Below are 72,089 nucleotides of genomic sequence, written 5' to 3'. Positions count from 1 at the left end.
TGAAATCTTTGTTTCTCTATATGGTATTACACTAATTTTTATGGTGAAATTATACATGCATACTATTTTCAATGTTAATATTATATCTTCAAATAAGGATACAAGTAAATGTATCCATAAGTGAATTATTTAGGTACAAATATCATCATATATCTTTTTTTATCATACGTCTTTTACTTGAAAAACATATTTCAAGCAAATAAAATGTTCAGATATTTTAAGAAATTTCCAACATTTCATGTCGAGATATTTCAAGATTGGTTGCAATTAATTTTTGTTGTTATGGAAGGCTCATTTTGTTGTTTCCTTCTGAAGAAGCAGGATTTTGGTGTACATACATATTTTTCATTACAAATGCAGTAGGTAGAGCATAACCTATATAAGAACGTTCTGTATGAATTTGAGAAGAGCATTTTCTGAGCTCTAGAGACGAAGCTGAGTATTAACAATGCAGTACTCATGGTATCACATGTATTAATGCCTCAGTAGGAGGGACAGACATGAAACAAGTGTAGAGGTAATTCACCCTTCGTACTATCTTGGTACTATAACAAATCAAAGAGGATGAAAATATTTGTATAAACTATGTGCCTTCTTTGATGCATACTTTAAAAACTGCCTTGGAAATCTCAAGATTAAAAAATTTGCATTTCTTATAAGTTAAGTAAGATAAAAAACTTTTCTATGTTTATGTGATAAACTCCCTCTGTTTTCCTAGACCTTGATTCACATGAATTACAAGATTCACATACTTTGCATGAAAGCAAAGTAATAGTGTCTAGGAATTAAATAAATTCCTCAAGGACAAAGGAACCACCATGATGATTCATGATAATTGTCATACAACTGGAGGGACATTGGAAGACATTATGCCTAACTCATTTATTTCTTAAAGGAGTAATTAGAGGTAAATTTTAGCTAAATATTAGAAAGAAAATGTGCATCAACACAAAAATTTGCCTCTTCCCTTTTCAGTTTTTGTTTAGATTAAAACAGAATCTTTCATATCCTCTTAGAGCAGCATCATAAGGAAATGTGGGAATTCTCAGTGGTGATGTGTCTATCCCTTCTGAGTATTCACAGCACTCCAGAGGTGGGAAAGAGGATTTTTTTTTTTTTCCTTTCTGGATAAGACAAATCAGGAAGCGATCCTCCTGGGGTTGCTAACTCCAATAAGAGCAGATTAACATTCCAGAGAAGAAAGTGGCTGTTTGGCTTCATGCAGCAAAAGCATTATACTTGGCTGTGTCTGAAGCTGTAGCTAAAGGGAGGGAGGAAGAAAGAGAGAGAGAGAGAATGTTATTCATTTTAGGAATAATGGCATAGTTTTTGTAAATATATTTATTTAGTTTCAGAAAAATGACAGACTTTTAAATCTATTTTACAATCCTTACTATATATCACTTAATGGCAAAATTTTGGATACATCTGATTTTCCCCATGATTAATGGACTATATTTTAAACATTTGAACTCAGAAAGACACATAAATACTTGTATCGAGTCTTATGAAATAAGATCATTTATTAGCTCTACTTTATTTGCAAAAGGAGGTTCAGTTGCCCTTTATATTACTGTTAGAGCTCAAGACAATGTTTCTTTACTTATGAGCAGATGTTTGAAATCCTCCAGGAGGTTTCTATAAGACTATGGAAATGAACTTGGCATGGGTACTGGGCTCCCAGGTGGAGCAGTGCACATGAGCCTCCTTAGAAGTATTAGATCAAGGCTAGTCAGGGAGAGCAACAGAGCCTAGCCACCAAAAGCCGACTGCTTTGGTGAGTGACAGGTACAGGCTCCTTCTGAAGCATGAAAAGGAATGCTAAATGATCTCCCTGACAGAATAAATCTTCTGTTTGTTTGGTCTGGACCAGATGTGCTACAGGCTGATGTGGAAATGTCTGCTCATGCCAATTTCACTTTAAATCACAATTTGGCAGGCTGGTTAGTTTTGAAAGTTGCAGCCCATTTAGCACTTTAAACAGAAATGTTTCCTAATGGTCTTTTCATTTAATTTGCAAATCCACACCAGGGTCTAAATAGGGCTGTAAGAAGCTTTTCTCTGGAGAGGTGGGTCACTTGATGAAAGAATTCTGTCTTAAGATCGAATGGGATATATGGCTTTATTTCCTGTTCTCCCCTGAGTGATCTCTTTATATAGATAGTGTAGCTCTATGTGTCTAGCACTGTGCTGAGTGTAGTGCCACAGATTTATTTCTATTTTATATGCAAGTCACTTTAAGGTTTTAAAGACAGCAATACATATTTCCATTGTATTATGCAGTTCTCAAAATTTTGAGTTAGGAAAGATCTGAAAAGACCCACTTTTCCAATATATGTTGTATGTTACATACTTTAAATCTGTGGGCACTCTTTAGGATTCATCACAGACATGACCACTAAAGAAATCTTTGGGAAATTTAAAATTTTAGGAAAGTGAAAGATTCCCTTCTGAGAAGAGAAGTAATTCTTTTTTGAATTACTTGAAAATGTAATTGTATTTGACTTCATAGAAGTGATCTTTGTAGTTCTCATTAATAAATGGAAATGTTTTCAGTACTCTTATTCCTGATTTCATGAGGATAGGAATCTTGGTCTATTTTATTCATTTCTGTATCCCAAGTGCCTCAAAAGAAGCCTGATACATAGCAGTTGCTCAATAAAACCTTGTTAAATATGTTAATTCAGATACCTAACTGTATTTTTATTATTCAATTGGAGATTAAAGGAAGAGTTACTAAAACTCCAGAAAGAATATTGATTTCTGTGGATTTAGATATGAAACTTCAACTGTGACCTATAGTTCTTGATCAAATCAAAACATCTCCAAGGACTTCTCATTAAGAATGGGAAAGGAGGCTGGGCACAGTGGCTCACAACTATAATCCCAATGCTTTAGGAGGCTGAGGCAGGAGGATCACTTGAAGCCAGGAGTTTGAGACCAGACTGGGCAGCATAGCAACACTCCGGCTCTACAAGAACAAAAAACAAAAACAAAAACAAAAACAAAACAAAAACAACTTTAGCAAGGCATGATGGCATGTGCTACTGGGGAGGCTGAGGTGGGAGGGTTACTTGAACCCCAGAAGTTAAGGCTGCAGTGAGCTATGATCATGCCACTGCACTCCAGCTTGGGCAATAGAGAGAGACTGTATCTCCAAAAATAAATAAGTATAGAAATCAAAACTGTGCCTGGCTACACACACACACATACACACACTTTTTTTTTTTTTTGAGACAAAGTCTCACTCTTGTCCCCCAGGCTGGAGTGCAATGGTGCAATCTCAGCTCACTGTAACCTCCGCCTCCCAGGTTCAAGTGATTCTCCTGCCTCAGCCTCCTGAGTAGCTGGGATTACAGGTGCCTGCCACCACACCCAGCTAATTTTTGTATTTTTAGTAGAGACGGGGTTTCACCATGTTGGCCAGGCTGGTCTCAAACTCTTGACCTCAGGTGATCCACCCACATCGGCCTCCCAAAGTGCTGGGATTACAGGTGTGAGCCACTGCGCCTGGCAACATTTTTTTTTTTAAGTCAAAATACCAATCTCAAAGTAGAAAAAATTAAAATGTATTTAAAAGCTAGGGGCCAGTTTTTTAAATATAATAAATCTCCCCAAAATCAATAGAAAAGAAAGCAAAATGTGCTCAACTTCATGTTTAATGAAAGGGAGGCTAACTAGATATCTGACAAAATGTCGTATTTTCACATGACACACTAACAAATAGCAAAAAGTTTGCTAATATGCCAAGTATAAAGGAATGGAGAAATAGGAACTCTTCTGCATTATTGCTAGGTATAAATTGCTGCATTCTATCTCAAAGACATTTTAGTAGTAGCCCTTTAAATCAAAATTACAATCTCATGTGCTTTCACCTAACAACTCCACATCTAGAAAATTATGAATATATTTGTACCTATATATAAAATTGTATGTTTAAGAATAATCAAGAAAATTTTATGTAATGTTGTCTGTAGTAGCCAAATACAGTTGGCCCTTCATGTATGTGGGTTCTGCATCTGTGGATTCAACCAATCTCAGATGCACAATATTAAAAAAAATACAACAATAAAAACAATACAAATAAAAACCGATACAGTATAACAGTGACTTATACAGCATTTGAATTGTGTTAGGTATTATAAGTAATCTAGAGATGATTTAAAGTACACAGAAGGATGTGTGCAGGTTATATGCAAATACTACACAATTTTATATTAGAGACTTGATCAACTGAGGATATTGGTATCCACAGGGGCCCTGGAGCAAATTCCCCACACATACAAACGGATGGCAGTACTGGAAATAATCCATCGAATAGTCAATCAGTAGGATAAAACAGGTTAAATAAGTTGCAGTAGACTTATATTATGGGAAATTATGAAGCCATTGAAAACAAAGTCATGTAACCCTAACTACTGGTAGACAGCAGAAGAGAAATGAGAAGGAGCTCAAACCAAAAAAAAGCGTAATGAGGAGACAGTGAATTTTCTTTATTCATTCTGTGCATTTAAAAATATACTTTAGGGCGGGCGTGGTGGCTCACACCTGTAATCCCAGCCCTTTGGGAGGCTGAGGCAGGCAGATCATGAGGTCAGGAGTTCGAGACCAACCTGACCAACATGGTGAAACCCTGTCTCTACTAAAAATACAAAAATTAGCTGGGCATGGTGGCAGGCACCTGTAATCCCAGCTACTCAGATGGCTGAGGCAGGAGAATCACCTGAACCCGGGAGGCAGATGTTGCAGTGAGCCGAGATGGTGACACTGCACTTCAGCCTTGGTGACAGGGCGAGACTCCATCTCTCTGTCTGCATATATATATATATATATATATATATAAAACTCTCTATGTATATAACTTTATAGTATCCAGAGAAGTTTGAGAATATGTGTTTTTTGTGTGTGTATGTGTATAAGTGTATATCATGGTAAGGTTAGTGACGCCTAATTAAACTCTTAATTTAGTCTTCAGGCAATCTGTAATATAATCCTAAGTTTTAGTCATATTTACAAACATTGGAAGTTATCTAGGGATTTTTACTAATAATGATGTTATATTTTTAGATGCCAGATGCAAACGTTTTTCCCATGTGTGGAAATTTTGGGCCATTAAAGTGCTATTTTTGTGGAATGACTGTTCTGGTGCAATAAATATTGTCCTAGGAACTTGCAAAAGTTTATTATTCTTTTACAAAATGAATATTTTGTTTTTTAGTCACTGCAGGAATGAATAGCATAACCTGGATGAGTTTAATGGGGTCACACTGAGTGTAAATGGTGGTGGCTGCCTTTTCAGTGCCTAATTACTACCACGTTACAGGTGCAGCTCCCAGGTGACTCTTGTCAATGCTCAGCTCCACTAAGTGCTTGGCTGTTACAATTAGCAGAAATCATAGAGGCATTCCTAAATATCTTAAAAATTGTGTTGTTAATATTAAAAGGGTAAATTTCTTTCAATCATGTAAACATAAATATTGAAAATGAAATGCAGATGTAAGAAAATTCCATCCTGAAAGGCTCTTTTTCTGAAATTTTTTTAATGCAACGAATTACGTTCTGTATACAAATGCCATGAAAATTTTCATGTTGTTGGCTGTATTTCAGCTCTAAGGGTGGTTGCCCTAATTAATTTTGCCACTGTATGATTGAGCCGTCTGGCAGACATGTTGGATGCATTAGCAAATTGATGCACATGGATTGGCAACATGGTGAACGGAGTGCCAAACTTTTCCTTGTTTTGTCATGTGGGAGGGTAGAAAGCTAGAAGAAATGCATGAGGAGAGAGTCTGAAGTTTTAGTAGTGGCAATTAAAGCATTTTGATATGGGCTGATGGAGAGTGACGATTCAGTGTGGCAGGGAGCCATGTATATACCTTTAATATATCTGTCTGTGTTTAGTGTAGCCATTGGTATAAATAGACTGCGTGATTTTTATGCAATTACTCAACTGTGTAGTTTCTCAACATGGGTTTTAAAGATCCTTAGAAAATTTGTAGATGGACTTCAGGATATCTGTGAACATTCTGGAATTGAATAAAAGGTTTTTCTTGAATGTTCACTTTGCTGCTGTTGAAGAACACATAGCATTCACTAGATTATCAATGTGATGAATGTAACTCATATACAAGTGTAGTTTATTGATCTGCACACAAATATCCAAGTTAGTATATGCTGGCAAACTCTCTGGAGCAGTAAAAAAAATCTGTATAGAGTGCATAGCTAGAGAGAGTATGGGAAGGAACAGGCCCAGAAGACTTTATGTAGCTTCCAAAGCAGTGCTTATAGAAATTCCTGGTTATTTAAGGCAACGGTGATGCTCATCACTGTAACAAGACACAGTGGACTGTGTCTACCTTTCTAAGCTAAAAATGTTCTGTACTAACAGAGTACACCTGAATATATTTAACATGTTTACCCTTGTAGATAGTTTCTTCCAGGGCTTCCTGGAAATAATCTCCATGGGAACCCTTCATTAAGCTGCCCTAAAATCTGTAATAATAAGATGTTAAAATATGTTGTTCTAGTGTTTGTGTTTCCATCCTTGTTGCCTTTCTGACTTTGTCAATAAAATCTAGACATTAAATATGTGGGACCCCCCAGTTCACATCTTATTTCCTTGAACATACTAAGATGAATATATGGGAATTCAATGAATTCAGAATTTCTTCCTTTTTGGTTTGACATTTATTTGCAGAATGTTTTCCATGTACCAGTAACTGAGTTTGTTTTTCTGAATACAAAGATGAACATGACACGATCTGTCTTTGTAGAGCTCATAGATTAATGGGGGTGGGGGTTAAGAGAGACAGAAAGGCTGGGCGCTGTGGCTCACACCTGGAATCCCAGCACTTTGGAAGGCTGAGGCAGGGGGATTGCTTGAGCCCAGGAGTTTGAGACCAGCCTGGGCAACATGGTGAAATCCTGTCTCTACAAAAAGTAGCCAGGTGTGGTGGCACTTGTCTGCAGTCCCAGCTACTTGGGAAGTCGAGGTGGGAGGATCACCTGAGCCTGGGGAGGTAGAGGCTGCAGTGAGCTGTGATGGTGCCACTGCACCTCAGCCTGGGTGACAGAGTGAGACACCATCTCAAAAAAAAAAAAAAAAAAAAAAAAGAGGGAGAGACAGACAAATAAGCTTATGAAAAAGGAGCTTGTGAGTGTTTACTGTTTCATATCAAACTCTCAAATCAATCCCATCTTTGAGATTATAATGTAAACACTTGACACATCTATGACAAGTTAGTGGATATTTCAATCATTTGCAACTTTTGGCATCTATCAGACCACCTTGCAGTCTTTTAAATATACAGTTGCTTGGAGCTGCATTCAGAGCTTTTGAATTAATAATTCTGGGCATGGAGTCCTGGTGTGAGCAGTTTGAAGAGATCCACAGTACTTCTATGCTTCTATGTGCTATACGTTGAGATCATTTGAAGTATTTTTTTTTTTTTTTTTTTTTTTTGGAGACAGAGTCTCACTCTGTCACCCAGGCTGGTGTGCAGTGGTGCCATCTCGGCTCACTGCAACCTCTGCCTCCTGGGTTCAAGTGGTTCTCCTGCCTCAGCCTCCTGAGTAGCTGGGACTACAGGAGTGCACCACAGCGCCAGGCTAATTTTTTGTATTTTTAGTAGAGATGGGGTTTCACCGTGTTAGCCAGGATGTCTCGATCTCCTGACCTCATGATCTGCCCGCCTCAGCCTCCCAAAGTGCTAGGATTACAGGCATGAGCCACCACACCTGGCTGATCGTTGGAAGTTTTATTAAGTGTTCGCTATTTGATTTGAGATGGGTCTGTCACATCAGCATTTAGAAAGTCAGCCTAGTTACTATGAACCACATACCAGTAAGAATTTTGTCTGTACCCAGTGTTCTGTATATTGTGATGTGTTAACTTTAGACATGGAGTAGTCTTGCATTTACGGTAGTTTTGTAGCTAAACTTTGTTTTTCAGAGCTGATCATTTTGCACCTGGTTACTAGAATCCCATTTACTCCAAAGGGAAGATAAACTATGTCAACTGTTAGAATGTCATTAAAATATACCTCAAGGAATAGTGAAGTCTTCACAGAAAACTCTGACACCTGTTGTCTTTTACAGCAATCCCAAGTCTCTCATACATTTTCTTTATTTTTTTCTCTTGTTCTTGGGAGATGATTTCCATGAAAACGAGATCTTTATTTCTTGAGAGTTCATCTGTTCCTGCTGCTCAGAGGGGAAAAAAATGCTTAAAATTTAAGCTCCATGAGTTGAATTAGAATGCTTCTCGGCATTTTCCACAAGGATCAGTAGCTTTTTTTTTGTGGTCTACCAGGAATTCAAGCCTTGCTGCACACCAGCTGCTGTTGGGATGAAGGTTTGCCGGTGCTCTTTTCTTGTGGACAGCCTTTCCAGCTCAGGTGATTGCAACTGAGGAAAAGGTTGGATTCCGCCCATTTTCTCTCAAATGTTAACCTCATCCTGTAACCTGGTAATCCCTGAGTCTGATGACAGCTTTACCAAAGAGCATAAAGTTTCAGATAATGGACATAACACTTTATATGCAAGAGCTTATTTTATAATTCTTTTTAATGTCTCACTTTCCCCTTTATTTTTTATCCCTTTCTAACCAGAAAGACAGTACTATTGCAAGTGAATGTAATAGAACTTTTCTAATTAAGTACTCGCCTAGATTGGTATTTGCTGATATACTGACTAATATGCTTTCTTGGTTTACTAGCTGTTTTCTTCTTGAATGCAGCATACTAAAATAGCTGAAAATGTTATATCCTATTTGTTTCAACTTAGAATATGATAGCATGAAAAGAAAAAAGCCTATGCTTATGTAACATTGTGATTTAATTTATTTAGATTTGAATGAAATCGATGAATATGGATCAATTTCTTTAACAAAGGCTTATGAGATTCTAGAAACTATACACATGCAAGCTGTATTTTCAAGTATTAGAGGAGTTATGGCACATAGTAAAACATGAAAAATATTATAGTCCTATCACTCTCTTGACCCATATGGAAATTATAATAAAGTATCATGCAAAATGAAGCTTTCAGGCTAGTTTATGAATTTTCACTAACTAGTTACATAAAATAATACAATGAAGCTACATGTTCTGCTTTACAATTTTGTTAGTGAAGAAAAAATTATTTCTCTAATTCATATAGCTATGGTCTCAAGGAGAAGTTGGAAAGAGCCCTATAAAAATGCACCTGCTACTTTGAACTCCCCTGTCTTCTTGCAAAAGTTATTTCTTCATTGAGGCTGACATTGATGGCTAAACATCTAAAAGCCATTCTCCTCTGCTTTTTCCATTGGCCAACCAGGAGAAAGGCTGAAAACATTGGTTATTCTCTTACCTTCCTTCCAGCTAAAGAGTGTTATCTGAACTAGACCTGACCAAGGACACATGAGGAGAATTACGCTGGAGACTTCTGGAAAATTATTCCTTCTTGATAAAAGGAGAAAGGCATATAAATATAAGCTCCCATTTTCCTTTATTGATTCTGTACATGTTTTGTGTGAAGATGTAATACTTTGAACTACTGCGTACATTTTGAAACCACAAGGAGACATCATTAACTTCTTGAGGATAACAGAGCAGAAGGATTAGAAAAGTCTGGGTATTTGATTATATCAAGGAGCCACTGAATCAACTCTGGAACAGTCTACCTTAATATTTTTCTTCTGTGAACTAGTAATAAACACCTAATAATGGAGTCATTTTCAGTTGATGATTCTATTTTTTCAATCGAAAATAACTGATAATTTGGCAAAAGCTACAAGAACTTACAAAGGAGGTTAGCTCTATATGTTTAAGAGGAGACTCGAGATTTGACAATCTTCTATTTGTATTTAATCTGTCAATAATAAAACTAGATAAATTAAGAAGAAAATCTCAATTGATAGCTGGCAATTCTGCAACCAAGGACAAAAATTATTATACCTAATATGGATAGGAAGCCCACACCAATAAAATTTAAATGAAGAAATATGCTATTAAGTGGTACAAATACTTGTTAGGAAAACCAGAATTTCATAATATTAAAGACCAAAGGAAAGTCACAAGTTAGACATGTAATGGAAAATCTGAATTGAAGCCTATGTACGTACTCTACTAGAAAACAAGTTCAGCCTTTAATAATGTTTTTGTTCTAGTTTACTGGAATGAAAAAAGAAAGAAAACCAGACAAAGACAAGAAACATTTTACATATATAACACAGATGGGCAATACAATTTAGTTTAAAAAAGTTTTAAAATTAAATCTTTTTCATTGTAACAAATATGAAGTATATTCAATTTCACGTTAAAAAATATGATTTATCAAGGCATGGTGCTTTAACATGAGTAGGGAAATCAGGGAAAACACTTGATAAAAATAGAATTGGAAACCTACTTAGCATTTATATATTTGAAAATGCAAGTAAATTTGTGGATAGTGATAGAATTATATGTGGCTCTGTCAGTAGACAAGCAGAATTTTACACTAGACAGAGTAATTTAAGTAATTCAGAAAAGAAAAACCTACGCAAATGGAATGAACAGAACAAGATACTGTCTGAAATGGCACACAACTAAAAATGAACATATGTATTGATGATCCAGACTTTAAATTAATGCTTTGACTATGTGACTGGTGGAGCCAGAATAAGAATATTCCTTTCCATTTCCCACACCTAAAAATTTCCTAAAATCACCATTTAGTGGCTATTAGTCAAATATTGTTACATGACATCTTTTCAAAAATTGCTATTTCTTAGTATGTATATATGTTTCATCTCTCCAAGTAGAATAATAATAAAATTAAATACTTTTTTAGTGCTTACTATGGGACAGGCACTGTTCTAAGTGCTTCATTTTATTAACTTGTTTAAATCTCACAACCAGCCAATGATATGGCTAATAATACTATTCCCATTTACACGATGATACATATGAATTACAGTGAGGTTAAATAAATTTATCTGGAATCATATAGCTTGTAAATAGCAGGTCCAGAATTGGAACCCAAGAATCCTGACTCCAGGCCCACCTCTCAATCATGCCATTTTGCTAATTCTTGCTCTTTAAAGACAGTGAAGAAAATGCTTGTATGTTTTTAATTTTCCCTTCCCCTTTGCTCAGGTTTCTAGGTCAGTGCAATGCATATTGTGAACATTCAACCTGAATTTATGAATGAATGGATAAATGATTGCTTGAGTGCATGGATCAACATAAAACCATTAGTAGGGGTTTTAGGGCAATCACACATCAAGTGATAGAAAGCGTCCTCATTGAAAATTACAGTGTCAATATTTAAATACCTCCACATATATATAGTATAGTGTGTACTCTGTTCTCATACAGCTTTTTAAGACATATGTACATATAACAATTATAATCATCAAATGTAAGGACACCAACTACAAAATTCCTTTAAACAAAACCCCTAATCTATAAGGTTGGCAATGAAGGTAAAGGCATTAGTTAGGGTACAGTCCAAGCTTCTATAAGGGAGATGCAAAAATAAAGTGGCTTATGTAATTCAGAAGTGTATTTTTCCCTCACAGAATAGAGGTACTGAAAGGCTGCCAGAGTCTTGCCATCCTCAAAATATGGCTTCCTTCCCTGCATCCAGTTCTTGCAATTTGAAAATAAAGAGGGCAAAGGAAGTTCATTCCCCTTCCTTTTAAGGGCATAGCCTGGAAGTGACAAACATCAACTATGTTCCTATCTTCAAGCAGATGTAAGTCATGTGGCCACACCTAGTTGCAAGTGCTGGGAAATGTCCTCAGTAGATGAAGCACATGTGCTTATAAAACTTAAAAACACTATTCTTAAACAAATGAAAAATGCATTTTGGGGGACAATAGCAGTCTCTGACCCAGCAGGAGCCATAGCATTGGGAAGAAGAGTGGGGCTGTAGAGCCTTAGCTTTTGATTTCTATGTTCACCTTCTCTTTAGGGAAATTTTCTTGGTTATGTCTCTGGCCCTAGTCAGTTATGCTTCCTCCTTAATACTATGGCCCCAGTGTGGACCCAGATGTGACCAGGTTAAAACATTTATATCCTTATTTTAATAATTTAAAAAATGAAAGTAATAGAAAAAGAATTCCCGCACGTGGTTAAAAAGAGAGTACAGGTAGACTTAAAAGGGAAAGCAGTACTCTTCTGCTCCATAGTGCCTTTCTGAAAAAGGGAACATCTCTTTAATTTCTTTAACTATGTCTTCTGGCAACTATATACCTTTCTCAAAATACCCTATTTATGTCTATTGTGCTTTAGTTTATAAATTTAAACATTATCTATTGAGTCTTAGCTCACTGACCAATAATGGCATACCTCCTACCCAATATAAATACATTAAAATTTTAGTTACTGTATCCATTGTCTCTGTAATCTTAAGTAATTTACTTACATATTCATCTCTTATTTGGTCAATTATAGAAAGTATCTCTTGATTCTCTACTTTGAAGGTGAGGATATTAGCACTTCTGACATTTCTTTCAGCTTTCATCTTCTGTCCTAACCCATATTTTGTCCTCTTTATTCTTAAATGTCAAGCTTGATAACACTGCATTGTCTTTATTAATGATAATTAAGTATCTCGCTATGTGTTACAGGTTGTTTCTAAAAGTTGAAAAATTAATACATATTGTTTACATTTTTATGACTAATGGGAATGAAATAGGTTAGTAGCTGGTTTGTATCCTCCCAACCCTGGGAAACACTGGTAGAGAGGGAAAAGGCGGAGGTAGAAGAAAGGGAAAAATAACTCATTTTGGTATAAAATTAGACTTTATAGATTTACAAGTCATGGCTTGTTAGAAAGTGTCAATATTGGCTCTACAATTATCAGAGTATAAAAAGATATTTCATGAGTTGAAAGGGCTCCCTTTGGGTAAGCAATGCCCACATGTGCTACTTTGAGACTGCAGCTGTTAAATCTGGGCCAGATATGTCCTAATGTTGTAGAGAGGAACTGGGAAGCATTTCTGGTGGTCTTGAATTTCTCCATGTCCTTCTGTGTCTCACGGTAATCAATATTCCTTGAATTAATACTAAAGTTTGATATTAGGTAAGATCTGTGTTGCTTAAGTGTCTGATTTGGCAATCCAACACTTTGTTCATTCTCATTTATTTATTGTCAATCACTTACAAAAGCAAAAAAGTGTGCCATAAATATATTTTATTTCTCATTGAGACTATTTTCCTTAGAGTTTCTAAGTGCCTATATTTTCCTTGCAGTATTGTTTTTATCACACTCTCATTTCCCTGAAGTACATTCTCTTAAGAAATGTTGGATTGAAAATGGCTTTTCTGTGTTCTTGCATCTCTAAAAGTATCTGTAATAATATTTCACATTTGATTGATCAATTGGCCACTCTAGAATTCTAGTAAAAGATAACTTTCTCTTAGAATTATGCAGGCAATGTAACACACACTTCAAATTTGATGTTGAGAAGTCTGAGACCACTTTGTGTTTTGCTTGGCCAAAGGCATGTAGTGTGTTCCCTTAGTACATTTCACAAATAATTTTATTTAAAAAAATTTGATTTTTATTAGCTTTTTCAAGGACAACTACAATTGCCCAGGTGTCATCTCAAATTAAGCAAGTACTTTATCTATCACTGTCTTAGTTTTCTCATTGAAAACTGGGGACAGAAAACATTACTAAGTTTTTTCTAGTTTTATAAATAATGATAATAGTAAGTGGTATCTTTTCAAAAAGGTTTTGTATCTATTTCTATTGTCCTAACTTGCCTTAATAGATATTTGAATAGTAGATAGGGCCATTATTGTTATTCCCATTTTATTGCTGAAGAAACTGAAGCACAAAGACGTTAAATAACCTCCTAAAGGCAAAACAGCTTTGTTTTGTTTAATATACAATTTTAAAAGTTGTTTAAAGAATGTTCAAAACAAAGTGTACTGTATTAATAATTGCTAAAAGTATTATTTTAAGAACATAGGACTCTAAGGAGTCTTCTCTCATACACAGAATAATAATCCTGCTCTCTACACATTGAACAGGTTTTTAAAATTGTAAGCATTGGTGAATTTTGAGGATGAAAAATGAGATCAAAATACACACACACATATGCTACCAACAAATATATCATAGTTTACTGTAGTAATGCTTCATAGTGAAATAATTTGGAAATTTTGGCAAGATTTTACCAGGCAGTACAGACAAAGGAAAGGTCAACATTTTATATCTTTAGTACAAGATGATGGACTTTAATATTAGGTGAAACCCCACCTCTACTAAAATACAGAAAATCAGCCGGGCTTGGTGGTGCACGCTTGTAATCCCAGCTACTTGGGAGGCTGAAGCAGGAGAATCTCCTGAGCCTGGGAGGTGGAGGGTGCAGTGAGCTGAGATTGCGCTGCTGCACTCCAGCCTGGGTAACAGAGGGAGATCCTGTCTCAAAAAAAAAAAAAGAACATTCTTAGAGAACATCATATAAGAGGCCTGATTATTTTTATTTTATATTAATTAATTTTCAGAAAAGTCACATGAACATTCAACAATTTCTGGTAATTCTATTACTGACCTAGAAATTTGTATATCTTGTTGAACGCACTATTTTTTTCCTTCTCTAGTCTCCTTGGACATCACACATCTCTTCTGCTCATTCTTACTGAGACTTTATGCCATACTTCACTGGGGAAAAATAAGCCATTAGATGGAAACCCCTTTATTTTCCACTATGGAACCCACATATCTCACTACATCTATACATATTTTCTTGTTCTCTTCTGTTACAATTATAAGCCCCTTCTCTTCATTTCAGTGGTCATCTCCCCTCTTGCGTTCTGCAGCCCATCTGCCCTTAACGATGAAAGACTTTGGCCTACTCAGGTTTTCTTCTCCCCTGCATAATTAATTTCTTCCAATCTTCTGGATTATTCTCGTCAACATGTAAAGTTACTCTAGTGACTTCCATTCTACAAAAACAAAAATGCTATTTTCATTTCTGCTACATTTTTCACTTCTAGAGATTTTATTTTATTCTTTTTAAAATCAATCTTTTTTCTTAATCTCTTTTCTGGATTTTGGTCCTTTCTTTAGCTCATTGAAAAATTTAAGCACACTTACTCTACAGCCCCCTTTCAGATTGCTCTGGTTATTCAGGATAATTTATGTGGTTTTTCAGGTTCCTTCTGCATGCCCAAGACCTGTGGCATTATCTAGTTCAGAACTGACTTTATGTCTACCTTTGCTCAGGGTTTCAAGTTACACACCGCATGCAGAGTGCAAGTTTGGGTCCCATATCTATGTTGGGCAATCTTTGGATTCCCCTCTCCCATGTCTCTTTCCACTTATGATTTGATGTAAGCAGCAAACTGCTTTAGTCCTATGCCAGGGAGGGGAGATTTTTCTGGTGCCTGTTCTTAGATTGTGTTGTGATTTCCCAGTAGAAAATTACCCATAAAAAAGCAAAGCAAAGCAAAACAAAACAAAACAGGCTATATTCTGAGTCCCCACAGATGGGCTCACATGCACTGTAGTAGAAAAGCAATTGGCAAGAATCAGACTCAGTTTTGTTTATCCACAATCTGCCCATAATGGAAGGGAAACAATTTCTTTAAGGCCTTGGTTTTCAAAGTGCGGTCTCTGGAGCAGCACTTCCCCTGTACCCCAACCAACAAACACACAAACAAACAAAAAACCGTTCTCCAGACGGATAGGATAAGAATCGGCATTTTAACACTGTCTCCTGGTAATTCCTATACGTATTAAAGTTTGAGATGCTATGTGTTGAGGACTCTGAGACTAAGTTCCAAGAGAATCATGGAAAATAAAAAATTTAAATTTTTTTGCTGTATTCATCCAATTATGAGTAAAAATAGGCTCTGCAACAGTCATGTCATGAGGCCAGAAAAAACAATACACTTTCTTTCTAATGTAAAATATACAATTTAAGATGAGGAGAATAAACTATGACACAATTTTTATTTTTCTTTCCCCCTTAATATATAACACATATATAATAATTTACATATTTATGAGGTACATGTGAGTGTTTGCTACATGCAAAGAATATGTAATGATCAAGTAAGAGTAACTGGGATATCCAGTTACCCTCATCACCTTGAGTATCAGTCATTTTGCTTTTTGAGACAGGGTCTTGCTCAGTCTCCCAGGCTGGAGTGCAGTGGCACACTGGTAGCTCACAGAAGCCTCCACCTTCCTGGCTCAAGTGATCCTCCCATCTCAGCTTTCCAAATAGCTGGGACCACAGGTGTGTGTCACCATGCCCAGCTGGTCTCAAACTCCTGGGCTCAAGCACTTCTCTCACCTCATCTTCCCAAAGTTTGGATTGCAGGCATGAGTCACCACATTCATTGTGTTTATCATTTTTATGTCTTGCTATTGTTTTAAGCCCTCTTTTCTAATTACTTTGAGGTATATAATTTTATTGCTAACTATAGTCACTCTAGTCTGCTATCGAACATTAGAACTTATTTCTTCTATCTAACTGTATGTTAGGACCCATAACCAATCTCTTTTTACCCAGCCCCCACCCTCCCTTCTCAGTCACTGGTATCAATATATCTGCTCTCTATATCCATGAAATCAAGTTTTTTTTTTAGCTCCCTATATGAAGGAAAACTTACGATATTTGTCTTTCTCTGCATGGCTTATTTCAGTTAATATGATGACCTTAAGTTCCATCTATGTTGCTGTAAATGACATGATTTCATTTTTTAATGGGTGGATTGTATTCCACTTTGTATATATATATATATATATAGTATTTTTATCCACTCATCCATTCATTAGGCACTTGGGTTGATTCCATATCTTTGCTATTGTGAAGAGTGCTGTAATAAACACGTAAAAGCAGGTATCCTTTGGATATTCTGATTTTTTTCTGTTGGATAGATACCCAGTAATGAAATTACTGGATCAAATGGTAACTATTTTTAGTCCTTTGAGAAATCTCTCTATACTGTTTTCCATAGTGGCTGTACTAATTTACAGTTCCATCCACAATGTGTAACAGTTCCCTTTTCTTTGCATCCTTGCCAGCACCTGTTATTTTGTGTGTTGTTAATAATAGCTGTCCTGACTGGGGTGAGATGATACCTCATTGTGTTTTTGATTTGCATGCCCTTGATGTTGAACATTTTTCATATACCTGTTGGGCATTCATATGTCTACTTTTGAGAAATATCTATTCATGTTCTTTGCCCATTTTTAACAGGATTGTTTGCCTTTTGTGTTTTGTGTTTTTTGTTTTTACTATTGAGATATTTGAGTTCCATATATATTCTGGGTATTTGTCCCCTGTTGGATGAGTAATTTTCAAATATTTTCTCCCATTCAAGAGGTTGTCTCTTCACTCTGTTGATTATTTCTTTTGTTGTGCAGAAGCTCTCCGTTTAATATAGTCCCATTTGTCTATTTTTGCTACTATTGCCTATACTTTCAACGTATAAGTCAGTTTCTTTGCCTAGGCCAATGTCTTAGAGAGTTGTCTCTATGTTTCTTTCTAGTATTTTTACAGTTTGGGGTCTTATATTTAAATCTTTAATCCATCTTAAGTTGATTTTTGTATATGGTGAGAGATAGAAATACAGTTTCATTTTTTTGCTCAACTTCAGTTTTAAACTTCTTTCCAGTTTTACCAGCACTGTTTGTTTGTTTGTTTGTTTGTTTGTTTATTTATTGAGATGGAGTCCTGCTCTGTTGCCCAGGCTGCAGTGCAGTGGCATGATCTTGGCTCACTGCAAGCTCCACCTCCCGGGTTCACGCCATTCTCCTGCCTTAGCCTCCTGAGTAGCTGGGACCACAGGCGCCCACCACCACGCCCGGCTAATTTTTTGTATTTTTATTAGAGACGGGGGTTTCACCGTGTGAGCCAGGATGGTCTCGATCTCCTGACCTCTTGATCTGCCCGCCTTGGTCTCCCAAAGTGCTGGGATTACAGGTGTGAGCCACCGCACCCGGCCTACCCGCATCATTTATTGAAGAAGATATCCTTTCCCCACTGTATATTCTTGGCAACTTTGTTGAAGATCAGTTGGCTATAAATACGTGGATTTATTTATGGGTTCTGTATTCTGTTCCACTGGATTATGTGCCCATTTTTATACCAATACCGTGTTGTTTTGGTTACTATAACCTTGTAATATATTTTGAAATCAGGTAGTATGATGTTTCCAGCTTTGTTCTTTTTGCTCAGGATTGCTTTGGCTAGTGGGCTCTTCTTTGGTTCTATATGAATTTTAGGATTGATTTTTCTGTTTCTATAAAATGACATGTTATTTTGATAGGGATTGCATTGAAGCTGTGGATTCCTTGTGGTAGTACAGTCATTTTAATGATATTAATTCTTCTGACCCATTACCATGAGATATATTTCTGTTTGTGTCCTCTACAATTTCTTTCATTAGTGTTTTTCAGTTTTCCTTGAAGAGATATTTTACCGCCTTGGTTAAAATTATTCTTGGGTATTTTATTTTTGTTTGGTAGCTATTATAAATGGGATTGCTTTCTTGATTTCTTTTTTTCTTTTTTTGGCTGTTTCATTAGTGGTATATAGAAATGTTACTAATTTTTATATGTTGTTTTATATCCTGTAATTTTACTGAAATTTTTTATGAGATTCTGAGAGCTTTCTGGTGGACTGTTTTGTTTTTTCTAGAGAGATCATGTCTTCTGCAAAGAGTCAAATTTGACTTTCTATTTTCCAATTTAGACGTCTTTTATTTCTTTTTCTCACTTGATTGCTCTGGCTACGACTTTCAGTACCATGTTGAATAGTAGTAGTGAAAGTGGGCACCCTTATCCTGTTCCAGCACTTAGAGGAAAGGCTTTTGGCTTTCCCCCATTCGGTATGATGTTAGCTATAGGTTTGTTACATACAGCCTTTGTTATTTTAACGTATGGTCTTTCTATTCCTAGGTTGTTAAGAGTGTCTATCATGAAGCGATCTTGAATTTTGTCAAATGCTTTTTCTGCATCTATCGAGATGATCATATGATTTTTTTCTTCATTCTGTTGATGTGATGCATTAAATTTATTGTTTTGCATATATCGAACCATCATTGCATCCCTATGTGAAATCCCTCATGATTGTTTTGTGTCATCTTTTTGGCGTGCTGTTGGATTCAGATGCTAGTACTTTGTTGAGGATTTTTTGCATCTATATTCATTAGGGATATTGGTCTGTAGTTTTATTTGATGTGTCCTTGCCTGGTTTTGACATCAGGGTAATGCTGGCCTCACTGAAAGAGTTATAATTGTCTCTTCTATTTTTGGAGGGAACAGTTGGAGGAGAATTGGTATTAGTTTTTTTTTATATGTTGATAGAATTCTTCAGTGAATCCATCCAGCCTCTTTTTTGTTTTTGTTGGGAGACTTTATTACTATTTCAATCTTGTTACTTGTTATTGGTCTGTTCAGGTTTTCTATTTATAACTGATTCAATCAGGGTAGGTTGTATATTTCCAAGAATTGTTAGTTTTCTCTAAGTTTTCCAGTTTGTGAATGTAGAGTTTTCACATAGTCTCTGATGATCTTTTATATTTCTGTGATATTTGTTGTAATGTATCATCTTTCATGTATGAGTGTTTATATGGGTCTTCTCTCTTCTTGCTTAGTCTGGTCAGAGCTTTATGTATTTTGTTTATCTTTTCAAAGAACAAACTTTTCATTTCATTGATCCTTTGTATTGTTTTTCTAGTCTCTATTTTATCTAGTTCTGCTCTGATGTTTCTTATTTATTTTCTTAGGCTAATTTTTGGTTTGGTTTATTCTTGCTTTTCTAGATTCATGAGGTGCATCATAGATGTTTATTTGAAATTGTTTTTACATAGGCATTTATTGCTATAAACTTCCCTTTTAGCACTGCTTTTGCTGTGTCCCATTGCTTTTGGTTTCTTGTGTTTCAATTTTCATTTGTTTCAAGAAATTTTTAAATTTCCATTTGTATTTCCTCATTGACCCATTCATGGTCAAAAGTATGTTGTTTAATTCCCTGTGTTTGTATAGTTTCCAAAGTTCCTCTTGGTATCAATTTCCAGTTTTATTTCATTGTGGTTTGAGAAGATATCTGGTATGCTTTTTATTTTTATTTTTAATTGAAACTTGTTTTGTGTTCTAATATATGGTCAATCCTAGAGAATGTTCCATGTGCTGATAAGAATGTATATTCTGAAGGGTTGGATAAAATGTTCTGGAAATGTCTGTTATGTTCATTTGATCTGAAGTTCAGTTTAAGTGTGATGTTTTCATTGATTTTGTCTGGATGATTTGTCTAATGTTGAGACTGGGGTGTTGAAGTCTCCCACTCTTATTGTATTAGAATATATCACCTTATTTAGATCCAGTAATATTTGCTTTATGAACAGGGTGCTCCAGTGTTGGGTGCATACATATTTAGAATTGTTATATCCTCTTTCTGGATTGATCCTTTTATCATTATATAGTGACCTGCTTTGTATGTTTTTTCCTACTGTTTTTTACTTAAAATCGATTTTATCTGCTATAAGTATAGCTACTCCTGCTCACTTTTGGATTCCATTTACATGGAATATAATTTCCCATCCCTTTACTTTCAGTCTATATGTGTCTTTATAGGTAGAGTGTGTTTCTTATAGGCAGCATATAGTTGGATCACTAAAAAAAATCCCTTCAGCCACTTTTGAGCAGAGAGTTTAACTTACTTATGTGAATGGTTATTATTGATATGTGCAGTTTTGTGCCTGTAATATTGTTAATTGTTTTCTGGTTGTTTTTTATGTTCTTTTTCCTTTCTATTTTTCTTATTGACTGTCCTTGTTGTTTGCTGATTTTCTGTGGTGGTGCCATTTGAGTATTTTCTCTTACTCATTTGTTTGTTTACTTTACCACTGAGTTTTATATTTTTGTGTATTTTTTATGAGAGTAACTGCCACCATTTCACTTCCAGCTTTAGAATTCCTTTGTACATTTCTGGTAAAGGAGTTCTAGTGGTGATGATTCCCTTGGTGTTAGCTTGCTTGGGAAAGACTATCTATCTTTCAGTTGTGAGAAATAATTTTTCTGGACATAGTCATCCTTGGGCGGCAGGTTTTTTTCCTTATATCCTCCCATTCCATTCTGTAAGGCTTTTGCTGAGAAGACCACTGTTATTCTGACTGAAGCTCCTTTATAGATGACTAGCTGATTTTCTCTTGCAATTTTTAGAATTTTCTCTTTAATTGACTTTAGATAGTTTGACTATAATGTGCCATGGAAAACACATTTTTTCATTGTATGTGACTGGGAATTGCTGGATCTCTTATACAGATGTTTAAATCTCTTTCTGGATTTTGGAGGTTTTCATCCATTCTTTCACTAAATGGGTCTTCAGATACTTTTTTTCTCTCTTCACCTTCAGAGATACCAGTAATTTGTTTATTGAGTCACTTTATGGTGTCCCATATATTACAAAGGCTTTGTTTTACTTATTTTATTCTTTTCTTTTTATTTTTGTCTGAGTTATTTTAAAAATTTGTCTTCAATTTCTGAGATTCTTGCTTTTGTTTAATCAAGTCTGTTGTTGAAGCTTTCAAATTTATTTTGTATTTTATTCGAGGAATTCTTCAGTTCCAAAATTGCTCTTTGGTTCTTTATTATTATACCTATCTCTTAGGTAAATTTCTCATTCATACCCTAAATACCCTAAATTGTTTTTCTGATTTATTTGTATCATTTTTTGGAATTCTCTTATATATCACTGAACTTCATTTGTATCATAATTTTGAATTATTTTCCTGGGATTTTATTAACTTCTTTTTGATTGGAATCTGTTGCTGGGAAATTATTGTGTTCTCCTGGAGGTGTCATATTTCCTTGCTTTTTCATGTTTCTTGTGTCCTTATTTTGTTATCTGTGTATCCGATGTAATTGTTACTTCTTCCAGTTCTATGAATTTGCTTTAGTGTGGAAGAACTTTTTCCTGAAGGTATATCAGTGGTGTTGGTTGTGTAGGGCTCTTCGGCTTTGATTCTGGGTATGTGTGATAGTCCAGTCTCTTTACGATTTCTTCAGCTGTCAATAGTGTCAGTGGTATTTGTAATTTTTTGGTGGTTTAGCATGTAAACCACCATGTGAGGGCAGGGATACCAAGTGGGCCAGGCTTCAGTCTTCAGTGGTGGCAGTGGTGGACCAGCCATGCCTGATCATGGACCCCAGGATGGCATATTGTAGCACCAGTGTCAGTGTGACCAAGTGGGCCAATTCTTGGGCCTCCAGGTTGCTTGCCTGGATGCCAGTCTTTGCAGTAGTAAGCCACTCGGTGAGCGGGTTCTTGGGTCCCTAAACAGCTGGTGTTGGTGTGATGTGGAAAGTGGCAGTAGTAGTAGCAGGACAACTCTTTGGCTACTAAGTGGTGCACATTGGTGTTGGTGGTGGCTGCACTGTGGTATCACCACCCATAGTTGCAGACATGCAGCTCTCAGGCTCTCTTATGTGTGGCAGCGGCACCCAGTGCCCTACACAGAGTGGGGGAAAGACCCCACACTTCATGCATGAGACACACTGGGAAACAGAGGCAATACTACCAGTTAAGGTATAGTTACGACTCACAGTCCCAGACAGGCAGTCCTCTGGATCAACCAACCCAGCCTCTGGCATCAACAGCAGTGGCTGTGCCCGCAGCAGTGTGCAGAGGAAGGGGGTCCTGCCATCTGTGCATGAGTCTGAGCACAGAGGCTGATTGCCTTTGGGAGGGGATCTCACTTTCCACTTGCAAGTCTGAGCACAGAGCTTCTGGCACTGCTGATGATAGGGTCATGTCTCATAGTCTCAGATGGGGAATTCTCCCAGGAATTGCATTTTTAGTGCACTGCACCATCCTTTCCCTGGGAGGAGTACTTTCTGTGGGCTAGAGTACTGGAGACCCCATAGCACCTTTGGGTCCAGCCAGATCCATGCCATTGTAGCCCTCTGGGTGGGCACTGGGGAATGCCACTGGGGACTCCTGAGATGTGGGGATATGTTGGCTGTGGTTCCCAGGGCAGGATGCAGTCCTGTGATACCTGCTCTCACATGGCCACCCCACTGCAGCTGCTTAGGTCTTGGTGGGGGCAGGGGTAGGTTGAATGACCCAACATGAGTTTCCTATTTGGTCCAATGCCCTTTTGGGGTTTCCAAAACATTGCCTATGCTAGTGCCAAGGCTAATGGGTACAGATAAACTCTCCCATGGTTTAGACTGCAGCAGTCCATGGACTGCTAAAGTTCTTTTACTTACACTTTGCCCACAATACAGATCCTCTTTGGTCTCCTTGCTGATCTTGGTGGATTTGGCCATTTGCTTTCATCTCCTTCTGTGCCTCAGCTGTTTCCCCTATAGCATAGTTTTTCTTTCCCACTCCAGGAATAAATTACCTTTTGGTATTTCCGTGTTCTATATAACACTATTCTACTGACCATGTACTTTTGGACCATGTTATCTTTGGAGTTTCTTCACCTCAAGATAAGTGGTCTGTGGGACATTCTTTTTTTCTCAGTGGCTTCATGTAGGTCCTCAGTGTTTCCACAGCAGATCCTATTCTTCATATATTTAGAGATAATTATGCCTGCCAAGTGACATATTTTTAAATGAGCAAAATACCATCAAAATGTGTCTAGTCACCTGAGCAAACAGTGTACCCTTTTAGAGCAGAGATACAGCTCTTGGAGTGAATCATAACTAATGTTTCACATGTCAATTCAAAACAAAAAATGATTGAGTCATCTTACAGGAAAAAAATTATCATAATTATAATAATTAATGACTAGCATTTACTGAGGTTGTACTAAGCATTTAATATGAGTATCCTTCTTGACTGTCACCTATGAGACAGGCTCTATTTTCTTTTCATTATTATAAAGATGAGGAAGCAGAGTTCCAGAGACTCTAACACACATGGTCTCTGTGCTGGTTAGGAATATATTAATAGCTGAAGTTTGACTTCAGGTAGTGTGGTTTCAGAACTCTGGATTTTGGCTGGTCGCGGTGGCTCACGCCTGTAATCTCAGCACTTTGGGAGGCCAAGGCAGGTAAATTTTTGTGATTAAGATGTATTTACACAAAAGAGCAGTATTTCCTAGGCTTGTCTGTGATTGGCATCTAGAAGACTTGTTAAAAATGTTTTTCTCAGGTCCTTTCCCTTGGGGTCAATACGAGGAATCTGAGTTTAAGAAGCTTTACAATAATTCTTATCAGCAATGCTTTAAACAAATGCTTTAAGAGATATTAAAAGATGTGAATATATGGCCTTATTATGTAGCTTAGAATTGATTAAAATGAGGTACTTTCTTTTATTTTCATAATATAGGGAAGAGAGGAAGCTCAGGAGACCAACTAGAAAAAGCTTTCTGTTGGTCTGAAGGGGAGCAAGTCACATTTAACCAAAAATAATAATCATATATTTAAAATAAAATATTAGAGACGGGTTCATAATAGAGGGGATTCTGGAAGATGGCACTGTAACTTCTCTTATCTTTGCTTCTACTAAACATCTACCAAGAGTTTTGACACCTCCCCATAGCCAGGTAAGGGGTCTTTTATGAGTGGACATTCACAGGTGTAAACTTTTGCCTAAATGTTCAATATAATATTCTTTTTTGTACTACATTCCTTAAACCATTATATATACAGGAAATATGAATTTTAGAATACTCTGTACCTCATAAAGAGAGCAAATAATACTATGTCAGTATGATAGTCATATAACTCAAATGTTCTTTCAATGAAGAGAAAATCAATATTGTTTCAGGAAAGGTTTTAGATGTACTGCTAACCTCAAGAGCTCAAGGTGAAAATTTTTTGGAGAGTCATTATTTGAAGGAAATTGAATATCAATGGTGAAACGATAGAAAAATCCAAAAGTTAGAACATTCTGCAGGACAATTATCCTGGGCTCTTGAAAAAATTGGTGAGATAAAAATAAGAATCAAAATTGTTCTAGGGTACAAGAGACTAAACAGACACAGCCAAATGCAGTGTGCAGATTTAGGTTGGATCCTAGTCAAAATAAAACAGCTATAAAAGATTATCTTGGGAGAATTGAAGATACCTGAATATAAATTAAATATATGATATTTTAGAACAATCATGATTTTGTTAGGTCATGATGGCACTTTTCTCTGGTTCTTATTTTTAGAAGATGTGTGCTGAAATATTTAAGGGTAAAATGTCATGATGTTGCAACTTTCAAATGGTAGAGTTTTACATATGTACGCATACATGTAGGTACATATAGGGAAAGGAAGAGAAAATATTGCAGAAAATCCTATCAACTATACTATTTACTACTAAAATGAACAGGATCTCCTTGGAGATATGGTTGGTGTAGAAATGTACAAGATGGGCTTCAACATATCATTATGGCTGATGTCAAGGAAGCTATCAAAGACTACTAGGTTTGTATAAAAAGACCAATGAGACAACTTGAAAGGTTTCCTGTGCCCAAACATGGAAAACTTCTGCATCAGTAAGGATGATTACTTCATATATTTAAACATATAAACTGTTCAGATTCATTAGTTCTTACTGATACATTAAAAAATAATTGGTCATCCTTGGAGGATGAAATATTTTGAAGATTGATAAACGAAGATTAGAACTGAATATTTATTTTGCCTTTTCTATACAAATGTACTACTGGGTTAGTAAATAGTAGATGAAGGGACATTTTTCTTTATAGATCTATGTTAGCCTATACCTAATGAAGATGAAATGACAAAACTAAAATATCAATATTTTGCAACCCCTAATGAATTAATGGATCTAGGTATTACATATCAGTGGTTGCTAACATCATGGAAAGAGAGACAACCAACTATAAAAAATAATAACCTTGTGAGGTAATGAATTTGTTAATTAGCTACATATAACCATTCCACAATGCATATTTACTTCAATACATATTGTACACAATCAAACCTTGCAGTGTTACCTGTCAACTTTGAATCTTTTTTTTAAACACAAGCAAATATACAGCCCCTTAATAGAGGAGTGTACCAACTTCTAAGAAAATATCCTTGCCAAAAATATCAACCCTGAATCTAATAAAACCTTTTACATCCAACTACAAATTTATAAGAAATATACAAGTCAGAGGAACATATTTAAAACAAAACAAAACAAAGCTTCATGGGATACAACCATAATAATCCAGACTATGGGAAAATCTAGAGAACAAAACCTAGTTTTGTCAACCAATGAAATGTAAATACAATAGGGAGAAAAAGCTATAGATTAAACAGGTCGTAAGAGACATATTGTCTAGTTGTTATATGTTGACCTTATTTGGATTCTGATACAAATAACATTTTTATAAAATGATAAGACATTTGAGCATTTACTGAATGTTTGAATCTATTAAGGCTGTTTTTGGTGATATAGTGTTATTGTAGTTATGCGACTTTTATTTTTGAGGAGTTTTTATTTTTTAGAGATATATGCTAAAATACAGAAAAGTGATGTGTTCCATAATAATATGAAAAGGGAGGAGAAGGTGGATGACATAAGACTTTCCAAGAGTTGATAACATTTGAATGTAGGTGATATGCAACTTTCCTTTTTAAAAATGTAAATTGTATTGATTGTCTACTTTTAGTAGAGCCATCAAAATATAGCTTGGAATGAGAAAATAAAAATATTCTCAGTATTTTTCTTGAGGATATGCTACAGCTCTTGTTAAAAAAGAAGAAAACTATGAAGTTGTTACTATTACTACCTGCATTTTACAGTTGAGGAAACTCAAGCTGAGGGAGATAAAGTTAATTGCATAAGGTCACACACTATGGGTTGCCATGAAGCCAAGTTCCAAACTTCAGCATCTGGACCCAAGACCTTGTGCTTAACCACATGGATGCATATCCCTGGGTTGAGATTTTCATGAGTCTATTTTGAGCTAGCATAATTGGCAAAATTTTCTCTATATGGAACTTATAAGTAACTTTATGGCTTATTTAGAGAGTGCAGATTCAAAATTAGGTCTAGGCCAAGAAGCAAGGCCATGTGACATAGATGCTAATGGTTTATATCTCTAGAGTCCCACCACATATGAGTTGAACCTGTTTGGACACATGAAAAAATACAGGAATGATCACAGCTCCTCCATATGGATATTAGAGTATGAATTTTTGAAATGGTAAGAATGGGTAATCATGTTATTGTTCCCTTCATCCACATGCAAAATAGGGAAAGGAAATATTTCCTTTTGTGTTGGGGATGCTTTCTGTGTCTAAGAAGCAAGAATCTAGAAAATGTTTTTTCATTGTATTGGCTGTAGTAACATTGTTTGGAATCTTCAAGCAAGATAACTGACTCATAAGAATGAATATAAAAAGAACTCCAGCATATTAGAAATCTTCCTTATGCTAATGTGTTCTGATATTAGAAACAAATTGATTACATCTGTAAAATAGAAAAGAAAGAAAAATGATACCCCCAGGATGCAACAGGGAAAGTTTAATAAGCTGCCTTAAATCACTCAACCTACAACACATCTAAAATGTTAATTAAGCAACTTTTTTTTTTATCTTCACCTCTGCTCTGCTGGCTTTAGTAAAAGCCTGTCTGCCAGCGTAACTCTCTACAGGTACCTCCAATTCTGTTTGAAGTTGGTGATCTGGGCTTGGCTCATAACATTCACAGTAGATTTACCTGAGAGATCAATAAAAGCATGTTCAAAGCTAGATTGGCTTCATAGAGCCCAGGATTTTTATTAATTCATATAAACTTCCTAAAACTTTCACTATAAAGAAAAAAGAAGGAAACTTGAGAATATTCACATTGTAAGAAATTGAATTGGTATCATGGAGTTTCAGAATTGGTTTGGAGCCTGTGAATCCCCTTACATGTCAGAATTTGTGGAAGCTCCAAATGCTGAGCCTTTCTTAAATCTTCTAGGAGGTCTTAGAATCGTCAGTCACATCAAAAAGTGTTTGATAAGTGCCAAGCTCTTTGTCCTGGATGCTGTGCAAGGTTAGTAACATGGATTTTGCTGTTAACAGATGCCACTGGCCTCAGTAGAATATGTATATCTTGATGTTAATTAAAATTTTAAAAATAATTTTATGAAACAGTTTGAAGAGAGTATAACAAAGAATAAATTAAATCAGTTAAAGAAGGTTTGCAAGTTCCATGTGAAGAAGAAGTAGAATCCTTGGACCCGGGAAAAGAAGGGTGAGGTAACATTTCAGGAGGCAATTAGTATTGGAGAAAAATAAAGAATGCATTTTGGAGCCAAATAGAATCCTGGCTGGAGTGGTCTTGAGAAATTTGCTACTCTCTTTGAGTCTCAATTTCTGTATCTGTAAGTTAGGAATAAGACAAAAATAACTGTGTGATTTAAAGAAAATAGTTTGTTTTCTCGTTTACAGAATTATGGATTTAGAAGAGCTATTTTGAAATAATCCCTCCTGAACTATGATTCTTTCATTTTAAAAGATGAAATAGTATAAGGGGAGATATTTTTGACATATTCTGGGATTTGGAGTGTCTTTCATGAAAACAGTGGCATTTGCACAGCTTGATGTGTCCAACGTAAAGGCTGTTGACACGTTAAGTAAAGCAGAGAGGTCCAGCTATAGGGCATGGAGTGGGATGATTAATAAGTAATTTGATTAGTATGTATCACTTACTGGAAATGTGATCTCATGTAATGACAACTGTCAATTTTTCTTTGTTGGAAAAGGCAATCTTCTTTTTTTTTTTATTTAAAGACTGTATGGTTTGACTAAGAGTGTAAAATTAGGACCTAGAAACTAATCAACCAGCAGAGAAGCTTTGATCTTTAAAATGCTGGAATTATCTTTAATCAGGAGATTTGTATTGGTTAAATAGTGGGCTTAAGGCAAAATTATCATCATTTTGTGCACTTTAAAATGTTGATTCTTTCTTTACTAATGGAAACAATCCTCTGAAAAAGAACTCAGTTTTCTTTTTGAATTAAATAACTTTCTGCATTCTAATTGATTCAGTGTTAAAAGTTATTTTATCATGTTAGCACAGTTTTAATATCAATATTCATGAGTGAAATATAAATGCTGTCCTATGATTTTATTATATTCACTAATATGTTAACTCTTCTGTAAGTATTGCTTATAATTTATGAGAAGAAGTTTTTACTAGAATTGTCTTTCCCTCTAGAGAAACATCTTGGTATCTGAGCATGAATGTCACCTTTTACTCTGTGGGACTCTCATCAAGAGCTCCACAAAAGGTTGATTTGAAATGTATTTTTCGCAAAGATTTAAAAAATTGTAACAAAAACAATATGTATATTCAATAGAGCCATACAACATGTTTTACTACTAATATGTTAATATGGGTTACCAAGTTGACTACGTTTTGTGCTGGTTTTGGAAAATAGTCTCCTAATATTTGCATATATTTGGACATCTTGCAAATGTGCCATTGATCATCTATTCATTCATTTAATATTCACTGATTGGGTTTCAGACAGGTTTTAAAGAAGCTGGATATGTGTTGGTGTCCTAAATTTCAGGATAGGAAAGTTTTATGGCATTTTAATTTGCTTATCTTTTTAAATTGACACTTCTACCCATCTCAGGTGGCACTTTATTATTTTATTGTTAATTAACTCATTTATTTATTAAACATTTATTGAGAAATTTCTTTGTACCACACTGAGGAATTGAAATAGTATACAAAACGCTGTCCCTACTCTAATAGAATTTAAACTAATTGGAAAGACAAATAAATAATCACACAAACAAATAATTATACATCAAGGAAAACTTGCCTTAGAGAAAAATATTAGAATTTATAATGCAGGGTCAGGAAAGACCTGCTTTATAAAGGGGAGTTAAACTGCAACCTGGTATTTGATTTAAAATTAGTCAGGTGAAGAGTGGGAGAAGGGCAGCCTTTGTAAAGGGACCCTGGGAGGGAAAAGTGCCTGGACCATTGGTGGACCTCGAGAAGGCCAGCCTGGCTAAGCCAAGGAGGTGAGGGAGGAAACAAGGTGAAAAGGAAGGTAGGGTCTCATCATGAAAGCTCTTAAAGGCAATGCTAAGGAGCTTAGATTCCATCCAAGGTCAATGAAAATCCACTTAGAAGTTTGAGCAGAGGACTGATAATGTTTTTAAAAGATTATTTAATAGTTATAAAGAATGAATTGGGAGACCTATTTGGGAATTAAGAAGATCTGTGAGGCTGGTATAAGTTCAGATGAGAATTGATGGTGGATTAGACCAGAATGCTAGTGGTGAATGTAGAGAAAACCAGGTGGATTTAAGTCCTACTTTTAATGTGAAAGTGGTATAACTCGATAATAGATTTAAATACGTAAAAAAGGAGAGTGTCAAATATGATTCCTGCATTGTGAACACCTGGGTGATTGATGGTGAGAGATAGAGAAAACTGGAGAAGGAAATTTTGGGGAAAAGAATAAAACAATTCAATTTTGAACATATTAGATGAGTTGCTTGAGACACGTCTGAGTGGCAATATCAAATAAAGAGATTGGTTTAGATCTCAGAAGGGAGTTTTGCGAAGTGCATATAAATTTCGGAGTTGTTAGTGGATGAGGGGTAGTTGAAAATGGAGGATTGGTCAGAGTTATCTGTTGGACACAATATTTGTGGTTAAAAATTGGGTTTACATCTTGTGATACCATCTATCTCTATATATTTGCATCAAATTCTTCCTGTCAGATTCTGCCAAACTGTTACTTTATGGGGAAAATGATTGCAATTTCCCTGTATTATTGATTTTATTATTATTATTATTATTAAGGAATTATTGCTTTCAAAGTCATTTGCCTGAGAACAACCTAGGTGTGTACTCAGGAGCATATCTGGTCCTAGGAAGATGTATCAGTGTTGGTGGTTTTCCTCTACTTTCCCTGAGGCTTTAGTATATATCTGAAATACAGACATACACATGGAGAAATTCTAGAGCTTCAAGGACCAGTAAGTGATTTCTTTTAAGGAGTGATTACCTGTAAACTAAGTGATAGTGGAAAATTATTTTTATTAGGTTAAGTTTTCCTCTTCACCAGGGTGGTTTATCCTGACAAGCACAAAGAGATTGAGCTTTAAACCTCCCTTCCCACTTGTAGCCTGGTACTTGTTGCATTTAGCAGTGGCCATTGTTAGAGGGCATCAAGCAAAGCATGCCACGTATTTTGTTTGTTTGTTGCTTTAATTATTTGGGCAAATCTTTAGTAAAATACAGGTATTGTCACTTGAAACCTATTACAAACTTCTTTAGGACAGGAACCCGGTATCACACATATTTGTAGATTATTTCAGGTTTAGCAAAGTATCTCATAAAATGTTTAGAAAATAATGTTGGTTTGTTTCATTTGTCATTTTGCTCCAGAAACTTCATATACCTTATGGGGAATGAAGAGATATTTTTCCAAATAAATATAATTAGATCTTCTTTGACTTAAGATGAAGTCTTTCAGATAAATACTTAATTTTGTTTGGGTAACTTCTGAGGCAAATCAAAGTTCACATATGTTGAGGTTTTTTTTTTTTTTTTCTTTCTAAAGGAAACTTCCTTTCTCTTACTCCTCCCCAGAGTGGTGTTTAGTGCGGGGGAAAGTTAACATACCATGGATCCATGGGCATGCATCAACATGCATCTTCTTATCTTCCTTGGTCTCAGTTAAGGTACTGCCAGTTTGGAATAGGTTGTCTTGTCTCATCTCTGGACTTCTGGAAATGGTGTTCGTCATGGGGGCTGATGTCTTTTGTTTCTCTTGGACATCACTCCAACACTTGTTGCTGAGCACAGTCACTATCCTTGTCTCTGACTGCAAGGTTTATGGGAGCTAGCTTGTGATCTATCCAGGTCTTTGACTCGCCCCAGAACTCTGACTCTCCTAGAGCTTCCATGCCCTTCTCAAGGCAATGACCTGTGCACTATTCTGGAGTTGTAAGGTTCTGCAAGGCTTATCCACTAGGCACCTGTTTCATATGTGTAAACTGCCCCCTGCTGTCAGTTTGACTATAGCATTGTATTCAGTGCCTGCCATCTCAGAAAAGTTTGCTGTCTTCTCTACGCCTTGTGCAAGGAAGTAGGGTGTTGTCACTCATGGTCTTATATTTTCCCCCGATCCACGTGGATGTTTTCACATCCTTGATATCCAACTCCCTTGGAGATGGTTTTGACTGATCTCTTGCTCTAGTTTTCTTCTCTGTCTTTTTCACATATGCACTAGAATTAGAATGGCTCTTATTATCCTCTTTCTCTACTCTCTAACATTTACCCTCCCAGTCCTATGGTAGTTGCATGTTTAATTTTTAAATAAACTGCCAAATTGGTTTTCATGGGAGCTGTACAATTTTATGCTCCTACCAGCAAAATATCCTACTCTAGTGTTGGCAACTCTGCATAGAGATTCTATAAAACTGGGATTCTGATCCGATTTGGCTTATTAACTAATCATACTAAATTACCTTGATGACACAATTTTTCTAACTCCAGTTTTCCTCACTTCACAATGGACATAAAGAGAAATGTCATTTGACTACTGTGAATATACAATGAAATATCTAAAATATAAAATCCTTGGGAGACACTCCCATGTTTAATAGGATTTTATGGTTCCAAAAACTTTTGAGAGTGTATTATATCACTTAATTAAAGTAAAAGAGTGTTCTACAAGTGAAAACTGTATGCATAGCTCTATGAATTCCAGCATGAACATCTTTGGGAAATGACAAATCTAACATAAAAAAAAGTCAAATTATCTTATAATTTGCTTCATATATTTTTAATAAGAATTTTGAGATAATTGTAGATTCACATTCAGTTGTACAGAATAATACAGAGATATTCCACATACCCTTTGCCAAGTTTTCCTCAATGGTAACAGCTTGCAAAACTATAGTACAATATCGTAATCAGGATATTAACAATGATATAGCCAAGATACAGAACATTTCTTTTTTTTAAATTATGCTTTAAGTTCTGGGGTACGTGTGCAGAAAGTGCAAGTTTGTTACATAGGTATACACTTGCCTTGGTGGTTTGCTGCGCCCATCAACCCATCATCTACATTAGAGATTTCTCCTAACACTATCCCTCCCCAAGTCCCCCACCCTCTGACATGCCCCAGTGTGTGATGCCCCCTCCCCATGTCCATGTGTTCTCGTTGTTCAACTCACATTTATGAGTGAGAACATGAGGTGTTTTGTTTTCTGTTCTTGTGTTAGTTGGCTGAGAATGATGGTTTCCAGCTTCATCCATGTCCCTGCAAAGGACATGAACTCATCCTTTGTTATGGCTGTGTAGTATTCCATGGTGTATATGTGCCAAATTTTCGTTATCCAATCTGTCATTGATAGGCATTTGGGTTGGTTCCAAGGCTTTGCTACTGTGAACAGTGCCACAATAAACATACATGTGCATGTGTGTTTATAGTAGAATGATTTATAATACTTTGGGTATATACCAAGTAATGGGATTGCTGGGTCAAATGGTATTTCTAGTTCCAGATCCTTGAGGAATCACCACATTGTCTTCCACAATGGCTGAACTAATTTACACTCCCACCAACAATGTAAAAGTGTTCCTGTTTCTCCGCATCCTCTCCAGCATCTGTTGTGTCCTCACTTTTTAATGATCGCTGCCATTCTAACTGGTGTGAGATGGTATCTCATTGTGGTTTTGATTTGCATTTCTCTAATGATCAGTGATGACGACCTTTTTTTCACGTTTGTTGGCTGCATAAATGTCTTCTTTTGAGAAGTGTCTGTTCATATCCTTTGCTCACTTTTTGATGGGGTTGTTTTTTTCTTGTAAATTTGTTTGAGTTCTTTGTAGATTCTGGATATTAGCCCTTTGTCAGATGGGTAGATTGCAAAAAATTTCTCTCATTCTGTAGGTTGCCTGTTCACTCTGATGGTAGTTTCTTTTGCTGTGCAGAAGCTCTTTAATTAGATCCCATTTGTCAGTTTTGGCTTTTGTTGCCATTGCTTTTGGTGTTTTAGTCATGAAGTAGGTTGCAAAAAATTTCTCTCATTCTGTAGGTTGCCTGTTCACTCTGATGGTAGTTTCTTCTGCTGTACAGAAGCTCTTTAATTAGATCCCATTTGTCAGTTTTGGCTTTTGTTGCCATTGCTTTTGGTGTGTTAGTCATGAAGTCTTTGTCCATGACTTTGTCCTGATTCATATTGTTTAGGTTTTCTTATGGGTTTTTATGGTTTTAGATCTTACATTTAAGTCTTTAATCCATCTTGAGTTAATTTTTTATAAGGTGTAAGGAAGGGATCCAGTTTCAGCTTTCAGCATATGGCTAGCCAGTTTTCCCAACACTGTTTATTAAATAGGAAATCCTTTCCCCATTACTTGTTTTTGTCAGGTTTGTCAAAAATCAGATGGTTATAGATGGGTGGTGTTATTTCTGAGGACTCTGTTCTGTTCCATTGGTCTATATAACTGTTTTGATACCAGTACCACACTGTTTTGGTTATTGCAGCCTTGTAGTATAGTTTGAAGTAAGATAGCATGATGCCTCCAGCTTTTTTCTTTTTGCTTAGGATTGTCTTGGCTATGTGGGCTCTTTTTTGGTTCCACATGAAATTTAAAGTAGCTTTTCTCCAATTCTGTGAAGAAAGTCAGTGATAGCTTGATGGGAATACTATTGAATCTACAAATTACTTTGGGCAGTATGGCCATTTTCATGATATTGAGTCTTCGTATCCACGAGCATGGAATGTTTTTCCATTTGTTTGTGTTCTCTCTTATTTCCTTGAAAAGTGGTTTGTAGTTCTCCTTGAAGAGGTCCTTCACATCCTTTGTAAGTTGGATTCCTAGGTATTTTGTTCTCTTTGTAGCAATTGTGAATGGGAGTTCACTCACGATTTGGCTCTCTGTCTGTTATTGGTGTATAGGAATGCTTGTGATTTTTGTACATTGATTTTGTATCCTGAGACTTTGCTGAAGTTGCTTATCAGCTTAAGGAGATTTTGGGATGAGATGATGGGGTTTCCTAAATAAACAATCATGTCATCTGCAAACAGGGACAATTTGACTTCCTGTTTTCCTAATTGAATACCCTTTATTTCTTTCTCTTGCCTAATTGCCCTGGCCAGAACTTCCCATGCTATGTTGAATAGAAGTGGTGAGAGAGGGCATCCTTGTCTTGTGCCGGTTTTCAAAGGGAATGCTTCCAGTTTTTGCCCATTCAGTATGATATTGGCTGTGGGTTTGTCATAAATACCTCTTATTATTTTGACATACATTCCATCAATACCTAGTTTATTGTTCGTTTTTAGCATGAAGCTGCTGTTGCATTTTGTCAAAGGCCTTTTCTGCCTCTTTACAGAACATTTCTATTACCACAATATCCCTCAAGTTGTCCTTTTATAGCCACACCTACTTTAGCCCCACCCATCCCTTCCTCATTCTAAACCTCTGGCAACCACTAATCTGTCTCCTTGTATTTTTTAATATCACGTATATTATATAAATGGAATTGTATAATATGCAACCCTTTAGGATTGGCTTTTTAAAAACCTCAGCATAATTCTCCAGCTCTTCATCAAAGGTGTTGTTTGTTTCTGTAGTTTGTTGTTTTTTGCAGAGCAGTACCCCGTGGAATGGACATATTAGAGTTTGTTTAATCATTCAAACATTTGAGTTGTTTTCAATTTTTGCCTATTAGGGATAAAGCAACTACGAATGTTTGTGTACAGCTTTTTTGTTTAAACTTAAATTCTCATTTCTGCAGAGCAGTTGCCCAGGAGTGCAATTGGGTTGGAGGGTAGTTTGTTTTGTTTTCTTGTTTCCTAAAACAAACAAACAAAAACAATGTTTTTAAAGATACTCCCAAACTGTTTTTTCAGAGTAGCTATACCATTTTAATTTCCATGAGCATTTTTTGAATGATCTGTTTTGTTTGCATCATTGGTGTCATCACTTTTTAAATTTTAAGCATTCTGATAGGTATATAGTGATATCTCATTGTATTTTTTATTTGCATTTCCCTAATAGCTTATGAAAATAAATGTCTGTATATCTTCCCCCGTGAAAAGTCTGTTTATATCTTTTGCCCATTTTATAATTCGATTTTTTAAATGTTGTTTGAGAGTTTTTGAATATATTTTAGATACTAGCCTTTTATTGGCTATATGACTTGAAAATCTTTTATGCCAGTGTATAGCTTCCATTTTTATCCTTTTTACATGACTTTTCACAGACAAAAATATTTTAAACTTTGGTAAAGTACAATTTGTCAATATTTTTATTTTATGGGTCATGCTTTTGGTGTGAAGTCTAAGAAATATTTGCCTACCCCTAGATGATTTCTAGATGATTTTAGATTTTCTTTCTCCTTTTTTGTTTTTTTTGTTATAAAAGTTTTAGTTTGAAGTTCAGCTAGAGATTTTTTGTGTGTGCCACCTATGAATATCCAATTGCTGTAGCCCCTCCTGTTGAAAACACTATTCCTCCCATTAAATTACTTTTGCACCTTTGTCAAGCAGTAGTTGGGTATATTTGTGTGGCTCTAATTCTATATTCTCTATTCTGTTCCACACAGATCTATGTGTTTGTACCTCCGCTTGATTGCAGTAGTTATACTATAATTCTCAAAGGCAGATAATTCCATTCTTCCCACTGTATTCCTGTTTTTTGAAGTTATTTTATCTACTAAGGCTCTTTTGATTTTCCATATACATTTTAGAATAATCTTGTATGTATCTAAAAAAATTTGCTGGGATTTTGATAGTAATTGTGTTAAACCTGTATATCAATTTGAGGACAATTGGTATCTTATTATGTTGAGTATTCTGATACATGAACACACTCTATTTAGATCTTTGTCATAGATTTCTTCCATCAAAATTTTGTAGCTTTCAGCATACAACTGTGTATATGTTTTATTCAATTTATCACTGTGTTTAATATTTTGAGTGATTGTAAATGGCACTGTATTTTTAGTTTGCTGTCCACATGTTGATTGCTGCTATATAGAAATGTAATTGATTTTTGTACATTTGTTTTATATCCTGTGACATTGTTTAACTCATTTATTAGTTCTGGGGGTATTTTCATAGATGCCTTGATATTTTATATTTAGACAATTATGTCATCTACAAACAGGGATAGTTTTATTTTTCCTTCTTCAATCTGTTTACCTTTTTTTTTCTTGTCTTATTGTGCTGGCTAGAACTTCTGGCAATATGTTGAATAAGAATAATGAGAATGGGTATCCTTGAGTTATTACAAACCTTAGGGAGAAATAATTCAGTTTTTCAACATTAAGTATGATGTTAATTGTAGATTTGTTGTAGATTCATCTTATCAAGTTGAATAATTTCCCTTTTACTCGTATTTTCTAAGAGTTTTTTTTTTTAAATATAAATTGGGGTTGTTTTGCCCCCTTTTTCTTTTTGTTTTTCTGCGTGGATTCATATAATCATGTGATTTTTGTTACCCTGTTAGTATGGTGGACTACATTAATTGATTTTTGAACATTGAACCTGCCTGGAATCCTTAGAATAAAGTGCACTTGGTCATAATGTATGGTTTTTAAAAGTGTATTACTGAATTCTATTTGGTAATATTCTGCTAAAAATTTTATATTTACATTTATGAACACTATTGTTCTGTAGTCTTGCCCTGCCTCCCTCCCTCCCTTCCTTCCCTCCCTGTTCCTTCTCTGTCTCTTTCCTCCCTCTGTTATCTCTCTTCTTTTTTTCCCTTTCTTCTGTGTTTGCCTAATGTTGATATTAGGATAACACTAGCTTGCTAAATAAATTTGGAAATGTTCCCTCTTCTTCTGTTTTCTGGAAGAGATTACGTAGAATTAGTGTTAATTCTTTAGATGTTTGGTAGACTTTTCCAGTGACATAATTTTTAACTGTAGATTTCTTTCTGGGGAATTTTTAAATTATGAATTTAATTTTCTTAATAGTTGCTAGCCTATCAAATTATTTTGTTCACATTGGAGGAGTTGTAGTACTTTGTGCTTTGTGAGAAATTGGTACTTTTCCTCTAAATTGTCAAATTTACGTGTATAGACTTGTCTATTATGCTCTCTTATTTCCCTTTTGATATCTGCAGGAACTGTTTCATTCCTGGGTATTGGTAATTTTTAGGTTCTCTCTTTTCTTGTCTTCCTACATGTTTGTTAATTTTATTAATCCTTTTAAAGATCTAGGCCTTCATTTCATTGACTTTCTATATTGCAGTTATTTTTTCCATTGCTTTGTTTTCTGCATTTATCTTTATTATTTTATTCACTCTACCTGCTTTGGGTTTTTCTCTTTTTTTTCTAGGTTCTTTTTTTAATGTTATAATGAGTGACTTATTATTATTATTATTATACTTTAAGTTTTAGGGTACATGTGCACAATGTGCAGGTTTGTTTCATATGTATATATGTGCCATGTTGGTGTGCTGCACCCATTAACTCGTCATTTAGCATTAGGTATATCTCCTAATGGTATCCCTCCCCGCTCCCCCCACTCCACAACAGTCCCCGGTGTGTGATGTTCCCCTCCCTGTGTCCATGTGTTCTAATTGTTCAATTCCCACCTATGAATGAGAACATGTGGTGTTTGGTTTTTTGTCCTTGTGATAGTTTGCTGAGAATGATGATTTCCAATTTTATCCATGTCCCTACAAAGCACATGAACTCATCATTTTTTATGGCTGCATAGTACTCCATGGGTGTATATGTGCCACATTTTATTAATCCAGTCTATCATTGTTGGACATTTGGGTTGGTTCCAAGTCTTTGCTATTGTGAATAATGCCGCAGTAAACATACATGTGCATGTGTCTTTATAGCAGCATGATTTATAGTCCTTTGGGTATATACCCACTAATGGGATGGCTGGGTCAAATGGTATTTCTAGTTCTGGATCCCTGAGGAATCACCACACTGACTTCCACAATGGTTGAACTAGTTTGCAGTCCCACCAACAGTGTAAAAGCATTCCTATTTCTCCACATCCTCTCTAGCACCTGTTGTTTCCTGACTTTTTAATGATTGCCATTCTAACTGGTGTGAGATGGTATCTCATTGTGGTTTTGATTTGCATTTCTCTGATGGCCAGTGATGGTGAGCATTTTTTCACGTGTTTTTTGGCTGCATGAATGTCTTCTTTTGAGAAGTGTCTGTTCATATCCTTCACCCACTTTTTGATGGGGTTGTTTTTTTCTTGTAAATTTGTTTGAGGTCTTTGCAGATTCTGGATATTAGCCCTTTGTCAAATGAGTAGGTTGCAAAATTTTTCTCCCATTCTGTAGGTTGCCTGTTCACTCAGATGGTAGTTTCTTTTGCTGTGCAGAAGCTCTTTAGTTTAATTAGATCCCATTTGTCAATTTTGTCTTTTGTTGCCATTGCTTTTGGTGTTTTAGACATGAAGTCCTTGCCCATGCCTATGTCCTGAATGGTAATGCCTAGGTTTTCTTCTAGGGTTTTCATGGTTTTACGTCTAACACTTAAGTCTTTAATCCATCTTAAAGTAATTTTTGTATAAGGTGTAAGGAAGGGATCAATTTTCAGCTTTCTATATATGGCTAGCCAGTTTTCCCAAACCATTTATTAAATAGGGAATCCTTTCCCCATTTCTTGTTTTTGTCAGCTTTGTCAAAGATCAGATGGTTGTAGATGTATGGTGTTACTTCTGAGACTTCTGTTCTGTTCCATTGGCCTATATGTCTGTTTTGGTACCAGTACTATGCTATTTTTGTTACTGTAGCCTTATAGTGTAGTTTGAAGTCAGGTAGCGTGATGCCTCCAGCTTTCTCCTTTTTGCTTAGGATTGTCTTGGCAATGTGGGCTCTTTTTTGGTTCCATATGAACTTTAAATTAGTTTTTCCAGTTCTGCAAAGAAAGTCATTGGTAGCTTGATGGGGATGGCATTGAATCTATAAATTACCTTGGGCAGTATGGCCATTTTCATGATATTGATTCTTCCTATCCATGAGCATGGAATGTTCTTCCATTTGTTTGTATCCTCTTTTACTTCATTGGGCAGTGGTTTGTAGTTTTCCTTGAAGAAGTCCTTCACATCCCTTGTAAGTTGGATTCCTAGGTATTTTATTCTCTTTGAAGCAATTGTGAATGGGAGTACACTCAAGATTTGGCTCTCTGTTACTGGTGTATATGAATGCTTGTGGTTTTTGCACATTGATTTCGTATTCTGAGATTTTGCTGAAGTTGCTTATCAGCTTAAGGAGATTTTGGGCTGGGACAATGGAGTTTTCTAGATATACAATCATGTCATCTGCAAACAGGGACAATTTGACTTCCTCTTTTCCTAACTGAATGCCCTTTATTTCCTTCTCCTGCCTGACTGCCCTGGCCAGAACTTCCAATACTATGTTGAATAGGAGTGGTGAGAGAGGGCATCCCTGTCTTGTGCCAGTTTTCAAAGAGAATGCTTCCAGTTTTTGCCCATTCAGTATGATATTGGCTGTGGGTTTGTCATAGATAGCTCTTTTTATTTTGAGATACATCCCATCAATACCTAATTTATTGAGAGTTTTTAGCATGAAGGTTGTTGAATTTTGTCAAAGGCCTTTTCCGCATCTATTGAGATAATCATGTGGTTTTTGTCTTTGGTTCTGTTTATATGCTGGATTACGTTTATTGATTGTCATATGTTGAACCAACCTTGCATCCCAGGGATGAAGCCCACTTGATCATGGTGGATAAGCTTTTTGATGTGTTGCTGGATTCGATTTGCCAATATTTTATTGAGGATTTTTGCATCAATGTTCATTAAGGATATTGGTCTAAAATTCTCTTTTTTGGTCGTGTCTCTGCCAGGCTTTGGTATCAGGATGATGCTGGCCTCATAAAATGAGTTAGGGAGCATTCCCTCTTTTTCTATTGATCGGAATAGTTTCAGAAGGAATGGTACCAGCTCCTCCTTATACCTCTGGTAGAATTCGGCTGTGAATCCATCTGGTCCTGGACTTTTTTTGGTTGGTAAGCTCTTTATTATTGCCTCAATTTCAGAGCCTGTTATTGGTCTATTCAGAGATTCAACTTCTTCCTGGTTTAGCCTTGGGAGGGTGTATGTGTCCAGGAATTTATCCATTTCTTCTAGATTTTCTAGTTTATTTGCATAGAGGTGTTTATAGTATTCTCTGATGGTAGTTTGTATTTCTGTGGGATCGGTGGTGATATTCCCTTTATCATTTTTTATTGCATCTATTTGATTCTTCTCTCTTTTCTTCTTTATTAGTCTTGCTGGCAGTCTATCAATTTTGCTGATCTTTTCAAAAAACCAGCTCCTGGATTCATTGATTTTTTGAAGAGTTTTTGTGTCTCTATTTCCTTCAGTTCTGCTCTGATCTTAGTTATTTCTTGCCTTCTGCTAGGTTTTGAATGTGTTTGCTCTTGCTTCTCTAGTTCTTTTAATTGTGATGTTAGGGTGTCAATTTTAGATCTTTCCTGCTTTCTCTTGTGGGCATTTAGTGCTATAAATTTCCCTCTACACACTGCTTTGAATGTGTCCCAGAGATTCTGGTATGCTGTGTCTTTGTTCTCATTGGTTTCAAAGAACATCTTTATTTCTGCCTTCATTTCATTATGTACCCAGTAGTCATTCAGGAGCAGGTTGTTCAGTTTCCATGTAGTTGAGTGGTTTTGAGTGAGTTTCTTAATCCTGAGTTCTAGTTTGATTGCACTGTGGTCTGAGAGACAGTTTGTTATAATTTCTGTTCTTTTACATTTGCTGAGGAGTGCTTTACTTCCAACTATGTGGTCAATTTTGGAATAGGTGTGGTGTGGTGCTGAAAAGAATGTATATTCTGTTGATTTGGGGTGGAGAGTTCTGTAGATGTCTATTAGGTCTGCTTGGTGCAGAGCTGTGTTCAATTCCTGGATATCCTTGTTCACTTTCTGTCTCATTGATCTGTCTAATGTTGACAGTGGGGTGTTAAAGTCTCCCATTATTATTGTGTGGGAGTCTAAGTCTCTTTGTAGGTCTCTACGGACTTGCTTTATGAATCTGGGTGCTCCTGTATTGGGTGCATATATATTTAGGATAGTTAGCTCTTCTTGTTGAATTGATCCCTTTACCATTATGAAATGGCCTTCTTTGTCTCGTTTGATCTTGTTGGTTTAAAGTCTGTTTTATCAGAGACTAAGATTGCAACCCCTGCCTTTTTTTGTTTTCCATTTTCTTGGTAGATCTCCCTCCATCCCTTCATTTTGAGCCTATATGTGTCTCTGCACATGAGATGGGTTTCCTGAATACAGCACACTGATGGGTCTCGACTCTTCATCCAATTTGCCAGTCTGTGCCTTTTAATTGGAGTATTTATCCCATTTACACTTAAGATTAGTATTGTTATGTGTGAATTTGTTCCTGTCATTATGATGTTATCTGATTATTTTGCTCGTTAGTTGATGCAGTTTCTTCCTAGCCTTGATGGTTTTTACAATTTGGCATGTTTTTGCAGTGGTGGGTACCGGTTGTTCCTTTCCATGTTTAGTGCTTCTTTCAGGAGCTCTTTTAGGGCAGGCCTGGTGGTGACAAAATCTCTCAGCATTTGCTTGTCTGTAAAGGATTTTATTTCTCCTTCACTTGTGAAGCTTAGTTTGGCTGGATATGAAATTCTGGGTTGAAAATTCTTTTCTTTAAGAATGTTGAATATTGGCCCCCACTCTCTTCTGGCTTGTAGGGTTTCTGCTGAGAAATCCGCTGTTAGTCTGATGGGCTTCCCTTTGAGGGTAACCTGGCCTTTGTCTCTGGCTGCCCTTAACATTTTTTCCTTCATTTCAACTTTGGTGAATCTGACAATTATGTGTCTTGGAGTTGCTCTTCTCGAGGAGTATCTTTGTGGCGTTCTCTGTATTTCCTGAATTTGAATGTTGGTCTGTCTTGCTAGATTGGGGAAGTTCTCCTGGATAATATCCTGCAGAGTGTTTTCCAACTTGGTTCCATTCTCCCCATCACTTTCAGGTACATTAATCAGATGTAGATGTGGTCTTTTCACATAGTCCCATAATTCTTGGAGGCTTTGTTCGTTTCTTTTTATTCTTTTCCCTCTAAACTTCTCTTCATGCTTCATTTCATTCATTTCATCTTCCATCGCTGATACCCTTTCTTCCAGTTGATCACATCGGTTACTGAGGCTTGTGCATTCGTCACATAGTTCTCATGCCGTGGTTTTCAGCTCCATCAGGTCCTTTAAGGACTTCTCTCCTTACCCATTTGTCTAATTTTTTTTCAACGTTTTTAACTTCTTTGCCATTGGTTCGAACTTCCTTCTTTAGCTCGGAGTAGTTTGGTCTTCTGAAGCCTTCTTTCAACTCTTCGAAGTCATTCTCCATCCAGCTTTGTCCTGTTGCTGGTGAGGAGCTGTGTTCCTCTGGAGGAGGAGAGGTGCTCTGATATTTAGAGTTTCTGGTTTTTCTGCTCTGTTTTTTCCGTATCTTTGTGGTTTTATCCTCATTTGGTCTTTGATGATGGTGACATACAGATGGGTTTTTGGTGTGGATGTCCTTTCTGTTTGTTAGTTTTCCTTCTGACAGTCAGGACCCTCAGCTGCAGGTCTGTTGGAGTTTACTGGAGGCCCACTCCAGACCCTGTTTGCATGAGTATCAGTAGCTGTGACTGCAGAACAGCAGATATTGGTGAACCGCAAATGCTGCTGCCTGATCATTCCTCTGGAAGTTTTGTCTCAGAGGAGTACCCAGCCGTGTGAGGAGTCAGTCCGACCCTACTGGGGGCTGCCTCCCAGTTAGGCTACTCGGGAGTCAGGGACCCACTTGAAGAGGCTGTCTGCCCATTCTCAGATCTCAAGCTGTGTCCTGGGAGAACCACTACTCTCTTCAAAGCTGTTAGACAGGGACATTTAAGTCTGCAGAGGTTATTGCTGTCTTTTGTTTGTCTGTGTCCTGCCCCAAGAGGTGGAGCCTACAGAGGCAGGCAGGCCTCCTTGAGCTGTGGTGGGCTCCACCCAGATTGAGCTTCCCAGCTGCTTTGTTTACCTACTCAAGTTTGGGCAATGGTGGGCGCCCTTCCCCCAGCCTTGCTGCCACCTGGCAGTTTGATCTCAGACTTCTGTGCTAGCAATGAGCGAGGCTCCATGGGCATAGGACCCTCCGAGCCAGGTGTGGGATAAAATCTCCTGGTGTGCCATTTGTTAAGCCCGTTGGAAAAGCGCAGTATTAGGGTGGGAGTGACCTGATTTTCCAGGTGCCATCTGTCACCCCTTTCTTTGACTAGGAAAGGGAATTCTCTGACCCCTTGCGCTTCTGCCTCACCCTGCTTCAGCTCATGCATGGTGCGCTGCACCCACTGTCCTGCCCCCACTGTCCGGCACTCTCCAGTGAGATGAATCTGGTACCTCAGTTGGAAATGCAGAAATCACCCGTCTTCTGCGTCGCTCATGCTGGGAGCTGTAGACTGGAGCTGTTCCTATTCAGCCATCTCGGCTCCACCCCGCTTCTAGGTTCTTAAGATGGGAGCTTAGATTATTGATTTGAGACTTTTCCTTTGCTCTCAAATAAACATTTAGTGCTGTAGATTTCACTGTCAGCATTGCTTTGATTGTATCTCACTCATTTTGCTATGTTGTGTTTTTATTTTTATTCAGCTCAGTGTATTTTTTGATTTTCAGTTAGGCCTTCTGTTTTACCTATGGGTTATTTAGAAGCATGTTGTTTAGCAACCAAGTTCTTAGAGATATTTCCTGTTTTTGTGTTGTTGATTTTTAGTTTGATTCTCCTATGATCAGAGAGTACATTCCATATGAATTTAATTGCTTTACCTGTATTTAGGTTTATTTTATGGCCTAGAATATGGACTATTATAGCACACAATTAGTGGGAAAACAATGTGTATTCTGCTATTGTTGGGTGTACTGTTCTATAACTATTGATTAGATCCTATTGTTCAGTGTTGTTAAGGTCTATGTCCTTGCTGATATTCTATCTTAACTGCTGTTATCAATTTTTCAGAATGGGATGTTAAAGTCTCCAAGTAAAATTGTGAATTTTTCTGTTTCTCATTTGACTTTTATCTGTTTTTGCTTCATATTTATTGCAGCTCTGTTTTTTGGAGCATGTATATTGGAATAGCTTTGTTTTCTTGGTGAATGACCCTTTATCACTATGTAATGCCCCTCTCTATGTCTGATATTTTTTGCTTTGAATCTTATTTTCTTCTGATGTTTATATAGCCACTTACATATTTTCTCATTTAAATTTGTATTTTGACATAATTTCACATTACAAAAATAATAAAAATGTATGTATTCCCTTACTCAGATCTTTCACTTGTTTTCATTTTGCCCCATTGCATTATCATTTATTCATTCTTTCTAAATGTATATGTATTTTTTTTTTCCGAATCATTTGTGGATAAGTTGAGACATACTCCTTTAATCTTAAGTACTTTAATATGTATTTTCTGGAAACAACTACATTCTTTTAGGAAGTCACAGGAAATTATCAAATTCAGGATATTCAACATTGGTGCAATATAGTCCATACTCACATTTTTTTTAGTTGTTCTAGGTTTTTCAGTCTTGTCACTATAAATATTACGGGTCATATAATTCTTTGTTATGGAGAAGCCACTCCTATTTTACTTATTCTATTTAATTAATTTATTTTTTAGAGACAGAGTCTTGCTCTATAGCTCAGGCTAGAGTGCAGTGGCATGACCATAGCTTACTGTTACTTGAAACTCCTGGGCTCAAGTGATTCTCTCACCTCAATCTCCTAAGTAGCTAGGGCTATGGGTAGGTACCACCATGCCTGGCTAATCATTTTTCTTATTTTTTTGTAGAGACAGGATCTTGCTATTTGTCAAGGCTGGTCATGAACTCCTGGCCTCAAGTGATCCTCCTGTTTTGGCCTCCCAAAACCCAAAGTGCTAGGATTATAGGTGTGAACTGCCCCCCAGCCAACTTGCTGTTTTATTTGATTAATGTTTGCATATTTATTTTTCTATTATTTTACTTTCAACCTACCCATATCATTTTACTTTAAGTATACATTTTATGTACTGCACACAGTTGGGTCATATTTTTAAATTCACTCTTTTAGTCAATATATTCAGATCATTTACATTTAATATAGTTGTCAATATGTTGGAACTTAGATCTGTCATTTGTTTTCTGTTTGTTTCATCTGTTTTTCTTTTCTCTATTTTTACTTTCCTGCCTTCCTGTGGTATGCTTGAACATTTGTTAGAATACCATTTTGATTTATCTATAGTGTTTCAGTTTATTTGTTTGCTCTAGGTATTACACTAGATGTACATAACTTACCACAGTCTACTTGAATAGACATTTCACCACTTCCGCTGAAGTTTAGAAACATTACCATCTTTTACTCTTCTTTACCTTATCCTGTTTACAATGTGCTTTAAATATTTTACCTATATAATTTAAAGTCACAACAGATAGTGTTCTATGTTTAACCGTTAAATCTATTGTACAAAACTTAAGAGGAGAAATAAAATGTATTACATTTTTACTCTTTTGATTGTTCTTATTTCCTTTCTAATGCTCCAAGATTTTATCATTTTCTTTCTGCTTAGAGAACTTCTATTAGGGTGTTTTTTTTCCTTCATCTGAGTATGACTTAATTTACCTTCATTCCTGACAGATATTTTTTTCAGATAATAAAATTTTAGTTCACAATTCTTTTCTTTCAGCATTTAAAAATATTGTTTCACTTCCTCTGGACTTCATGATATCTAATTAGAAATCCACTGCCATTTAAATAGCTTTTCACCTAAAGTGAAAGTGTCATTTTTCTCTTGCTGCTTTCAAGATTATTTTCTTTTTTCTTTAGTTTCGAGAAGTTTGACTAAGATGTGTCTTGGTATGGTTTTTTGGGGGGCTTATTTTGTTGGAGGATTGCTCAGTCTGTAGGTTTATGACTTCTGTCAAATTTTGGAGGTTTACAGTCATTATTCCTTCAAGTACTTCTCCCCCTGTCTTCTTGCCCTCTTTCGTACTCCATATGACATAAATGTTAAATCTTTTGTTATAATTCCATAGGTGCCAGAGGCCCTATTCCTTTTGCTCTATTTTTAAAAAGTCTGTTTCCTCTCTGTTGTTCAGATTGGGTAATTTTCATTGTTCTGTCTTTAAGATCACTAATTATTTTCTCTTCCAGCGCCATTCCTCTGTTAAGCAGAATCCATTCTTTTTTTAAAAAAATTATGTTGTATTTTTCAGTTCCATAATTTCCATCTAATTCTTTATAACTTCTTTTTGTTTGTATAAGACTTTCTTTTTCCCCATTTGTTTCATTTATATGAGTAATTGCTTGTTAAAGAATTTTTATAACGGTTGCTTAAAATCTTTGTCCAATAATTTTTATGCCTCTGTCATACTGGTTTTGGCATCTAGTGATTGTCTTTTTCATTCAAAATAAGATCTTCTTGGTTCTTGGAATGAGAAGTGGCTTTTGTTTGAAACAAGGTCCTTATATGATAAGACTTTTGTTTGAAACAAAGAGGTTGTATAATAAGACTCCGGATCTTATTTAAATTGACTGTTTTAGCTTGCTTCTACTGACAGTATTCTGGCAAGGTAAGAGTGGAAGGTGTGACCTCATTACAGCCATTTAGGAATGGAAGTCCAATTTTCCCACTTGGCCCCCTTTGACTCCAGGCTCAGATGAAGAGTACTGACTGCCCACTAGGCCTCCACTGTTACCTCTGAGCTGAGCGGGATAGGATTGTCTCTTATTACTCACCATGTGGTTCTGCTGATACTACAGAGGTTAGCTTTGTTAGTGCTGAGTAGTGGTGAAATCTTGATCTTTTACTAGGCCTCTTTTGACACCACTCCAATAGTGAGGGTGGGTGCCTAATTATTATCAGATGGAGGGTAAACTCCAGAATCCCCACTTGGTCTCCACTGAAACTCTGAGGTGAGGAGCCTCTTTGTGGCTCAGCATGGATGAAAGTCCTGGCTTTCTACTCAGCCTTCCCTGATACCATCACACTGTTGGGGTTGGGTTTCGGGTGGTAGATGGAGGGAATTGGTATATTTCATTATACCCTAGGCTCTCCATTTAGCCTTTGCTGGCACAAGTGGGAACAAATTTAGATTTTCTTCAGTGGTGTTCAGATACAGTACAGTGGTTTATGAGATAATGTTTTCTCTTATGCTAGGCTGCCCCATTTCTGGTCCTTTGGCTATGGAGAGCATGCTTTTTCTGGGCCTGTTTTTTTTTTTTTTTTTTGGTCTGCATTATTTGGCATTTCTAAGTTGCCAGCATCTTCAGCACCATGTTTGGAATATACGAGGTGAATAGAAAACACATAGATCTTACCACGTTGTCTATTTTGGGGTCCTGAAGTCTCTAGCTAGTCTGCCTTTTTCTCTTTCTCATTGAGAGTCGTCTTATGTTTGCCTTATATTCCCTTACCTGCAATGCCAAAGGTTTTCAGTTGTACTTAGCAAGAGGGAAAAGTAACTCCATCTTCCCCAGAAGAAATTTTTGTTGTTGTTGTTTTTAGACGGAGTTAAGCTCTTGTTGCCCAGGCTGGAGTGCAGTGGCGCAATCTCGGCTCACTGCAACCTCTGCCTCCCAGGTTCAAGTGATTCTCCTGCCTCAGCCTCCCGAGTATGTGGGATTACAGGCGCGTGCCACCACGCCCAGCTAATTTTTTGTATTTTTCGTAGAGACGGGGTTTCAGCATGTTGGCTAGGCTTGTTGAGAACTCCTGACCTCAGGTCATCCATCTGCCTCGGCTTCCCAAAGTGCTGGGATTACAGGTGTGAGCCACCGTGCCCAGCCTTGATCTTTAAAAAAATAGATAATGCAGGTTTGTTGGAATCCTCCTGTATATCTTTTCTAGCCCCATTCCCCTCTCTTTCTCTGGGTTTTAAATTTTATTGATTCATTTTTATATATGTAATTATACCATGGTGATTTGTTTATTTGCTTGAAAATAATTTTGAAATCTATCCAGGTGAACATATAAAATCTAATTTCATTCATATTGGTGAGTGGCTACTTGGGGTTTGGGTAACACAATGGGAAACTGTTCAATGCTGGGTTCACACATACATCTCAGAAAAGTGTATTACATATGTGCTATCTTCTGTGGTCAGGAAATAGCTTTGGTATTAATAGGCAAAAGTTGCTAGGAGAAGGAGAAGCTATACCTGGTAGATCTAGGAGAGGGCCTGGACACTATCCCAGGACTGCACCATCAAACAGGACTACAGCATCAGCACCACTGGGTTATGGCATGGATGTGTAATGGATGTGTTGAACAGGCAAGACATGTCAGCCCTGGTCTCATGAAGTCTTTTCAGTGTGGGTTGAAAGACCCAGGCTAATATACATGCTGAGAGTTAAAGAAAGACATGGGCTTTTCTCTGTAGATTGTCTCATCAACTGACTATGGCAGAGAGGCTGGGCTTAGCCCCCAGACTACATGTCCCATATTGTAATGACTATTTATGGAGCTATTAGCATGTCTTTCTTTAAAAGTAATTAGGTAATATGAGTTAAAGAGATACTTAACAGGTCTAAATGTTGATTAATGTGAGTGACCAGGGTTTCTTGAATTCTTTGATTTTTCTGGGCTTTTTCTTGGTTTGCCAGCGGCCAGTTTAGACTGAACTGGAAGATGGTGAGAGACTCTTGGCCTTCTGGGAAACTCAGTGACATTTAAAGACTACTGGGGCCTAGTCTGTGCATATCTCAACTAATTAAAATCAAATAATAATTGTAGGGACTTGGTCTCTAGAATTTTAATAAGCTTGAAGCTAACGAACCATTAAAAAAATTCTGTATTGAAGTTCTCTTTGCAAATGAGAGTTACAGTTTTCCCATCTGAGGCTTATACCCAGACCCCTTCTACATCTTAAGCATCATGAGTTTTCATGAGAAACTTTTATTGTGGGGTGGAGGAGACAGCATAATAAAAATCTTATATTTATAATCTTATTTATATGTTTCTACCCTCTCCTTATATCTATATCGTGATGGCTAGGGATTCTCTGCTGTTCTTCTTCTCTTTCATTTTATATTTTTATTTTGCTAAGATTACGTTCATGTACCTTTGAGCAAAAATATTATTGGAGACACATGACTGAGCTAACATTACATTTAGAGGTTATTTTATTAGGCTGCATTTTAATTTTATTCCATTTGTCCTCATTAAACAACTGTTTGCCCCCTCAGGCATTTTAGAGCTAACTTTCTGACTCTATATTGGTTCCCAGGCTGTAAAAGTTGAAGCTTATTTGAATTTTTGCCTAGGACTCTTTTGAAAATACACACACAAAATCAACTTGAGAAATTCTAATGTGTTATATGTATAACTGCTTTGGTAACATTTGTTTCGCACCCAAGGGTACATGTATCCCTAAGTGTTAATGGTAATATTTGAGTGAAATATTTTCTCTAACTAAAAGGGATATGCATGTGTGTAATACATATATGTGTTCATATATGTATATAAGTGTATATTTATCTAAATATGATATACAAGTTTACAGTGTATAAATTCTCTGTAGGACTATGAGAAGCCAATTATTCTAAGTGCTCCTGTAGTTTCACATTCCATCTTTACCTGTCCCACCCTCACCCCTTTCCTCTTCCCTTTCTTTAGCACTTCACTGGAGGAAGTTGAAAGAACAGGCAGTAGAAATGAAGAAGAGAAGAGGTGATGGAGATGACGTGGGCCATTCTCACAACTCTTCCTTGAATGCCTGCATTTTCCGCCATACTGGAGTTCTATTTCTCCGTGTTTTCTTTCCAGCCTTCCCGGGGAGGTGCTAAGAAACAAATCCAGATGCCTGGATCCTACCAGGTTAATATCTGTTGTTACAAATGCTGAATGTATAGGAGTTATTCGATCACTTTCAATTTTTGTTATTTCATCTTTAAGGATCGGTCTTGTTCTTCAGGGTCCTTTTGTAGATTTAAATCTGCAATTATTTTCTATTTTCTCTCTTTTTATGGATATCCTTGTACCTCTATTGTTTGATCGTTTTCTACATCAGGTTTCTCCCCCTTTCCAATCTTTTCTCCGCATGAAAGTATTGCAGTTCAGGATCAGGGACAGATAAGTAGGTGAAAAAGTTTTTTTTTTTTTTTTTCTGTAGCAAAATAAAAAAGTTCCTGTTTTGTTATCTAAGCCATTTAGAATTATTTCTTTGTTGTCATCATTAGTGACATATTCATGATATGTTACTTTGAATTATGAGTTTTGTACTTTTTTTTGAAAAGGCTGTGTTGCTCAGCATAGACAATTGCATTGACAATCCACAGACATCAAAAGCCTCCTTGTAATGGAATCAGTTTTTTGCCAACTAGAGAATAAAATAGCCATGTCATCATGGATTTTATGCTTTGGTATAACTTGACTTCAACTTGATATATTCTTTGGTAACTCATGATTTTTAAATTTCTAAGTCTTTCTTACTAAGATTTTCATAATGTAGAAAAAATTTTCCAAGAATATAACTGAGAAAAGCAAAGAAGGAAAAGTAACCTTTGTTGAACATTTACTTGGTTTCAGGCACTTGCTAGGAAGAAGCAAATGTGCACTGTAAGTATGAGTGGGTACTCAAGAATGTGACAAGCTGAACAACTGCTTAATTATTCTTGAATAGTTAAAATACAGTCCTCTCAAGAGTGAAGAGTACCTAAATCAAAGTCTAGGATCTCTATTAACACAATATCTTAAACGTTTTGAACTCCATCTTAGCCAGTAGTATGGTAATGGTAATGTGGGATAACATGATAATGGTGAAAAATGTTGTGAATTTCATAGATGAGTACACTGATTTAATAGAAAGAAGACTCCTCATGGTTTATCCCCACTCTAATTATGTAACCTTGGAATAATCTTGAACAAGTTTGAAGCTTCTATTGCTCCTCTGTAAAATAGGAGGCAGCAGTATGCAGAATGGAATGATATAGTAATTGCTTTCTTACGTGCATTGCAAAGATTATAGCCATAAGTATTTTTTGGTATATTCTTTAAATTTACTATTATTGCCACCAAATAATGTGACTTATGCCTTTATTCCAAGTAGAATAGAGGGAATTTGGCTTTCTGATAATTTACTGTAAATTACTGTTTCTAATATGGCTCATATATGGAACAAAAGCCATCACTGCAAATAGAAAAACAGCAATATAAAAGACTGTTATTTCTCCTTTCACGTGTGGGGGAACATTCTTTAATATGTTATAGGAAAAGGAGCTAAGCATGTTTCTCAAGGTGGGTTCAAGTCCTGACTCTGTGGCATAGAGATATCATTTATCCTCCCAATTTTAAAGGAATGGCATTAATACCTGTCCTGCCTAATTCATGGTGATATCAAGATTAAATTTATTTATATGCAATATTTTTCTTTTTAACTAACAGTGGACAAGATCACTTTGACATGTAAGAATATATGAGTTGCTTTAGCATGTGAAATAATTTTCCTGATTGTTCATTATTTCTTTTTCTTTATATTGGCATTTATCATCTTATAGTAGTAAGCTTCTGAAAATTTCCTGTATCCTTTGGAATATCCCACTTGCATTATTTCTTCCAAATCTATATCCTCTTTGTTTAAACAAGCAAAATATGCATGAAAATATGAGAGTATTTACAGTTTTTTTCCCAGAATGATATTTTGACGCATAATACTAGGAAAATAAGACTGAATTTGTTGAGGCTAACAACATTTTGTTTTATTTTTTTCTTCACAGATGTTAATGAAACTTTCAAAAACTGTCAGTTTTCTAAGATAAAAATTGATAGTTTAACGTTTTCTTATTCCAATCTTTGTTTTTTAACATTTCAGCATTTGTTAAGCTGAAGTGTCTGTCAGTAAATAAGATTCACTCTTGCTTCTTGCTCTTTCTTTTTAATGTTGTGAAAAATTTGACTCTGATGGAAAAATACTGATTAACTATTCCAAAACTATTTTGATCATATTCCAAGACCCAAGTGGTGCATGAATAAGTTCTTTAAGTTTTATATTTTAAAAATAATTGGATCTTTCTAATCCTAGGTGTCCATATCCCATGTGTTAGCTGGCACAGAACTAAGTAAATAACCCTTTTTTGTATTTGCATTTTAATTTCCCTTTAACGGTTTGCAATCTATGTTTTCATACAGAGAATACGCCTGCATTATAAACAGATGTCACTTGAGCTGTCATTTCAAAGATCTATGATAGGAATCTGAAGGTCTAGAGACAATGTTGAAAGTAGCAAATTTAGTTAGAGTTTTTCAAATATTTTTTAACTGTGTTGCTTGAGATGGCAATGTATATAGCTCCCTATTTGCTAATCACAACTTGTGGCATGTTGCTTATTAATATGAATTACATTTATGCATCAATTTGATTTAAAATTTACAAGATATTTTTAAACAAAATTATACATAAAGCATAAAACTGGATATTTAACACACTTCCCTTTGTGTACATACATAACCAATACATACATAATATTTCATAAACATTCTAACAATACAGATAGAGTTCTCCCAAACATATGTCAATTTTCTAACAAAAGTTAAATATGTTTTATGAAATTCAAAAGACATATTAGGTAAATGAAATAAGACTCTGGGATGTTTATTTACAATAAATGCTCTAATTAATAGGGACTGTATTGAAGTATTTCTCTATGAATTGTACTTTAAAAACTCTTATATTGTTCCTCTTTCTTGCTGAAATACATTTTGTAGTGGGAAATATTTTAAACTAAAGACTTCCCATCTGGCCCTGCCAAGGTGAATTTTTCCCTCACAGCTTTGACTTGCAGTCGAAGTTGATGTGAGAGTTTGTCATGGTTGTTTTGACAGTCCGGTCATCCTAATCCAGGGATTCAATCCCTGTGGTTTGTCAATTATCCTGCTAACCCTACAGCGAGAGCAACACTCAAGGCACTGAACTGTCAACCAATAACCAAGAAATAATGTCAGGAGCCAGAGAGGCAGGAGTGAGAAGGGAGATGCTTTCGATAACAGAAGTCAATGTATCACTCAGCATTTATTTTATTTATGTGGGCCCATAACAAATTAATTATTGGGAATCACATGATAAAATGTCATCCATTGCTTTGGAGATTCTTTTGTGTCTAAATTTGAAAAGCAAAGATTCGACTGCCTACGTGAGTTTTGCTAACCTTTGGTTCTGGAATATAACTCTATGCTAAAAATGGCTAGGTCACCTGAACTTAATTTGATAGTGATTTTTTTTTCATTTGTCTTATGTTTACTGTAGATATTTAGGAAAAAAATAAATAATGCACCTGGGTGGGGACTGTTTGTGTGCTGCTCATGGAATAATTTTTAAAGTTACTAGGAGTCCCAGATACAGGGAAACTGACACAAATCTGGGGAGGGAACTGTGTCTTCTCAATGATAAAAAATGCTTTCAAAATCAAGAATTTCAAAGAAAAATTGCTTCTGAACAATCTACGATTTTAATAGAGTTTAATGAATGAAATAAAAGGGACTTTTAAGTGATAATGGTATTCATCTTAAAATGAGAAAATGATAAATCTTTAAATCTGTAACTACTGTTGAATGTGGCTCAGTGGAACTCTCAAGCGACATCAGCTAAAATCCATATAGGACTGTATTTTGCTTTAGTTCATAATCTCTCTGTGTTTCAAGTGTGTACCAATTCAAATATCTGCTATATACATAAACTAAATGGAAGTCTATAAATAACAAATCAACCCTGGGATCTTCAAATAAGCACTTGTTGGTTATAGTCCAATGAGACTTTTTACTTGCGTGTGTTTACTCAGGAAAATGCTGAATAAACCAAAATCCTTGCTCTGTAAAGACCAAAAAGTTTGAAATTTAAATGTATTTTATGAAATTCCAATAAATACACTGGGCCTTGAAATTTAATGAATAAAGAACATAGTTTTCCTGGTTTGAGAAATTATAAAGTAACTTGTAAAGTAATACATATTTATTTTGGTTAATAGTCCAAAATATATAAAAAAAGGAAAACCTAAATATAACACAAATCGTCATATATAATTAAATTTAGAATGTGGTATATTTTCTTTGGATATGTATTATATATATAAAATATATATTTACAAATTCTGATGTATTTTCACATTTTCTCTCTCATTCTCTCTCTCTGTATATAGAAGAGATATCATTTTGTATCCAGCTTTTTAAATTTAAGGAATATATTCTTATAACAAATTGTTTGCAATTATAATTTTAATGACATCGTAACATTTTAATGTATGATATATATAATTTGCTTACATAATACTATAATGCTGGATTTTGTATTAGGTTAATTTTGAAAAGGCATAAGATTACTGTGAAAAATAGCTCCTGTTTCTGATTTATTTTTTATTTATTTCTAATTTTTATTTTAGATGTATTCTTTCAAGTAAAATTAGTCAAAGTGTCAATTATTTTGCTCATCTAAAAGGACTTCAAATCTTTTTTTAAGGTTAATTATTAGCTTAAGAAATTATCTTAGCTGCTAAATATAGTGCTAACTGCTTTTTTTTTAGGCTGTTACATGTATGGCAGGTATGTAATTAGTAGTCAATAGGTATTCCACAAAATAAAACATGTCCTATCTGAAGACTAATCCTAGAGTGAGATATATTTGTGTTGGGTTTACGCTATTTTTTTTTTTTTTTTGCAGTGCTAATAGCCTAATCAAAACTAGTGTGGTGGGTGACAGGTCCCATTTTTGTGGGTTCTGATTTCACTTTTACTTCATACTAACTGTTAGTTCCTAGACAGACTACTTATATGCTTTAATTTATCTTTCTGTAAAACAAAGGTGATATTATTGTCCACATGTTTGGGTTGTGGAGAATGCTCAATTGAATAATGTGCACAATCTATACAGTACAGTGCCTGGCCCATTACAGAACCCCCAGTGAATTTTGCTGTTGCTATTATTTGGATATAGCCATTAGTAAATAAAAATGTATTGAGATTTTACAAGCTTTGCATTTCTTGGAAGGAAGGATAGCAATTGTGTTCATTATGTACATAGTTAAACAAGCTTTTAGATATATCAATAAAAAGGTTTTTTTTTTTTTTAAAAAAAAAGCACAGTTAAATATACTAGTAATTATTCTTGCCTGTTGGGAACAACATAAAGGTAAAGTACCAGTAAGTATCTCTATTTGGGTTGTGTTATGTGTATTATTAGCATAAATGTTAGGATACTATGTTGGTATTATGTAAGGTAGCCCAAAGCTTCTCAAACTTTCATGTGCATATATATCATCTGGGGATCTTATTAAAAGGCAGATTCTGATTTGCTAAGTCTGAGGTGGGACTTGAAATTCCATGTTTCTAGCAGATCCGAGGTGATACTTATGATGCAATGGCCATGCTTTTGAGTAGCAATGATTTAGGATGTAAAATGAAGCTGTTGGAGTTTAATAATGAGAAAGGATTTTTTGTTGGTTTACTGTTTAGCACCTTGCTTTGGGCATTTAGAGTATTTGCATATTTTAAATTAGAATCCTCTCAGTGTTCTGCAAAAGTGGGCAATCAATAAGTTGATTTAAAACTAATATCCTCAAACGTTTGGCAGTAGGGAGAATAGGATTTAAAAAGGAAAAAAAGAAAACAGCAACAACAAACAAACCTTCTATCCACTGATCTTTGGCTGTCTCTGCAAATACGACATGAATATTTTGTGCCAGGTTGTGGGACTTTTCACCTCTGGCTGCTTCTCAATGCCACAGCCACCACAGAGCAGAACAACCTATGCTTTTCCCTTCAGCTGGCCCCCATCAAGGCACAGAAGTAGGTATCAAGCCCCATCAATATTGTTTAATGATCACTATGATAGGGGGATCCCTCATATTTCTTGCTCTGATTGTGCTTTTTGCCAGTGATCCTTATTTGCTTATCACAATCTGGGTATGCAGTAGTGCCTGGAGGTATATAAAGTATTGGGCAAGTTTGCTAAATTTTCCTAGAGCATCATTTTACTCAAAGATTTAGAAAAATTCTATTAATACAAACATGGATCATTTATAGCATAAAATTCGTGTGCATTTAAAAGATAACATGCGAGCTTATGATTGGCCAACCATGGCTATGTTCCTAAATCCCAGGGATATTGTTTCATGTTATTCTGTGATTAGGGCTAATTTCAGGGGGAAAGTATGAAATCCGTTAGAAGTGAAAAGAACAAGAGAAGAAATCCAGGGAAGCATAATGACAAGAAAATAAGCCAATATACTGAGTTTCTGATCCTTGTTTTGCCACTCATATCCTTTATAAATCTTCACCTCTCTGGGTGTCATCCATTTTCTTATTTGCAAAACGAAAGAGTCAGACTGATTTTGAGGTCCCTCCAAGCTTCTGGCATTCTATGATTTTTATGATTAAATTACTCTTTCCCACTGAGAATTTTATCCTAATTCACAGGCGGCTAGTTGACTATTTTGTATGGTAGAGCCTTCCCCAGCCCTGGCTTCTATGGTAGTCCCCATCTGTGACCAGAGCTGTCAATCATTCTGTGATTATTTCCACTGTTTTGCAGAGTCAAAGGCCTACCCTAGAGATGGAGTTTCATTTGAAATACAATTGAGCACACATAGTGCGAAAAATGTGTTACCCCAAATGCAATGGGGTAAGTCTCCAAAAGAATTTACCCCCTAAATTTAGGCTATCAATGAGGCAGTGTAAACCACCAGAACCGCGACTTGACAATTTGTCAGTCAACTTCAGCAAAACTATAGAGGAACAGCACAATGAATTAATGAATAGCAACAAATCCCCATGACAACATGTTAGTTCATTAAAATTTTATCAGCATTCTTCCTAAGGAAAGTGTGCCTTCTGTTCTATGTTGAGTTTCTTCAACATTGTTTTACAGCCAATTCACAGCATTCTGGTGCTTCAAAATTAGTTCCTGTGGAGAGTGAGATACACATAGACTCTATATTGTGTCACACATGGGTCTCCTGGGTGTCACGATGAAATATTGCCTGCATTTTTGTGTATCTTATGGCTTAAACATTAGCAAGCATTTCCCTACTGCATTTTTATGAAGAGTAGGTTAATTAGCCGAAAATCCATCTCTGTGTTAATTTTTTAGCAAATGCATTAAGTTACATTTTGTAAATATCTTTCTAATATTCGACAAAAAAAGGCATCAAATGGGAAAACAACCGAAAAATATTTTTGTTTGCTGTCACAGTGGCATTTTCCCTCTGGCTTGGGAAAACAAAAAGTAACACACATGCCTTGACATTTTCCTTGGATTCTTTTTTTTCTCTTCGAATGTTTTGTAATATGTAACCCTGATGTTAGTGGTCTGGGTGTTCTCAAATCTTCAAGTATTATAAGAAAACAACTGCCTTTTAAAATTTGGAAAAAATGTCTCATAACCCCATCCTACAAACAATAAGAAAATCATCACAGTTTCCATTATTTTTGAGGGGTTTTAGAGACTTAATTCATCTATTCAATTTCTGTTTCTATTCAATTTCTGATCTCATGTGTCTCTCCTTTTATAAAATGACCTAAATGGACTTATATATGGAAGTCAGCCCTCCTACTTTATGGACTTGATATACTATGGTTGGGGATTACAGTAATTTGGCAATCTCTTTATTTACCTACACAAATGAAAGATTATTATCTTCCCTGAGATCATAGATTTAGACCATTCATCTAAATATACACTTAAGTATCATGAAATCTTTTATTTTTCACGAAAGTTAAAGGAATGATTTTCAACATATCATATAGGCCATTCAATATGTTTACAATGGACACTTCTTATGAGTTAGTTAATTAGTGTTAATTACATTGTGAAATTTAGCAAAGTATATCAAGTACAATAGTATATTTTTCTTGACCTGAACATTTTATTTATAGGATATTACAAAATTATCAGACATTTGTACAAGAATTAATGCACAAGGATATTCATGACAATATTATTCATAATAGCTAGAAAAAATGAATTCAATCTAAATATCTAATAAGAAGAGATTAAGATAATTTGCTACAAAGTGACTTGGTATTTTTTTCTGTATGCTTATTTGTATTTTCTAATTTTTTATGAGGGCCAGGTAATATTTACTAGTTCCTTCAAAAAGGAAAAAAAAATAAATCAAAAACATTAGACAAATCAAGTGCAGAAATTACTTTTGTAAGGTAAGTAAATGTTTAAAAATAAAATTATTTGCATTATTTATAGCAGGATTTCTCCACAGGTTAACTGTAGATATTTTGGTTCAAATATTTCCTTGTGGAAGCTATCCTGTGTATTGTGGGATATTTTATAGTATCCCTGGCCTCTACCCACCCGAGGCTAGTAACATCCCTACTCTGTAACAACTAAAATGTCTGTAAACATTGCCGTGTGACCCCTGGTGGACAAAATTGATCCCCAGTTAAGAACTGATTTATAGGTATTGCTTCATTGTTTGATTTCATGTATCATGATACTTAGTTCATACATGGAACATTTATTTGCTCTTACATGTTATGCTTCTTGTAATATTTCACTTTTTCATGCCCTTATCTTGAAGGATAAGTTGTATTTTCTTCCCTTCAGACAAAGCCCCAGCTCGGAAATTGGATCAGAGTATTTGACAAAGCGTGAGTGGTTTAGAACACTGGATCTTAAAGGGCTACCTGTTAACATGGCCACCATGGCTAGTTGCTAAAATCAAAGCTATTGGGGGAAGACTTGTACCTCCAAACCCACAAGGTCTACACTGTAAGTTTACCTTAAAACAATAAGAGACTATTTAGGCAGATTATTCCAAAAGTTCTACATTTTAAAATTGTCTAGTGCAAATATAGATCTTATTTTCAATAATTAGGCTGACTCTGGAAACTGTATGACTCTTAGGATCAGAAAATGTGCCTTTGAGTTCTAAGTCTGCCACTTACCTGTTAACATGACTCTGGACAAGTCTTTTAACCTCTTAAAGCTGAAGTTTTGTCACCTGAAAATAAGAATAATATTAACAGCCCTACTTAATTACATGATTATAATAATAATGAGTGAATTTATGGTTTGAAAGTGCTGCGTAGACTGCCAAGAACTCCATACCCATTGGGAATTCATTTCTCATGGAGGTTATCAGTGGCTGAAGTTGCCATGGCAACTTCCTGGCTTGTGATGGTCTAAAAGCAAGGCCTAGTATATACATGCCATCTATTTGCACCTAGCAAGTAAACAGGGGGAATTAAGGAACTTAACCTGAATTTTTTTACTAGCATTTTCTGAATATCTCTGTTTCCTATATCTATATCTCAGTACTCACAGTGAAAATAAAATAAATCTTAGATGCTGGTGAATATGAAATTTAAAACTAAAAAAGAAAAGAGGAAAGAAAGTAAAATACAGGTGAATTGTTCAAAAAAATAAAAACTTAGAAAACACATATATAAGGATATTTCAAGAATTTCCAGTGTGAGACTTCCTCTGATAATTGTTTTCTCTGCTTCCTTCAACCCTGTTAGAATGAATCAACCAATGGGGCTTCTGCCATATTCCCTAGGAGCCCTTGCTACACTGTAATATAACTAAACATTAGAGTATCTTTTTTGTGATTACCTGTCTCACAGTTTCTCTCGGAACCAACCTCTGTGGATTTCCAAAAACTATTGCAAGCCAGCATCTGAACCAGAAATGGAAGATATGCCAACTCTCTTGCCTGGTAATACTATGCTTGCTAAGTTCAAGATTGTAGATTAACAAACTACAAAATCAATAATAAAATGGATCAAAAAATGTATACATTCAACCATCTTATTTGACTTTCATTTGTTCTTCCTTTCTTTTCAGTTCTTTCAAATTAAAATATGAGGCTGAGTTTCCCAGATTTGACGTCAAAGAGAAGATGAAAATAAATGTTGAAGGAAAATGTGGTGTGAGTGTGTGCGTGTGTGTGTGTGTGTAACAATCCATGAAAAAAAAAAGAAAACACCTAGTTATTCCTTATGGGGAATAGCACACGTCTGAAAAATTATTGCTTAGTATAGTCTTAGATAAAGGAACAGCTTAAAAAGAGTTAACGGCAATAAACTTAAACACATAAAGACTTATAAGAAAGGTTTAACTAGGGAAATGATTGAATCAGTTTTGGACAGCTATGATAATGGCAGAATATGCACATGCTTATGTATTGATCCAGCACACAGCTGGAATCAGCAATGTCAAGTTCAGGAAAGAGATACATTGGAAAAACAGATATATATTTGACTACTATACTAACACTGGAATTTATAAGAATGAATGAGGTGACCAAGATTAAGGAGCAAGTGTACAAAGTTAAAAAATGACCCGCAATTATCATTATTTTTCTGCTTTTATTGTTTCTTTCTACACTAGAGCTTAAGCTCTGTAAAAGCAGAATGTCCAACATTCTTATTTACCATTGTGTTCTGGCACCTATCATGATGCCTGGGGCTTGGTGTCACTGGATGAACAGGCAGCAGACGATGTTATTCATAAGTTAATATAGAATTAACTTGAATGTTGTTGTTGTTGTTGTTACTGGTTTTAATTGGAGTGATCTCATTAACAAGAAAATTTAAAGATAATTTTCCCTCTCCCCTCAGATAGGTCTTTTTATTGTTTATTTGTGGATTTGCAAGTTGTATGGGAGTCAGCATGAAGAAATTTAAACATATCTCTCTGTTTTAGGCTGTATGGTTATAGACTGTCATGGAGTCACACTTCCCACTTTGTATGAAGGGCTGTGGTCCCACAAGTGATCACATAAGTGGAATTGACTTAGAAGAACAAAGTTCAGTGCTTTGTTGCTTCTTCATGGGAATGGTCCAAACTCAACAGGGGTCTCTCTAGACTAGGAAAGAACTGTGAAGAGAGATCACTGTTTTCCATTTTTGGTGAGGCTTAGGTGACCATTCATTAGGGAAAGATAGCCATTGCTAGACTTTATTTTGCTTTATAGGTCAAAAGATCAATATGTGAGGGGGATTAGTGCTGTAGGTGTATCTCAAATCCTAATACACCAAATTGTTTTTATATTGAGATAATTCCTCCTCCCATCATCTTTAGCCTTAAAACAATCCCTTGACGATAGAAATGGGTGTTATGGAAGAAGACTTACATCTTTGCTTTAAATTGGCATATATTTGTGCACTACATGCTCCGGATAAGAGGAGTGAAACTCATACACACACACACACACACACACACACACACACACAGTCTTATTGCTAAGACTGTAGACACTACATAGCTACTGGATAATAGTTAAATAAAATTTATACCTCTCAATCTAGTTGGAACTTATCTTCCTTGTAGTCTTTGATAACAAAGAAAATTTTCGCTAAGGACCCCTCCCTAACTTTTGAAACTTGTTGACTTTCCAAAATCACTTTCTCTTTATAGAAGAAAGAAGAGAAAGATGGTGAGTATGGAAGAAGCAAATTTGATGATGATAGAGCCCCTTTTTACAAAATTACAACTTGGTTATGACTTAGCTTTAGAATGACATTCCAAAATGCATTTTGACTTTTAAAGACAGGATCTTTCTTGACTTCAATGTAATTACTAACTCTGCGGAAATATCTCTCCCCCTCTTTATCTCTTCATTTACATATTGCCTCCAGCTTCTGATAGGGATCTTATGAGGTGGCATTTGTCCTTCTATATTTTATTCTATGCTCCTATGATTTTAAAAACAGATTCTACCTTGGTATTATCAATTTCTTAGGTGTGCTTTTCTTCTTTTCCTATTCCTTATGATATTTTCTGCAATCCTAATTCTGATGTCTCCTGACTCACATGTTGTATTCTTCAGGAATCCTTTGGTTGAAAGAGATGGAAAATTTGATGGAATAAACAATGAAGGGAGTGTGGTAGGCTGAATAACGCCCCTCCTAAAATTGTCTATGCCGTCATCCCCAGAACCTGTGAATATGTTACCTTATGTGGTAGAAGGGACTTTGCAAACATAGTTAAGTAAAGGACTTTGAAATGAGGAGATTAGACTCCTCATCTAATCACAATGATTCTTAATCACAACGATTCTTAAAAGTATCACAATGATTCTTAAAAGAGGTAGGATCAGTGTCAGAAATAGAAAATGTGATGGAAGCAAGAGGTTGAAAGATGAGAGGAAGGGGCTATAAGCCAAAGGATGTAGATGGTCTTTAGAAGCTGAAAAAGGAAAGAAAGAGTCTCTCCCCTGAAGACTCTAAAAAGGAAAACAGTCTTGTAGACATCTTGATTTTAGCCTCTGAACTTTAGAATTATGAAGTAATAAATGTGTGTTGTTTTAAGCCACTAAATTGTAGTAATTTTTACAGCAACAATAAGAAAATTATACAGTTTATTTATTTGCTTATATCTGGTTAAGGTAGAACTGAATCCAGTTTTCTTTTTCTAATTTGAGATAATACATTTATTCTTGTATTAATCTTATAATGAAACATCTATGATTTAGTGTAAAATGATGCACAAACTTGTGAAATGAACAGACCACAAAAACTTTATGGATTTTTTACTTCCCCCCTCATATTTTTAGTGTCTCATATATTTCTAATTCTACAGGATTTTCTTTTATCTAGTCTTCCCAAAGCATTCAACTTTTCAAAAAGGTGATACCTTTTCTTCTTTTCCCTCATATTTTATTAATTTATTCAATATTCAATAAAATTTTACAATTACAATAAATTTGAGAAGAAACACTGATGACTCTTAATTATGATATTGTTGAACTAGACAGAACCACATTCAGCGTGATGGTTACCTTATAATGTTTTAATGAAGGCATGAAGAGTAAATCAGAATATTTTTGGAATATAGATCAATTAAGAGAACATATATAATAGCACAACTGACATCTCTGAATTAGGTTTCATTGGCCTGGCTTGGTGTACATCCCTGTAATTGACATTATCACTATGGCCAAAGGGATATAACACAGATAACACTGGGTGGTTTCCCATCAGTCAATTTCAGCAATCTCCATTTTCCTTGACTTTTTCACCTTCCTCCCACTATAGAAACTGAATAATCCAGATACTTGATTTTCTATTCCCTATTGCTAGTAAAGATAGACATGTGACCCAGTTGTAACTATTGAGATGTAAACAGAAATCTGCTCAGGATTTCTGAGAAAGGATTTTCTCTCCAATAAGTGGTAAAGTGGGTGGAAGATACCTTTCTTATTCCACCCTAGCATGCATCCTGGCCCCAATTTCTTGCTTGTAGGTACAGTCATATGACTATGAGGGCCAAGCTAAGAGAATCTTTAGGGAACCTATACAACAGTTTGAAATTATGGAGCTGCTGAAATAACCTAGAACTTGTTATTGAATTATGATTTGGTCACGTTACTTTTGTTTCCTTTTGTAGATGAATGCTTCTTTACTGATGGAGAATAGAACAAACCGAGAGCTATATGGCAATCATCTGCTCACTTTCAGAGATAGTGTATGTATTGGTTGAATAGTTATGGACTGACACAGTCTGGACTGAGTCATTACTCAAAGGAAAACAAAAATGCAATTATTAAAATAAGGAGAACATAAATCTTACATGAAAATAACAGAAATCAATGTAACATGGAATCTAAAATACTATTTTTTTTTTTTGAGACAGAGTCTTGCTTCGTCTCCCAGACTGGGGTGCAGTGGCGTGATCTCAGCTCACTGCAGCCTCTGCCTCCCTGGTTCAAGCGATTCTCCTGCCTCAGCCTCCCGAGTAACTGGGATTACAGGCATGAGCTACCACACCTGGCTAATTTTTGTATTTTTAGTAGAGATGGGGTTTCACCATGTTGGCCAGGCTGGTCTCAAACTCCTCACCTCAAGTGATGCACCCACCTCAGCTTCCCAAAGGGCTGGGATTACAGGTGTGTGCCACCATGCCCAGCCAAAAAACCTACTAATCTTATATGGGTCCAAAGTTAAAATGCAAGCTGTAGGTATTGTTTCCAGAGAAACCTGAAGTGCTAAACTCTACTACTGTGTTTCCGTAAACTTTGCTAATGTTTCCTTTCCTTTCCTCGTTTTTCCTAAGATTCTTGTCACTTGTAAATTAGAAACCTATATGCAGTAGGAAGATAAGCTGATGTGAGCTAGAGTCAAATGAAATTGTCAAAAGAATGCCAGTCATTTTAAGCTGCTGTCTGAAGTCTGTCTGCCTGTCTCTTTCCTGTAGTCTCTGTAAGACAGCTCTTGTTAAAGGTATATGTCATGTCAGTCAAACACCATAGGTGGTGTTTGGAGTTTGCGGTATTGACAATAGATATTTGCTTTTGTCTCCCATAATCCCATCCTAAAGGAGTGTGGTAGGTACAGATACCTCTTGAAAGAAAAGAGACACAAAAGATGGACCAAACATTCTAAATAGAGGCAATATTGCCCATTGTTTCTTGACCTACCAAATGGATCAGCTTTAACAAAAATTTGAATACTAAATTATTTTTATGACTGATTTTATAAAACCATGTAGCTTTGCAGCTAGACAGAAAAATGCATGGCTTCCTAAGTTACAGTCCAATAAAGTTACTGACAATCTGCTAATTAAAGTGCATAGTTTAAAACCCTGTGAAGGATGATATAAAACTTAGAAAACAAAAACTCCTGCATTTAAGTGACTTACAGTAGTGGTGGAGGATGTGGGAAAGGCAAGATAATTTTATAATTATAATTCATGGAAACTAAGTAAGCACCAGAATAGAGGAAGAAAATATTTCAGAAATTCTGGTTGGCATCTGGTTTGAGGGTCAGGGAATCTTCAAGATGAGAATGATATTTAATGTGATATTATTTGTGGGGACTCTGAAAATGAACTCTACATTAAGATGTGAACACCTGTATGTTAAGCCCACACCTTTGGTGAAATAAGTAGATGATCTGGAAAAAATTCCCTTTGTTAATTCAGATCTATCTGTAACATGAACAGTGTTTTATTAGTGATAGTATTTGTCTGTGATTATTACTTTATATGTATTTAAGTATAGGACTCTAATTAAATACAAAAGGATTGGTAAGTACTTTTATAATTAACTGGTATGAGTACTAATATCTTTTTTTTTTTTTTTTTTGAGATGGAGTTTTTTGTTCTTTTTGCCCAGGCTGGAGTGCAATGGCACAATCTTGGCTCACTACAAGCTCCACCTCCGGGGTTCAAACAATTCTCCTGCCTCAGCCTCCCAAGTAGCTGGGATTACAGGTGGATGCCATCATGCTCAGCTAATTTTTGTATTTTTAGTAGAGACAGGGTTTCCCCATGTTGGTCAGGCTGGTCTTGAACTCCTGGCCTTGTGATCCACCCGCCTCGGCCACCCAAAGTGCTGGAATTACAAGCGTGAGCCACCGTGCCTGGCCTAGTATCTATTTTTTATATGTAAAAAAGCTCTGAGAATAGAATCATTCATGTTCTTATAACATATTTATTACTTTTTCTTATACCTCATTTAAAAATAATTTCAGCCACAGAAAACAAATAAAGTGAATCAATTATTTTGTGAGGGTAAATTAATTCCTTGATATATAAGAATTAACATACAACTTAGCACTAATAAATCTCAAAAGGCAACTATGTTTCAGGCTAAGAACAATACTTTAATCAGAGAAAAGACAAAACAAAACCAATGCTTATTAGCATAACAGGGAGAAAAGAAAAAGCATATACCCATTTTAGAAGTATTTGAGGAATTCTATATCCCCAAAATACAAAAAAATATATAAAGTCAGCTAACCAGACTGCTATAGAAATGTCTTCATTTGTTATCTTTTCTTTAGCCTATATGCCTTCCTTTCCATCAGATACACTGAATGCTTGGCCTACATATCACTCAGACACAGCTGAGAGAAGGGCTGAAGTTAGCTCAGACTGTAGTTTAAAAAGCGTAAGGAGGTCATGGAGGCACAACTATATTCTCAGGTCTACACGCACACTGAATGCTTACTTTGAGCTAGGCACTATACTTGATGTGTGTGTCTATATACACACACATATACACTCATTTAAGCTTTACAATAGTCCTAACGGGAAGATACTGTTACTGGCATTTGACAAATGAAGAAGCTGATACAGAGAGAGCTTTAGTAATGAGATAAGATGCTACAGTGGAAGCTTCAGTTTAGACACTAAAGTGATACGTACGTATTGTATCAAAGGAAGTTTTGAGGTATACCACATGTGACTGGTGGTTTTAAATCCTCAATGAATCTTAAATATGTCATAAACATGGAGGGCATAGAAAGGATCAGGCCATTGCAGACTGGGGAAGAAATTTTTTTGAAGATGATTTCCTTGGACAGAGCTGTGAGCTCTACCCCTTTGCAAAGGGGTCAGAGTTGAAGTTAGTTCCTTTTTGGAACCGAAAGATCAATGACTGAAGTGAGGAGGGTGTAAATCGAGGCTAGAGAGATGACTAGGGTCCAGTTCATGCAAATATTCTATTTCTTTTCTCAGGATGGTGGAAAATTGTGAAATACTTTACACTGCAGGATGACATATTTACAGGTGCACTTTTGCTACTCCGTGGAGAATGAATGGGCCGCAGCCAAGAGTGGGAGCAGGGAAGGCAGTTGGGAAGTGGTGGCAGTGGCTCCACTGAGAGCTGATGGCCTGGACCAGCAGGGTGGCGGTGGCAGTGATGGACTCAATATTTATTTTGTAAATTGGATCAACAGAATGAGTTTATAGAGTAGATACTGGAGGGAGGGGAAAAAGCCAATTTTTATGGGACAAATTTAAAGGAAAACAGTAGATAATATCACACTGAACATTCTGGGCTCTCTGAAAAAATGGCTTTTTTTTTTTTTTAATTCAATCCACCACCAAAATCAGCTCATGTAAAGATGTCTAATGTCCATTCTTTTGGGAATTAAGGAGGAATTTTAAAGGAAAATATATGTCTTGTCATTTCAAGAATGCATATACAAGTCAGGCCCTGCAGTTCACCTCTAATGGCACTTAAATATCTTTAGGGAAAGTGAATCTGTTGATTGCTAAAATTGCCCAGTAAACATAATACACTGAGCCTTGGAAAAAGTACAGCTAGAATTTACCCTGCCAATTGGCCCCTGCCTCCCTTGCTTTTTTTTTTAACTTCCTTGGTACATTTAAACAACGCATATCCTGCACTGACTTACTCTTGGTAGTAATCTCAGTGGCTCTGAGTCTTTCTTGAATTTACTTCTTCCCAGTGATATGTTTCCAGAATGCATTTTCGTTTTTATATCTGAAGGATTTCTTTACTCTGCAAAATCAGACCTACTACTCATGTGTCCCATGGTATATTTAGCAAGACACATTTTTTATTGCTACCCATACACAAGGTAAAAATGTATATGTATGTATTTTATATATGTATATAAAAGGGTTGACATTAATTATAACCACTAGAACATCCTATTTTCTGACATAATTTTTAAAAATTACTATTACTTTATTTTTATTTTTAGTTTTTTTAGAGTGGGGTCTGTCACTCAGGCTGGAGTGCAGTGATGCTATCATAGCTCACTGTAGCCTCGAGCTCCTGGGTTCAAGCAATCCTCTCACCTCAGCCTCCTGAGTAGCTGGGACTACAGGCACACACCACCACGCTTGGCTTCTGACCTGATTTTAATTCAGATTTGGTTATTACAGAATACTGGTTTGCCTTGGTTTAATAAATCCCTTCCCTCTTCCCTACTTGCCTACCTTCCTGGCTTATTGCATTCCTGCCTTGCTGCTTTATTTTAGTCTTCCATCATTTTATCCAATAAATATGAGGGCCCACTCAGACACTGGGCTAGGCCCTGGTGACTCAAGAGTGAAAAAGACAGATAGAGTCCTCTTTCTTATAGCTCTTACATGTAGCAGACAGAGGCCATTATAAACAAAATAATTTTAGATATTAATAAGGATTATCAGGAAACAACACTATTCTCAGTGAGAAAATAGAATGGCATTTTAAACAGAATTCCCATGGACTGCATATCTGAGGAAATGCTATTTCAGTTGAAAACTGAAGGATAAGAAAGAAAGAGCCAAATACACTTCAGGGGAAGTGCTTCCATCAGAGGGAACAACACGTAGTTGTCACAGGGAAGGCCACTACAGTGCAAATGGTACTTTGCAAGATGTAGAAAATTATGCCTCTTTCTCAAGACACTGATGGAAAGTTACTGCAATAAATACACAAATACGTGAATAATTCAAATATGACCTTGACACCTCATATGTTCATTGTATACTCTGTACCATTTTAGGTTGAAGCTTGGCAAAGGCCCTGAGGTAGGAAAGACATTTGCATGTTCATAAAAGTAAAATATATCTCATGATCCTAGATTGTATTCATCATGATGGAGAAATAGGCAGGAATCAGAGTCATGGAGGAGTTTTTTTCCCCCATGCAAGTCAACAATGTCACAACATTGAAAATGTATTTATCCAGTGTCCTCTACCTTACCCTAATGGTGGCAGAAGGGCTGCAATATCTCCATGTATCTCCACAATTTATTTCAAATGCAAGACATGGGGAGTAGTTGAGGAAGAGAATTTTGCTTACTATTTGATATCTTATTTTCCCTGTTTTGCTTAGCTGTCCTCTCAATCCCTTTTCTTCCTTCTTCTTCTTTTCCTCTCCCCTCCCTCCTTTCTTTTCTTCTCTCCTCCGTCTCCTCATCTTCCTTCTCTTTCTTACTCTTCCTTCTCCTCCTTCTTCTGTTTGGGGAGGAGAATGTTCCCTAGAAGCCCTTTGGAGGACTTCATCTTATGTTTATCGGACAGTGCTGGCCATTCCTATATACCTCAGACAGGGACCACCTATTCTGATATCAAGAGACACCCAACTAAACTTAACACCTGCCCCAAATCTGAGCCTTATTTTCTACAGGGAAGATAATAAGCAGTATAGTATCTACTAAAGTCTTATGACCTTACAAAAGAGCCTGGAGCAATCAGAAGCTTCAAAGGCTGTTCATAGGACAAATGACACCATGTCATGTGTCTTAATGAGACAAGTCTGAGTGCTGAATGGTGAATGTATTGAAGACACAAAAGTGGTAGCAGAGAGACAAGTTAGGCATTTTTTTCAGAGGATCAGAGATTTAAACGTGACCAACACTAATGTGGTAATAGGATAAATGAACGAAAGAGGTAATGTAATCCCAGGTAGACAGGCAAGGATGCAACTCTGTTCATTTTGCATCTTTGGCTTCTGGTTTAGAGCTGGACACAGACTGCTAAACACTATCATTAGAAGAGAGAAAGGAGGGATGGCCCATTATTTTCACCTTCTTTATTTTCCTTGTATGTATGAGATGACATAAAAACAAATCAAATCAAATCAAAAGAATTGCTTTTCCTTTACAGGTTTAAGTTTTGAAGAAAAATTTTTGTAAATCTTTGACTAAATGGAAACCATGACTCATCACCGAGTCTTATGGCTTGTTTGTTTCTGTATTTTTTTCTTTATTCTTTTTCATGCCCTTCCTTGCATGCGGCACCTCACAAAGGCTCTCAAAGACTTTTCACTCGGTTTCAGAAGGTGACGCAGTTGAAACTCTGGCTGCATCTGCTATGACAGTGTGTGTGAAAAGACCAGTTCCTCAGGGAAAATGCTCCTATTTCTCTCCCACTGACTTTATAGGCATAAGAGAGACTTTTGTGTAAAAGTGGCAGCATGCTGTAAATCTCTACTCCCTGTGTGCCTTAAATATCCATGTCAAGTGTGCTAAATTTATTGACAAAATCCACACTGTTCTTCCTGATGTCAGTACAGAAACACAAGAGCTACAGATGGACAAGCTGTGTTTGTGTCTGCCTTACACAACAACAACAGAATTGCCTTTTAGTTCATTTTCCATAATCTTTATAGCTGATGGTGAAAAAATCATGGTTTCAGCTACTTGGTTGAAGCCTGCAGCATTAGCAATGCAAGCATTTTATTTAATGGCCTTCACCTGGAAGAGTGAAATAGCTGTATGGTTATGTAATTCTTTTAGGGTTACTTCTTCATTATTTGTAAAAGCTTCATATCATCTTTTAGAAGACTTAAGAAGTAATATAGAACTTCAATGCCAGAAAAAGCTCTGGAGAGCTTCCTCTGGCCAAGGGGAAGTCCAGAAAAACTATTTTAGAGTAACACATTTCCCCTTATCTTTGCTGTTAAGATTTTAAAACACCTGGCCTCAATACTTGATAACCTCCAGATTAAACATTTTTTTAAACCTAAGCTAAAATTTACGAGGATTACTAAGTGAACAATTAAAATGCTTTGTCAAATGTATGCACTGATGTAACCAGCTTTCCAGTCCAGGTATAGAACATTTCTACCTCACTGCAGTAAGTTCTCTAATCCCTCTTTCCAGTCAACCACCTACGCCAGTTGGAAATGGAGAGGCAACCACTATTCTATTTCCTATCACCATATATTTCTTTTCATCTGTTTTTGAAGTTTGTGTAATTTATATACATTATTTGTGTTTGTTTCCTTTCACTCAACATAACATTTTTAAGAGTCATGCCTGCTGTTGTGTATATCAGTAGCTTACTTATTTTTATGAGTGAAGTAGTATTTCATTGTATAAATATAACTCAGTTTTTCCATTTTCTTGCTTTTGAATATTTGGGTTATTTACTTTTTTTATTATTAGAAATAAGGCTATTAGGGAGATTTTTCTACTGATCTTTTGGTGGATATGTTTTCATTTTCGGGGGGAAAACTTAAGAGTAGAATTGCTGGGCCATGAGGGAGATATACAATTAATTTATAAGAGACTGTAAACCATTTTTACATTGCCACCAAAGTTTTGGAGAGTTTCCATTGCCCCATATTGTCACTAACATTTGGTGGTGGTGTCAGTTTTTTGCTTTCTTTTTTTTTTATTTTTTTAATTTAGCCAATCTAGTAGGTATGGAGTTTTATCTAGTTGTGAGATTACTTTTCATTTCTCTGACAAATAATGGTGTTGAGTCCTTTTTATGTGCTTGTTAGCCAGGCATGTATCATCTTTTGCAAAGCATCTGCTCGTCTTTTGCCCTTCTTATAATTTTTTAAGTTAATGTTTTGTAAGATTTTTTTGTACATTCTGAATACAAGTCCTTTGTTAGATATATGCAATGCATGTATTTTCTCCCAGCTCGTGGTTTGCATTTTAAATTAATAGTGTCTTTGGATGAACAGAAATTTTAAATTTCGATTAAATCAAAGTATCAATTTTTATGTTTACTTAAGTCATGGAATTCAATATTTCAATATACTAGGTTTACCTCTACCTCCA

At 35.9% G+C, this 72,089-nt stretch overlaps 1 long non-coding RNA gene across 1 annotated transcript; it reads right to left on the bottom strand.

The window, feature by feature from the left end:
- Positions 1-14,169: 14,169 nt before the first annotated feature.
- Positions 14,170-59,971, bottom strand: LOC129534093 (uncharacterized). Its single transcript, XR_008680516.1, has 3 exons — positions 59,935-59,971; positions 59,772-59,827; positions 14,170-14,401 (listed from the first exon to the last, which is right to left on the bottom strand). It is a non-coding gene; the product is annotated as an uncharacterized lncRNA (long non-coding RNA).
- Positions 59,972-72,089: the final 12,118 nt, after the last annotated feature.

This window comes from Gorilla gorilla, chromosome 5 (genome assembly GCF_029281585.2).
Source record: "Gorilla gorilla gorilla isolate KB3781 chromosome 5, NHGRI_mGorGor1-v2.1_pri, whole genome shotgun sequence".
In the NCBI taxonomy this organism is placed as follows: domain Eukaryota; kingdom Metazoa; phylum Chordata; class Mammalia; order Primates; family Hominidae; genus Gorilla; species Gorilla gorilla.
The sequence above is the reverse complement of the archived record's forward strand: the minus strand, read 5'-3'. Positions and strand labels throughout refer to the sequence as shown.